Source organism: Salvelinus fontinalis, unplaced genomic scaffold, assembly GCF_029448725.1.
Source record: "Salvelinus fontinalis isolate EN_2023a unplaced genomic scaffold, ASM2944872v1 scaffold_0886, whole genome shotgun sequence".
NCBI lineage: Eukaryota > Metazoa > Chordata > Actinopteri > Salmoniformes > Salmonidae > Salvelinus > Salvelinus fontinalis.
Window position 1 is genome coordinate 387 of NW_026601095.1, and position 71,684 is coordinate 72,070.

General features: G+C 42.3%; 5 protein-coding genes and 1 long non-coding RNA gene across 7 annotated transcripts in view; 4 read left to right on the top strand and 2 right to left on the bottom strand.

The window, feature by feature from the left end:
- Positions 1-2,663: 2,663 nt before the first annotated feature.
- LOC129847592 (octapeptide-repeat protein T2-like) lies at positions 2,664-3,767 on the top strand. Its single transcript, XM_055915344.1, has 2 exons — positions 2,664-2,781; positions 3,077-3,767. Exons 1-2 carry the CDS (start codon positions 2,699-2,701, stop codon positions 3,765-3,767), a joined length of 774 nt encoding a protein of 257 aa, XP_055771319.1. The 5' UTR covers positions 2,664-2,698.
- A 1,313-nt stretch (positions 3,768-5,080) lies between these two features.
- Positions 5,081-25,801, top strand: LOC129847587 (trichohyalin-like). The gene is made up of 5 exons (XM_055915340.1): positions 5,081-5,121; positions 5,786-6,621; positions 7,119-7,626; positions 22,046-22,258; positions 23,514-25,801. Exons 1-5 carry the CDS (start codon positions 5,081-5,083, stop codon positions 25,786-25,788), a joined length of 3,873 nt encoding a protein of 1,290 aa, XP_055771315.1. The 3' UTR covers positions 25,789-25,801.
- Positions 25,802-26,930: 1,129 nt separating this feature from the next.
- On the top strand, positions 26,931-28,174 carry LOC129847588 (uncharacterized). Its single transcript, XM_055915341.1, has 2 exons — positions 26,931-27,423; positions 27,575-28,174. Exons 1-2 carry the CDS (start codon positions 26,939-26,941, stop codon positions 27,597-27,599), a joined length of 510 nt encoding a protein of 169 aa, XP_055771316.1. The 5' UTR covers positions 26,931-26,938; the 3' UTR covers positions 27,600-28,174.
- Positions 28,175-59,932: 31,758 nt separating this feature from the next.
- LOC129847591 (uncharacterized) overlaps positions 59,933-71,684 on the top strand; it is a 14,438-nt gene continuing 2,686 nt past the window's right edge. Inside the window, exons 1-4 of one of the 2 annotated variants that reach the window (XR_008758442.1) lie at positions 59,933-60,461; positions 66,567-66,613; positions 66,763-67,049; positions 71,666-71,684. The exon at positions 71,666-71,684 is cut by the window's right edge and continues 2,686 nt beyond it. This is a non-coding gene — a long non-coding RNA (uncharacterized LOC129847591). Of the gene's footprint in view, positions 60,462-66,529; positions 66,614-66,762; positions 67,050-71,665 lie in introns of those variants that run through there. The other variant, XR_008758441.1, reaches the window with a different exon arrangement.
- Positions 66,505-70,243, bottom strand: LOC129847589 (golgin subfamily A member 6-like protein 22). The gene is made up of 3 exons (XM_055915342.1): positions 67,839-70,243; positions 66,742-67,249; positions 66,505-66,593 (listed from the first exon to the last, which is right to left on the bottom strand). The coding sequence occupies exons 1-3, from the start codon at positions 70,036-70,038 to the stop codon at positions 66,569-66,571; spliced, it is 2,733 nt and encodes a 910-aa protein (XP_055771317.1). The 5' UTR covers positions 70,039-70,243; the 3' UTR covers positions 66,505-66,568.
- Positions 70,360-71,684, bottom strand: part of LOC129847590 (J domain-containing protein DDB_G0295729-like) — a 1,372-nt gene continuing 47 nt past the window's right edge. The window contains exons 1-2 of the mRNA XM_055915343.1: positions 71,647-71,684; positions 70,360-71,351 (exon numbers count right to left, since the gene is read on the bottom strand). The exon at positions 71,647-71,684 is cut by the window's right edge and continues 47 nt beyond it. Coding sequence (XP_055771318.1) covers positions 70,532-71,351; positions 71,647-71,684 — 858 coding nt within the window. The 3' untranslated portion in view covers positions 70,360-70,531. The remainder of the gene's footprint in view (positions 71,352-71,646) is intronic.

Below are 71,684 nucleotides of genomic sequence, written 5' to 3' on the forward strand. Positions count from 1 at the left end.
GCTGCATTGATTGTTTCTTGTCTAAGTTTCTGTTTGCTGACGCTGTGCTTGTCTCGTTATATGTCCGTCATTTATTAAATGTTACTCCCCGTACCTGCTTCGTCTCTCCAGCGTCACTCAGTGTGACAATTAGTTGACCAGTGGTACAAAGGGGACTGGATCTAGGTGAACTATGTGGAGTGTCTTCCAGGGACAGTACAGTACAGACTGAGAACATAACAACAGTGTAGTTTACTCAACTCATTCAAACTATCATGACTATTGTTTAGAGAGAAGATCTGCACAAGGGAATAAAGTGTAAGATATAGCAAGAGAGGACAATATGGTGCAAGGCAGCCAAAGGGGAATCAAAAGTCATAGGCCTAATCAATATAAAACCAAAATATAATCTACATAAAGATATGTCATCTGCATGTGTTATAGAAAAGCTCCCTTCTCACATCCCAGGTCATGTTTAGACTGGAACGTGACAACTCAACGTCTATGCGCATCTCCCCAATAGCCGACAGACAACTTTCCTGAGTGCAATGTCATTAATGTGACAGATATGTACAGTATAATAAGCATAGTGAAGAAGGAAAAGATCCCACCTCTGACGCACAGCAGAGAGACATCGCTGCTGAGATTTCCCCTGGAGCAAGAGTCCCTCAAGAATTTATTAACAGTCATTGCGTTACAATAAATGTTCTCCCTAAACGCTTGTTGCATCGTAAACTATCCTCCCAGTCCCTTGGGAGTTCAGCGGATGGATGATGCGCCGCTGTCATTTACTTGGATGAGAAGTTGGACGAACGCTCCTCCAGCTCACGATACGCAATGGTGGAGAACTACAGTGTGGTGATGTGTCGTTCACGAACGAACGGCTCTTTTTGAACGGATCTTTTTGTTGTATGTCTGGAACCAAATTGCATCGGTGAAAGAGTCATTCATCTGGCTCTCTGATTTGCATACTGCTAGTACTGCTTGTTGAGCTCAGAACAACGTTTATCTGTAGATAAATTACAACATCACTATCTAAAGGGGGTGAATCCTCACTGCAGAAACAATAAATAGTGGGGAGAGCGGGTCAATCTGGTCCACGAGGATTTATTTCATGCTTAAAAACGAATTCTTCTTTTTTTAAAGCGCATTTCACGATCTGACTTAATGGTAGCCTACCTTTTGGCTTTTACTTTGAATATTTGTAATTTTTTCATTGTTCTATATTGATTTAAGCATTTTGAAGGAAGATCTGTTTATGAGCTAAATGAACCCGCTCTTTTACTTGAACGGAGCCAAATGCTCCGGCTCACCGAATAGACTCAGAAAGCCCATCACTACTACAGCGGAGAGATTAGATCCAAACAGAGCACCACACTCAACAGGCAGTTAGGGCGTTGGGATTTGACTGTCACAGGGACAAACTAATAAGAGGTTATAATTCATTGGAATAGGCGGTTCTTGAGGTAACGGTGGTCAATTGAAAACGGATCAACTGGATTCTTGTACCCCGGGGAACAGGCGTAGTCCAGCAGTTGGTGATGATGACATACTGAACAGTTCGACCTGGACAGTTGCACCAGAGTTGTGATTGTGTGTTTGTTTGTACAGTTATGGCTGTCCTGTTATTATTTTGTGTTCTCACTAAACACCCACATTTGTATTTGTGTGGGAAATGTTTGCAGGCTATGGTTGCTGTTTGTATTTAATTGAACTTTAGGCCCATACAAAGACAAATCACACAACATAGACTACCAAATAACCTTAGGCAAAAATACACGAAATAAAAGTAAAGTGGAAAATAGTTAAAAATGTCTTGATCAATTATGAGTATCTAAACATATCGACTTTTGGACACCGATGCGCAGGAGAACCCCTAGCTGTCAATCAAGCAGGCGCGGTGAACGGATTATGACGCTCAAGCGTTCCAAATGACGCAACAATACAGTTCCAGAACAGAGAAAGTTAATGCCGAAGATGTTATTCGGTTAAACACTAAAACTGCGCTTTGACAAGTGTGATTTGAGGTGAGTCAAATATTTACAAAAGTTTACAATACATTAACCATCCGCTAGCCTACTTAGCCTATAATTCTGTCATGGTAAGATACCACATGTGAACGTTAATGTATTTGAAAAATGTTTTCTTTCTGACATTACCTAGCTAGCCTTATAAAACACAATTATTAATTATGGATTCGTTTTTTTCTGTTGCTATCAATCACTCTATCTGTATTTACTCTTCTGTCTGTCTGTCAGACTATCTGTCTGTCTGTGTACTGTCTAGCCAGCATATGCCAGAAAGATTCTTTCACATAGGCTCATATTCACAAAGTCTCATAGAAGGAGTGCTGATCAATGATCAGTTCTGTCTTTTAAATCAAACTGAATACGTTTTGATGGACAGGAGGGGACCTGATCCTAGATCAGCACTCCTACCCTGAAACACTTTGTGAACACAATCCAGGTGTACTGTGATTATGAAGTTGTGATGAGGTATTATTATATTAGTCGTGCTGATGCATGATGGGTTGTAGGCTAGAGTTTGAGTACCGTTGTCTGAAGGCTGTTTCTGAATTCACTGACCTGGTGAGTAAATGTTGTTTACAATGGCGCCATCTAGTGACAGAAACATAGAAACACACATTGTTGCTGAAAGAAGGCATCTCTTTATTTTCCAGAAATACAACTTGTAGACCTTTCCTGCAGTCTCTGAGGAGATGGACACCTCTTCTTCTTCTGGACGATCTCCGTCTCCTACTGGGACTGTCTTCTTACCCCCTCCTATCATGTGGAACAGTCTGTAAGTCATTCATCACATAACCTAGCTCTGGTCCAGGGCATTATGTGCGGCTTGCTGAAGGAAGGCTCAGTGTCTGCAAGCTGTACTTAACGCCCTGGACCAGAGCTACACATTACCCACCTCTGGCCATCATGGACAGTCAACTCATCACATTCACGTACTGTAAGTCACAGTTGAGTGAGTTGTGTGATTAAAGGCAGTTTGATTGATCAGAATTGTAATTATTATTGTAGTATTGTAGTAAATTGTCTGAGTTCACTTCCTAAATGATGTGTTGACATTCCTTCGCTCCCAGCTACAAGCAGGCAGAGATGGAGGTTCAGTTCCTGAGGGAAGAGAAGAAGACCTGTACAGAGAAGGAAGCCCACATGCTTGAGTTGAGGGGGAAGGATCGAACGATCCGAAATCAGAAGAAGGAGATGGACAGACTTCAAGTGTGCCTCTGGGAGGAGGAAAAGAAGAAGAGGAATGGTGGAACGGAGAAGGACGAGATGATTGAACAACTACAGTCTGAGACAGACCATCTCAGAGCCCTTTTGACAGATGAAAGGAGGAGAAGAAGAGTAGAAAGGGGTATTATGAAAGAGTGGAAGGCTGAGATCCTGAGACTGAGGGAGGCAGAGAGCCACAGGGAGGCAGAGAGCCACAGGGAGGCAGAGAGACAGAGGGAAGCAGAGAGCCACAGGGAGGCAGAGATACAGAGGGAGGCAGAGAGACAGAGGGAGGCAGAGAGACAGAGGGAGGCAGAGAGACAGAGAGAAGCAGAGAGACAGAAAGAAGCAGAGAGACAGAGGGAGGCAGAGAGAGCCACAGAATGGGAGGACAACCAGAGAAAAATGCGGGAGATCAACAGACTCAAAAAACTGCTGGAGCTGCTGATGGTGGACCTACAACTGGCCCACGTAAGACATGTCATTGTTATTATTAAAAGGCAGTGTATATTCACCCGGCTGAAAATGAATGGCAGTATGCTAACCCAATGTTAACTTTTATGCCTTTTTTAAACTTTAACCCTTACCTTAACCTCACTGAAACTATACCTCACCTTTACCATAACCCAACCCTAGGTCCTAAACCTAACCTTCATTTATCTCAACCCCTACGCCTTTCTTCTGCCGGTTGAATATCCACTTCCTTATTAACGTCATTACTGTTATTGTTGTTGATAACTGTATCTGTGCAGGTTGTAAATAGTTGCATTAGTGAAACATCATTTGTAGGAGTAATTTCTACAAGCATAAACATCAGAGGCAACATTGTTGTAACATCACACAAATTGCAATGGGAATTTCTCAAACCCCTAACTGAATGGGCAAGCTAGTTGTGTGTTTGTATTTGTACACATTTTGGACATAATTTATTACATAAAATGTCTCATAATTTTTTCAAACCATGTCAATACATTAACTGACAATGAATTGTCCAGATGAATTGATCAAAATGACTCTGCTATTGATGTTGTCCACTGTTTGATTCAATTACCTAGGTCTAAGTTGTATTTCTATGTATCATCCTCTGCAAATCCTTTGAAAGTATGTCTTGGTCAAAGATTATCACTAATTTAACCTTTTAAATTTAAGCAAGAGATAGAGAGATTGAGGCTATGGCAGAAAGTCATGGAAGATCAGCGACCAAGACTGGCCTGGAACAACAAACCTATTGAGACAGAAAGAGAGAGGGAAAGAGAAAGAGAAAGGGAGATGGAAAGGGAGAGAAAAGCAGAATTGGAAAGACAAGAAATGAAGAAGAAAGTGAAACAGGCAGAAGAAACAATAAAAGCGTTAGAACGAGAGATTGAGAGATTGAAAGAGACTGAAAAGGAAGTCATATTTGAAAGAGAAAGAGACATGCGTATTGCAGAGAATGAGAAAGTCAAACTGGTTAACGAAAAGGTGAAAGAGTTAGAGAGAGAGGTTGAGAGACTGAAAGAAGATATGACAACAAAAGAGATTCAATACAAAATCAAATTTGAAAGAGCAAAAGAAGCGTATAGAAGACAGAATGAGAGAGTGAAACAGGTTAACCAAAATGTACTAGTGTTAGACAGAGAAGTTGCGAGAATGAAAGAAGAGATTAGATTGAAAGAAGAGACTGAACCAGAGAGAACATTTGATAGAGACAGAGAGAGAGAAAATGATTGGAGACGAACTGAAGAGGAGATGAAAAATAGAGTGGAGAGCGAGACGGAGATGGAGACAGCCCTCATCAATGACAAAAAGAAGTCTGAATTGGAGGAAGTCTTCAAGAAAATCAAGGAACAGCTGATAGAATTAGAAAATATGGAAACAGACAAATATAAATGGAAGCAGAACCAAATGGACATGGAGGAGAAGATGGAGGGTGAGAACAACAAACAGAAAGAGGTAGAAAGAAAAAGAATGGAGAAAATACCAAAACAGAGACAACAAGAAGATGAGAAGAAGAAAGAGATGGAGAGAGAAGAAGAAGAGAGACAGAGAGAGATTGAAAGAGAGAAAGAAGAAGAAATATGTAAACAGAAGCAAATAGAGATGGAAGAGGAAGAACGAGAGAGGGAGAAAGAGAGACAGAGAGAGATCAAAAGGAAGAGAATGGAGATGAGACAGAAAAATATGGAAAGAGAAGAAGAGAGACAGAGAGAGAATGAAGAAGAAAGATGTAAACAGAAGCAAATAGAGATGGAAGAGGAAGAACGAGAAGAAGAGAGACAGAGAGAGATTGAAAGAGAGCATGAAGAAGAAATATGTAAACAGAAGCAAATAGAGATGGAAGAGGAAGAACGAAAAGAAGAGAGACAGAGAGAGATGGGAGAGAAAGAGAGACGACAACAACAAGAGGAGAGAAAGAGAACGCTTGAGAGAGATCAAGAAGAAGAAGATATATTGAAGCAGAAGCAAATTGACATGGAGAAGGAGGGAAGAGAGAAGGAGAACAAGAGACAGAGAGAGATAGAAGAGATACATAGAGGACAACAACAAGAAGAGAGACAGAAACAAATGGAGAAAGAGAAAGAAAGGGAGAAAGACAATGAGAATCAGAGAGAGATGGAATTAAAAGATAAGCAACAGAAAGAGATGGAGAAAGAAAAGATGATTATGAGAGAGAGGGAGGAAGCAGGAAGAAGAAAGGAGGGACAGAAAAATATTTTGGGGGAAATTGAGAGACAGAATGAACTGGAGATAGAACATGAGAGAGAGATGGAAGAAAAGCATGAAGTGATTAAGGAAGCAGAGGAAGAGTACAGGGAAAGAGAAGAGAGAGGAAAGGAAGTAAGCATGAAGAAACATGTAGTAGTTAATGTTAAAGCAAAAGCACAGGAAGTCTTCAATAGACGTAAAGAGAGAAGGTTAGAAGTGTTGAAGGGGGAACGAGAACACATAGAAAGAGGACAACAAATCAGGAGGGAGAAGGAGGAAAGACGGCTGGAGATGGAAAGAAAACAGGAGAGGGCAAGACAACAAGAGGAGCAGGATAAAAAACGAGACATTGAAATTGCTAGACAGAAAGAAATGTTCAGACTAAGAGAGGAGGAGAGGCAGAGAGAGGAAGAGAGAGAGGAGGAGAGAAAGAGAGCCATTGAAGGCCATTTATCTTTAATGAGAGAGAGAGAGATAATAGAGGCAAACAGAAGAGAGGAGATGGTGGAAGAGGAAAGAAGGGAGATCTTTGAAAAGCACAAGAGGGGTGACTTAGAGGAGGAGGAGAAGGAAGAAGACAAGGAGGACATTCTCCCACCTGATAAAAGTATCCGAAGGAGAGCTGTGGGCTGGGTAAATAAGAAGTGGGAGGAGAGGAACCTCAAGAAGATCGAGAGAACCTATCAGAGAGAAGCTGAGGAGGGCTATAAGATCGTCCACATAGGTAAGACCTGTTTTCCCTCTGCTTATGACATCATCCTCTTTAGTCTCCTCTACACACATCAGTTACACACCAGTCATCATGTTGCATTATTGTTTCAATATAAAACTACTGTCTAAAGAATATGTTAGCTGACATGGCTAATTGAGTGACTGACTGACATAACAAGAAAAATACTGCTGATGTAACAACCACCTGTTTAAATGGTACATTGTGTCATCTACTAGTCTAACTCTCAAGACTAAGTAGAGACCCAGAAAGAGTTCCTAAAAAACACACACAAATACGTGTTTTGGGGGGATCCGGGGGCTACTAGTGGCGATCACATATGGGAATTATTGCACTTTATTGACAAATTCCATGCCTTGCTCAACTGAAAAGAGTAAACAATCATTGAGACCCAATTGTGTTTTCTATTCTTCATTCCCTGTGTCCATTAAATTTAAGTTGATACCAGATCCCTAAGTTGAATGTGAACTCTACTTCTTCTCCCCTACCAGCCATCCCTGGACACACAAGGCTAACAGCCACCATGACACGGGCAGAGAGAGAGAGGGAGAAGAGGAAGGAGCTGCTGAAGGCTGAGAAGAGAAGGAAGAAGATGGAGGATTTTAATAAGCAGTGGAGAGAGCAGTCCCTGCTTAAAAAACAAACTCATCAGAAACTGATGGAGGAGAGGGGGAAGATGAAGGGACATTACCTGGAGCAGATGAATCTGGAGGCTGATGCTCAAATCCACACCCGGTGTCTAACCACCCAACACAGCCACGATTATCTGGAGACAACACAGCCCACTGGATCTGGAGATGGCCACCAGGAAAGGCCAAGGAGGCAACAGGCATGGGCAGAGAACCAGGAGGGAAGTTCAGAGAACCAGCAGGAGTGGCCAGAGAACCAACAGGGGGTGCCAGACAGCCAGCAGCTAGAAGCTCCAGAAGAGGCTGAAACATCAGAGCTAACCTCCAAGAACAAGAAAAGGCCAGGCATCTGGAAGAGAATTAAGATGGGGTAAAGAATGTTTAAACATCTATTCATGTTTTACACTGTTAATATATATGTTGTCCAAGTGTGAGCTATTATCCAAATGTGAGGGTTTAGTGTACATGAAACACACATGTAAATATATAGATACTTACGTGTCTCTGATGTCTTACAGCATTCCTGACCTGCTGTCTGCCTAGAGCTGGAACTCGAAGAAGCCACAGTTCCACTGGGGTTACCTTGGTCATTAAAAGTGTCGCCCAATAATTCCTCCTCCTCTTTAAGTCATCAAGCTACATTTCCTCCACAAAACATTATCGTCTCCTCAAGCCAGCAAGTATACTATTTGTCAGGCAACAAACCCTCGAAGGTCAGTGACCCTCCTCCCCAGAGCAGAGGTTCTCATCTTTATCCTAATTAAATTCATCTCTGCTCACCACCTCTATTGTCCTAGAAAATATCCCCAAATGGACATGGTTTAAACAGAAGTCCTCCCCTCAGACCAGTGGCTCCAAGAACCAGAGTTTCTCATCTTTACTCAAGTTGAACGCAACTCTGATCATTTCCACCACCTCACCTGTTAAGGGGAGGTCTGGGAGGAGGTCTGCAGGTAGCCTGGACCGGAGCGGTAGCAGCTAAGTTGCTGGCTCCATCCCCGGACAAAGCTGCTCAAGTCAGGCCAGTGATGTTTGACGATGTCATTTTTGTTATTAAAGTTTTACGTTTTAATAAAAGCATTTATTAAAAAAGCAATATTGTTGTTACGGTGTGGATTGTTTTGTTATTTATTAGAATTGAAACATCCAGTAGTCATGGTAGATGTTAGACTTTCAATGAGACACCTAACATTACATCAGTTTGCTACAATGTGTGACATGTTATATTAGAGAGGAGTCCTCTATACACATCTATTTTAGACCAGAGGAGAAATATCAGATTGAAATAGCTTCTCTAAGAATCTGAGGAGAGAGCAACAGTAGACGCATCGTTAGCTCTCCCACCTCCAGTTCAGTACTTGGGTCATTCCACCAGTTGAGTACCTTTTGGGGAGTGTAACTTTTATTTCACCTAATTCTAACATTCTGTCATAAAGAGCACATGTTCAACTTAATAAAACACATTTTTTTCCCATCTCAAAAGTAAAAAATACATACTATAGCAAGTGCCTATTAAGTGCCAAATCAAGTGACAGGGTGGACTGTAACAGAGTTGACTATTTCATTTAGAATCAACCATAGATCCCCATGTGACAGGGGGAATGGAATGCAAGCTTACCAAACAAATGTAAATTGTTTCAACATTTCTAGACTGTCTATCTATAGGTAACAGGGTTGATGTGTTATAATTCACCCAGTGGTGATTGCAGCATGTACATCTTGGTGGGGAAAACTCCCCCAAAATGTTTTAGATGAATGCCAGCAAAGCCACTACACAACACAACACTAAACAATACATTAATTGCACTATAACTTTGACAAACGGTGCCCACAAACTGTTAGGGTCGACATAAAGCTGTCCCAACAGCAGAGCTTTCTTTTCATCACCAAGGAGTGAATCCTTTTTAAAAAACATAGCTGATATGGCTGACTTGCTTCAACAAATGTGGTTTCTACTGACACTTGAGAGGACAACGAGTGGATAACAGGCAATCCGTCATTTTGATTAAGACATTAATGAGAGAGCTAGGATGGACGTAGTCAATATATATAGTCTACATGTGCACCACCAAGTCAGAGCAGTAGGCTAAGTTATGAGAGGGGAAAGGCACAAAATTATTAGGGTGAGACACATGGGCTACTAACAGCTTACTACACAACATACACTTAGTATTACTTTCTTAGCTACGGTATACATATCTCCCTGGCATATTACATCATTTATAGAGCAGCACTCAATACACTTTTGGACTCACCTTGTTGTGCTGTGCTCTCTTGAACAGGAAGGTGTCGTGGCGGTTTGGCATCAAAGTCTGTCATTCTCTGGATTTATTGTGCTTTCAAGACAACTGGGAACTCAAAAAAAACAAGGTTGAATCATGAGTTCAGTGATCTTCAGGTCAGAGCACAAGAAAGAGGCCCGAGTTCCCGACTTGGAATTCCGAGTTGGATGACCGTTCAAAACTTGTTTTCCCAGTCGTCTTGAACTCACTGAAGTCTAAGATTTCCCAGTTCCGAGTTTCCAGTTGTTTTGAATGCGGCAGGAGTCATGCTGAATAGCAGGCTAGTGATTGCTTTGCTAAGCTTGTAGTTAGCCACTGATTCCTTCCAAACCACTCGTTGAATTTGCGATTTCCAACTTGTTGTGTAATGTTTATGTCCAATGGTTGATGAGCACCGAAACATTTTATCTATAATTTCTCTTCATAATTTCTCTTCATATGAGAAGTATTGAAAAGGATTTGCCAGTAGATTGTCGACTGGATTCATGATGATGACTGCTAGCTTGGTAGCTAAGATTTAGAAAATATGATGTTGACATGATCAGTCCAATCAAAGCTACGGTAAATATAACCTGATTTGATTTCATTTTATCTGTGGCCAATGACCTTGAGAATTATTGGATGGGCACTTCTAATGTAACTCTATGGCAGCACCCAAGGGGCTTGAATTTTCAAGCTCTCCTCATAGATTTTGCAGTGACGTAGTGTCCCCTTGAGTGACAGAACACTGAACCAATCACGGCGCAACTACAGAACATCACCAACCCCTACTCTCCGTATTTTCCGCTGGCTGCCCCACCACCACAGAAAGCACTGAGAAAGGCTGAAACACCTGCATGTTGGAGCTGCCTTACTTAAGAAAGCAAAAAGAGACCATGTCTGTATGACGCTTTATTAACTCAATGACTTTTTTTCCCTCCATTGGTTGCAAACTGATATGTGACACATATTAATGCCAAAATATGAGGCAAAACAAGCAACATAATTGCAAAATGTTTTTTTGCTAAACACGTGGGGCTCAAAACGGGTGTGGCTCCGCCCCACCTGCCCTGAATGACGGCTCACCACTGACAATACTATAATCATAGATGATTCTATGATGAATACATTATTATTAAAAGATGAGCTCACCGTTTTTATTGGTGAATCATAATTGGATGATTCAATCATACAGTGTTTTACAGCGGTGAAGTTAGCTTTATATTAAAGATTCAGACTTTGCTCTTCAATACCTCTTCAACGGGACATGCAAGGATGACTAGGCTACTGAGGGCAGCAGGTAGCCGAGTGGTTAGAGTGTTGAGCCAGTAACCGAAAGGTTGCTGGATCGAATCCCTGAGCTGACAAGGTGAAAATCTGTTATTCCTCCCCTGAACAAGGCAGTTAACTGACTGTTCCTAGGTAGTTGTTGTAAATAAGAATTTGTACTTAACTAGTTAAATAAATGTAATATTCTAAATCGGCTGATGATAGTGAATAAGTTGAACCCCTTGTTTTTCCAATTCGGTGTCATATTCACTTTTTGGAGGTGAAATGTAGCTAAAAATGTGCTATCCTCTGCTCAGAGGGTTAACGAACCGTCTTAAAACTGCAACGCATAATATTACCTGTAAATGAAAAATATCAATACCTTCTCAACGACATGACATAGAGATCTCAAACAAATTTGACACTGTAAAGAGACCTCATCTCTCGAATTCAATTACTTTATTTTTAATTTTTTTAACTTCTATAAAATCTACAAAATGTCAAATAAATCATTTTATATAAAAGTACTTAAAAAAAACATCAATATCTTCCACCCCATATGACTTTCATGAATACAACCAACTGTTATTGGTTCAGGGACGTCATGCCTCCAATCAACAGCAATTTGTGTTGTATTTGTTGACTTTGGATACTTTTTTTTTTTTACAAATGTTAATTATATTTGCATGAATAATACTTTAAAATGTCAATAGATTCCACCCCATGTGACATTCATCAGTAAAACTAACTGTGATTGGTTCAGGGACCTCATCCCTCCAATCAATAGCAATTACTTTCGTATTTTTTGACTTTGGTGATATTCTACCAACTTAAGTTGACTTTAAATTAAAGATACTTTCTTAAAACGTCAATAGCTTCCACCCCATATTACTTTAATAAATACAAACAACTATCATTGGTTCAGGAACCACCTCCCACTAATAAATGTCAATTACTTTGGTATTTTATTTACTATCATTTTTTTTTAAATGAATTTGAATTGACTTTACCTGAAAAATGCTTCCCTAAAACTTCAGTAGCTTCCACCCCATATTACTTTTATGAATACAACAAACTGATATTGGTTCACAGACCTCTTTTCCGTCCAATCCACGGCAATTACGTTTGGACTTTTGGACATTACAAATTAAGTCAAATTGAAAACAGTATTGGTATTGTTGAATTAGGTTTTCATAATAGCAATCTAGGACTGATGGTTTGGTTATCTAAACTAGGAAGTATGTTTGTTTGGTTACCAAGGCAACTACTGTAGCTATCTAGTAAACTTGCTAGCTACTTCAGTGGATGTTGAACACATTTCTATCGTCAAATGAACACATTTCTACCGGCAAATGAACACATTTCTACCGGCAAATGTGTTAAATTATAGCCATGGAGGGATAATCAACTCAGGGCTTTATGGGTTCTCTGGAAAATAATGCAAGTCCATGGAAGGTCAGTTCCACAGTGTTCATTATTTGGCAGAGAAGGCATAGTCCCTCGTTGATTATCCCTCACATAACTTTATGAGCTGGATTTGCCTTTCTTTGCAACAGTGGAAGCTGCTGAGGAGGCGGTGACTCATAATAATGGTTGGAATGGAGTCAATGGAGTGGTATCAACCACATCAAAGATGGGGTTTCCATGTGTTTGATACCACTCAATTGACTTCATTCTAGACATTATTATGAGCTGTCTTCCCCTCATCAGCCTCCACTGCTTTGCAATTAGTTTGTTCGTTTTCAGTTGTTAGCATTTAGCTAACAGCGTCTAGGTGAATTTGGTATCAGTTTGTGCTAATTTGTTAGCATTCTGGTAATAGATGCCGATAGGTTTTTCTTGTGTTTTTAGCACCCCCTCATGTGCTATGCCGGTAATATTGTAAATCCCAGTATGAGAGTAGGATGGTATGACAATATGAAAATCTGGATACCGCCCAAGCCTAATCACCACACCTACGTACCACATCTACCAAACCTACCTACCACAACTACCACACCTACCTACCACAACTACCACACCTACCTACCACAACTACCACACCTATCATCACCCTACCTACCATATCTATCATCACCACAACTACAAAACCCACCATCACCAAACTTACCTAACACAACTTCCACACCTACGTACCACAACTACCACACATACCTACCACAACTACCACATCAACCTACCACAACTATTACACCTACCATCACCACACCTACAATCCACAAATACCACACCTACCAAACCTACCTACCACAACTACCACACCTATCATCACCATACCTACCATATTAATCATCATCACACGTACCACACTTACCTACCACAACTATCACCACACCTACCATCACCACAAGTAACATACCTACCATCACCACATATATCACACCTACCATCACCAAACCTACCACACCTACCTTTACCACACCTACCATACATACCTTCACCAAACCAACCATCACCACACATATTACACCTACCATCACCACAGTTACCTCACCTACCATCACCACACCCACCAAACCTACCTACCACAACTACCAAACCTACCTACCACAACTACCACACCTACCTACCACAACTATCACACCCATCTACCACAACTATCACACCTACCTACCACAATTGTCACACCTAACATAACCACACCTACCATCACTACACCAACTATCCCACCTACCATCTCACCTACCATCACCTACGATACATACCATCACCACACCTACGATACATACCATCACCACACCTATCACACCTACCATCACCACAAATACCATACCATAATTACTTCACCACACCTACCATCATTACACCTGCCATCACCACACCTACCACACCTACCATCACCACACCTACCATCATACATACCATCACCACACCTATCACACCTACCATCACCACAAATACCATACCATAATTACTTCACCACACCTACCATCATCACATCTACCATAACCACACCTACCATACCTACCTTCACCACACCTACCATCACCACACCTACAATCACTATACTTAATGTAGCAGTGTGATGTTGTTCCCCTTGATTATGCACCAAGTTGCACACAAGGACCAATTCAAATAGGCCAGGTCAAAAGGGGATGTTAATAATTTGATAATAATAATAATAATAATAATTCAGTGTATTTTTTAAATTTAATTACAGCTGCATAGCTAATGTTTTTCTTTGGTGTACAAACACTTTTTCATATCAATATTGTACATACATGTGATTGTAAAAGTTTTGTATATTTTGGTTTGGCCCATCGCGGGTTATCTGTCTTTCCGTACCCCCTTATTGTTCTCTTTTGCCTGACCTTTGGCTAGTACGGTATGTTGTCCTTGGCTCCGAAATGGTTTAATATAAAACCGTCATAATGTTACACAATGTACTGTTATGCTACCATAAGTTTGTTACAATGTGGATAATACAAAGATTTATGTTAACAAGTTTCACAAAGCTCGCTAACTAGGGTATCTATTGTAACGACCCTGTGTTTATAAGCGCGGAAATCGACTCTGCCGCTGGAGCATGCTTTTGTGGCACAGTCGATAGCGCGCCGGACCTCGGGCTAGGAGGTCGAGGGTTCGAGACCTGCTCCCTGTGTTTCATTACATTGGTGTCAGAAGTGATCGGACCTCGCATCCACGACAGTGCGTGTGCTTGGCCGGTGAGCGCGTTCCTGTAAGACGTAAAGTCGCAAGCTAGCGCGAGGACGCGCTCTTTGAAAGGAGGGAGTAGTGTAACGACCCTGTGTTTATAAGCGCGGAAATCGACTCTGCCGCTGGAGCATGCTTTTGCGGCACAGTCGATAGCGCGCCGGACCTCGGGCTAGGAGGTTGAGGGTTCGAGACCTGCTCCCTGCCTGTTTCATTACACTATTGAAACTTGTGAGTACTTGGGACAGTGTTTGAGTGAGTGTCCATGTGCTCGCGCAGGTGCCTGAGAGCTAGGACTGCGCCAAGGGTTAACATAATGTGTGTTGTCTCTTCGTGTGCAGGGCAAATAAAAATAATTCAACTAGCAGACCTTCAGTTGTGGCAGCGTCCTAATTAAAAGTACACAACGCAGAGTGAACCAGGCTACAAAAGGTAGCCAAAGTGGAATCAAAAGTCATAGGCCTAATCATCAATCAAATATTGAATATAAAACCAAAATATAATCTACATATAAATGTAGTAGAGTTCAAATGGTTATTCCATCAAACTTCAAATTATTAGACTAGTACACAACGCAGAACAGAACAACCAGGTTGCGGGTCAGTGGCCCAAGCCCGCGAACAGGAATATTCCAAGTTCAGACAGAAGGGGGGAGTCAGATCGCTATGATCGCCAGGAACTTTACTTTTGGTGTCTATTTTTAATTGTTGCTCTACTGCTGCTGCCTGTTGATGTTAGGTAGGCAGCTACAGTAGCTGAATGATGTTAACATCTTAGGGTTTTGTTTCATTAAATGTATTTTATTTCATCTGGGTGTTTGCTTCACCTACTAACACCCTGGTACTACCCGTAGCTCCCGTTCTCCTCAGTCTGAGAGAAAGGTATGTGTTGCAGATGACTCCTTTGTAGAAGTCCATAACGTGAAATAAATAAAACATCCCAAGGTTAATGCTGTAGATATTGTTATAAGGGAGTGTGAGACTATTGAAACATGTAACTTTCCGATTTTTATTGTTGTTATTTATATAGTTTACAGAGTGCTAAATGTGCTGTTGCTAGCTAGCTAGCATGCCTTTCTGTGATGCAGACGGTTAGCTGAGCTGGTGCTTGCGTTGCATTATGGGAGATGTAGTTTGGTACTCTACGGTATGAACGGGATAGAGGCGATTTCACGTTGTAACTTGTTTGTGTTGCAGTGCTTTTGTACATGAGTTGTTGTATTTTGGTACTGTCAACACTGAAAGCACCTAACAATGTATTAGGGATGTGAGACATGTGTTTTACCTTTCTTCAGGCTCCTGTGTAGAACAACTTGTCAGATGGTGCATTGGAGACTGATGTGTTCCTGTCCTGTCTTTTCACAATACTATTGCAGTTCACAATACTATTGCAGATCAAAATAAAAGCCTGACAGACAGCCGTGGTGTCGCTCTTCATTTCTTGGTTCTCCTGTGGTACATAAGAAACCCGCTACAGTGTTTTTGTAAATCAAATAAAAATTGTATTCCAATGTTACCCATGGCTTTCATAAAAACAACCAAATTAATATTTTTGCGATAGCATATATGAAATGTATTACACTGTTAGAATGATGCAGTCAAAATGACTGTTCATCTGCTTGATGGGGGGGGGGGGGGGGGGGGGGGGGTCTTGAGGCCCAGCGGTTCTAGTGTTATAGAGATCCTGAATCAGTCAGTTTGATTCTGAATCAGTAATCTTGACTCTGAATCATGTGCAGTGTGACCACTGAGACTTAAACCAACTCAATATGACTCCTGAGATAAACAGTTAATCATTTATAGTGTCTGTGAAAAGAAACCAAATCAGTCAGTCTGGTCAGAGTAACAGATTTTTTGGTTATTCTGCTACCATTTTGGTAACGAAATTACGAGTTTTAATCACTTAATAATTCACAAACAAAATATATATCAGAAAAATCACTAGAACTAATTGTTAGCTCCAACATTACTTGTTACTTCTGTGAACTTTCATTATCCACCCTCCTCACAAATCCAAATATGAAAATATCTGAAAGTTATGTGGGTTTTTGGTAACGGAATTACAAGGCACAAGTCAATATTCCTTAAACAATTTCTCCAAACCCAAATGTAAGTGTTGATATTAGTAGGCAGGGGTCTTTACGTCAACATTATTATTTTTTAATGTAGTTCTGATATTTGACCTTTTAAGACTTTTTCTGGTGATGTTTTCTAAGATCCCTTTTCCATCTGTTTACCCAGAAGTCAAAGCCTTCACTGGTTGAAAAATGGTTCTAGAATTACATTTACCAAAAATATACACTCTTAGATTTAATTTGACACCCAATTACACATGCTCCTTCCTATGAACATCACGTTGGTGCTCCTGGGTCCTTTTACATGGAAATGCCCTACTGTGACTCTAGAGATGCTATCCATCCCCAACTAGTAATAAAGTGGTCGGGTTGGTTTTTATTTATTTATTTTATTTCACCTTTATTTAACCAGGTAGGCAAATTGAGAACACGTTCTCATTTACAATTGCGACCTGGCCAAGATAAAGCAAAGCAGTTCGACACATACAACAACACATAGTTACACATGGAGTAAAACAAACATACAGTCAATAATACAGTGAAAAATAAGTCTGTATACAATGTGAGCAAGTGAGGTGAGATAAGGGAGGTGAAGGCAAACAAAATATAAATAAAAATAAATAAAAATATAAAAAGGCCATGGTGGCGAAGTAAATACAATATAGCAAGTAAAAAAACAACAACACTGGAATGGTTGGTTTGCAGTGGAAGAAAGTGCAAAGTAGAGATAGAAATAATGGGGTGCAAAGGAGCAAAATAAATAAATGAATACAGTAGGTAAAGAGGTAGTTGTTTGGGATAAATTATAGATGGGCTATGTACAGGTGCAGTAATCTATGAGCTGCTCTGACAGCTGGTGCTTAAAGCTAGTAAGGGAGATAAGTGTTTCCAGTTTCAGAGATTTTTGTAGTTCGTTCCAGTCATTGGCAGCAGAGAACTGGAAGGAGAGGCGGCCAAAGGAAGAATTGGTTTTGGGGGTGACCAGAGAGATATACCTGCTGGAGCGCGTGCTACAGGTAGGTGCTGCTATGGTGACCAGCGAGCTGAGATAAGGGGGGACTTTACCTAGCAGGGTCTTGTAGATGACCTGGAGCCAGTGGGTTTGGCGACGAGTATGAAGCGAGGGCCAGCCAACGAGAGTGTACAGGTCGCAGTGGTGGGTAGTGTAAGGGGCTTTGGTGACAAAACGGATGGCACTGTGATAGACTGCATCCAATTAATTGAGTAGGGTATTGGAGGCTATTTTGTAAATGACATCTCCGAAGTCGAGGATTGGTAGGATGGTCAGTTTTACAAGGGTATGTTTGGCAGCATGAGTGAAGGATGCTTTGTTGCGGAATAGGAAGCCAATTCTAGATTTAACTTTGGATTGGAGATGTTTGATGTGAGTCTGGAAGGAGAGTTTACAATCTAACCAGACACCTAGGTATTTGTAGTTGTCCACATATTCTAAGTCAAAGCCATCCAGAGTAGTGATGTTGGACAGGCGGGCAGGTGCAGGCAGCGATTGGTTGAAGAGCATGCATTTAGTTTTACTTGTATTTAAGAGCAATTGGAGGCCACGGTTGCTTCTGGCCTTTCCAGCTTCAGTCTGAATCATGCCCATGATGAGAGGAGGGTTTACTGGACACACAGGGAGAAACTACAGTCTGAATCACACCCACGATGAGAGGAGGTTTACTGGACACACAGGGAGAAACTACAGTCTGAATCACACCCATGATGAGAGGAGGTTTACTGGACACACAGGGAGAAACTACAGTATGAATCACACCCACGTTGAGAGGAGGTTTACTATACACACAGGGAGAAACTACAGTCTGAATCACACCCACGATGAGAGGAGGTTTACTGGACACACAGGGAGAAACTACAGTCTGAATCACACCCATGATGATAGGAGGTTTACTGGACACACAGGGAGAAACTACAGTCTGAATCACACCCATGATGAGAAAACTTTTTTTATTTTTTTTATTTATTTAACCCCTTTGCTCCCCAATTTTCGTGGTATCCAATCGCTAGTTTCGTGGTATCCAATCGCTAGTTTCGTGGTATCCAATCGCTGCATCTTAACACAGCGCGCCTCCAACCCGGGAAGCCAGTAGCACCAATGTGTCGGAGGAAACACCGTGTACCTGGCCTCCTTGGTTAGCGCGCACTGTGCCCAGCCCGCCACAAGAGTCGCTGGAGCGCGATGAGACAAGGATATCCCTACCGGCCTAACCCGGACGACGCTAGGCCAATTGTGCGTTGCCCCACGGACCTCCGGCTGCAACAGAGCCTGGGCGCGAACCAAGAGACTCTAGTGGCGCAGCTAGCACTGCGAAGCGCCACCCGAGAGGCACGAGACTACCTTTTAAGGGTTTGGTATTTGTTAGTGTTTAGGTTAGAGTTAGTTTCAAGTTTTGGCCAGACGGGCTGTCAATGGGATGTTGGTCTGAAAAGTCCATTTAGTCTTTCCCTTCTCAAACCTGTCCTCCCCCTAACCAGTTCATATCATGTATTCCACCACCAGCACACCTGATTCACTAATCAGAGGTTTTGATGATTAGTTGACCAGTGGTACAAAGGGGACTGGATCTAGGTGAACTATGTGGAGTGTCTTCCAGGGACAGTACAGTACAGACTGAGACGATAACAACAGTGTAGTTTACTCAACTCATTCAAACTATCATGACTATTGTTTAGAGAGAAGATCTGCACAAGGGAATAAAGTGTAAGATATAGCAAGTGAGGACAATATGGTGCAAGGCAGCCAAAGTGGAATCAAAAGTCATAGGCCTAATCATCAATCAAATATGAACTATAAAACCAAAATATAATCTACATATAAAGACAACATGTCATCTACATGTGTTATAGAAAAGCTCCCTTCTCACATCCCAGGTCATGTTTAGACTGGAACGTGACAACTCAACGTCTATGCGCATCTCCCCAATAGCCGACAGACAACTTTCCTGAGTGCAATGTCATTAATGTGACCGATATGTACAGTATAATAAGCATAGGGAAGAAGGAAAAGATCCCACCTCTGATGCACAGCAGATAGACATCGCTGCTGAGATTTCCCCTGGAGCAAGAGTCCCTCAAGAATTTAAAAACAGTCATTGCGTTACAATGAATGTACTCCCCAAACGCGTGTTGCATCGTAAACTATCCTCCCAGTCCCTTGGGAGTTCAGCGGAGGGATGATGCGCCGCTGTCATTTACTTGGATGAGAAGTTGGACGAACGCTCCTCCAGCTCACGATACGCAATGGTGGAGAACTACAGTGTGGTGATGTGTCGTTCACGAACGAACGGCTCTTTTTGAACGGATCTTTTTGTTGTATGTCTGGAACCGAATTGCATCGGTGAAAGAGTCATTCATCTAGCTCTCTGATTTCCATACTGCTACTACTGCTTGTTGAGCTCAGAACAACGTTTATCTGTAGATAAATTACAACATCACTATCTAAAGGGGGTGAATCCTCACTGCAGAAACAATAAATAGTGGGGAGAGCGGGTCAATCTGGTCCACGAGGATTTATTTCATGCTTAAAAACGAATTCCTAATTTTTTAAAGCGCATTTCACGATCTGACTTAATGGTAGCCTACCTTTAGGCTTTTACTTTGAATATTTGTAATTTTTTCATTGTTCTATATTGATTTAAGCATTTTGAAGGAAGATCTGTTTATGAGCTAAATGAACCCGCTCTTTTACTTGAACGGAGCCAAATGCTCCGGCTCACCGAATAGACTCAGAAATCCCATCACTATTACAGCGGAGAGATTAGATCCAAAGAGAGCACCACAATCAACAGGCACACTCAACAGGCGGTTAGGGCGTTGGGATTTGACTGTCACAGGGACAAACTAATAAAAGGTTATAATTCATTGGAATAGGCGGTTCTTGAGGTAACGGTGGCCAATTGAAAACGGATCAACTGGATTCTTGTACCCCGGGGAACAGGTGTAGTCCAGCAGTTGGTGATGGTGACATACTGAACAGTTCGACCTGGACAGGTGCACCAGAGTTGTGATTGTGTGTTTGTTTGTACAGTTATGGCTGTCCTGTTATTATTTTGTGTTCTCACTAAACACCCACATTTGTATTTGTGTGGGAAATGTTTGCAGGCTATGGTTGCTGTTTGTATTTAATTGAACTTTAGGCCCATACGAAGACAAATCACACAACATAGACTACCAAATAACCTTAGGCAAAAATACACGAAATAAAAGTCAAGTGGAAAATAGTTATAAATGTCTTGATCAATTATGAGTATCTAAACCTATCGACTTTTGGACACTGATGCGCAGGAGAACCCCTAGCTGTCAATCAAGCAGGCGCGGTGAACGGATTATGACGCTCAAGCGTTCCAAATGACGCAACAATACAGTTCCAGAACAGAGAAAGTTAATGCCGAAGATGTTATTCGGTTCAACACTAAAACTGCGCTTTGACACGTGTGATTTGAGGTGAGTCAAATATTTACAAAAGTTTACAGTACATTAACCATCTGCTAGCCTACTTAGCCTATAATTCTGTCATGGTAAGATAACACATGTGAACGTTAATGTATTTGAAATATGTTTTCTTTCTGACATTACCTAGCTAGCCTTATAAAACACAATTATTAATTATGAATTCGTTTTTTTCTGTTGCTATCAATCACTCTATCTGTATTTACTCTTCTGTCTGTCTGTCAGACTATCTGTCTGTCTGTGTACTGTCTAGCCAGCATATGCCAGAAAGATTCTTTCACATAGGCTCATATTCACAAAGTCTCATAGAAGGAGTGCTGATCAATGATCAGTTCTGTCTTTTAAATCAAACTGAATACGTTTTGATGGACAGGAGGGGACCTGATCCTAGATCAGCACTCCTACCCTGAAACACTTTGTGAACACAATCCAGGTGTACTGTGATTATGAAGTTGTGATGAGGTATTATTATATTAGTCGTGCTGATGCATGATGGGTTGTAGGCTAGAGTTTGAGTACCGTAGTCTGAAGGCTGTTTCTGAATTCACTGACCTAGTGAGTAAATGTTGTTTACAATGGCGCCATCTAGTGACAGAAACATAGAAACACACATTGTTGCTGAAAGAAGGCATCTCTTTATTTTCCAGAAATAAAACTTGTAGACCTTTCCTGCAGTCTCTGAGGAGATGGACACCTCTTCTTCTTCTGGACGATCTCCGTCTCCTACTGGGACTGTCTTCTTACCCCCTCCTATCATGTGGAACAGTCTGTAAGTCATTCATCACATAACCTAGCTCTGGTCCAGGGCATTATGTGCGGCTTGCTGAAGGAAGGCTCAGTGTCTGCAAGCTGTACTTAACGCCCTGGACCAGAGCTACACATTACCCACCTCTGGCCATCATGGACAGTCAACTCATCACATTCACGTACTGTAAGTCACAGTTGAGTGAGTTGTGTGATTAAAGGCAGTTTGATTGATCAGAATTGTAATTATTATTGTAATATTGTAGTAAATTGTCTGAGTTCACTTCCTAAATGATGTGTTGACATTCCTTCGCTCCCAGCTACAAGCAGGCAGAGATGGAGGTTCAGTTCCTGAGGGAAGAGAAGAAGACCTGTACAGAGAAGGAAGCCCACATGCTTGAGTTGAGGGGGAAGGATCGAACGATCCGAAATCAGAAGAAGGAGATGGACAGACTTCAAGTGTGCCTCTGGGAGGAGGAAAAGAAGAAGAGGAATGGTGGAACGGAGAAGGACGAGATGATTGAACAACTACAGTCTGAGACAGACCATCTCAGAGCCCTTTTGACAGATGAAAGGAGGAGAAGAAGAGTAGAAAGGGGTATTATGAAAGAGTGGAAGGCTGAGATCCTGAGACTGAGGGAGGCAGAGAGCCACAGGGAGGCAGAGAGCCACAGGGAGGCAGAGAGACAGAGGGAAGCAGAGAGCCACAGGGAGGCAGAGATACAGAGGGAGGCAGAGAGACAGAGGGAGGCAGAGAGACAGAGAGAAGCAGAGAGACAGAAAGAAGCAGAGAGACAGAGGGAGGCAGAGAGACAGAGGGAGGCAGAGAGAGCCACAGAATGGGAGGACAACCAGAGAAAAATGAGGGAGATCAACAGACTCAAAAAACTGCTGGAGCTGCTGATGGTGGACCTACAACTGGCCCACGTAAGACATGTCATTGTTATTATTAAAAGGCAGTGTATATTCACCCGGCTGAAAATGAATGGCAGTATGCTAACCCAATGTTAACTTTTATGCCTTTTTTAAACTTTAACCTTTACCTTAACCTCACTGAAACTATACCTAACCCTTACCATAACCCAACCCTAGGTCCTAAACCTAACCCTCATTTATTTCAACCCCTACGCCTTTCTTCTGCCGGTTGAATATCCACTTCCTTATTAACGTCATTACTGTTATTGTTGTTGATAACTGTATCTGTGCAGGTTGTAAATAGTTGCATTAGTGAAACATCATTTGTAGGAGTAATTTCTACAAGCATAAACATCAGAGGCAACATTGTTGTAACATCACACAAATTGCAATGGGAATTTCTCAAACCCCTAACTGAATGGGCAAGCTAGTTGTGTGTTTGTATTTGTACACATTTTGGACATAATTTATTACATAAAATGTCTCATAATTTTTTCAAACCATGTCAATACATTAACTGACAATGAATTGTCCAGATGAATTGATCAAAATGACTCTGCTATTGATGTTGTCCACTGTTTGATTCAATTACCTAGGTCTAAGTTGTATTTCTATGTATCATTCACACGGTCCCGTGTGGCTCAGTTGGTAGAGCATGGCGCTTGCAACGCCAGGGTTGTGGGTTCAATTCCCACGGGGGGACCAGGATGAATATGTATGAACTTTCCAATTTGTAAGTCGCTCTGGATAAGAGCGTCTGCTAAATGACTTAAATGTAATGTAAATGTCTAAGTTGTATTTCTATGTATCATTCTCTGCAAATCCTTTGAAAGTATGTCTTGGTCAAAGATTATCACTAATTTAACCTTTTAAATTTAAGCAAGAGATAGAGAGATTGAGGCTATGGCAGAAAGTCATGGAAGATCAGCGACCAAGACTGGCCTGGAACAACAAACCTATTGAGACAGAAAGAGAGAGGGAAAGAGAGAGAGAAAGGGAGATGGAAAGGGAGAGAAAAGCAGAATTGGAAAGACAAGAAATGAAGAAGAAAGTGAAACAGGCAGAAGAAACAATAAAAGCGTTAGAACGAGAGATTGAGAGATTGAAAGAGACTGAAAAGGAAGTCATATTTGAAAGAGAAAGAGACATGCGTATTGCAGAGAATGAGAAAGTCAAACTGGTTAACGAAAAGGTGAAAGAGTTAGAGAGAGAGGTTGAGAGACTGAAAGAAGATATGACAACAAAAGAGATTCAATACAAAATCAAATTTGAAAGAGCAAAAGAAGCGTATAGAAGACAGAATGAGAGAGTGAAACAGGTTAACCAAAATGTACTAGTGTTAGACAGAGAAGTTGCGAGAATGAAAGAAGAGATTAGATTGAAAGAAGAGACTGAACCAGAGAGAACATTTGATAGAGACAGAGAGAGAGAAAATGATTGGAGACGAACTGAAGAGGAGATGAAAAATAGAGTGGAGAGCGAGACGGAGATGGAGACAGCCCTCATCAATGACAAAAAGAAGTCTGAATTGGAGGAAGTCTTCAAGACAATCAAGGAACAGCTAAAAGAATTAGAAAATATGGAAACAGACAAATATAAATGGAAACAGAACCAAATGGACATGGAGGAGAAGATGGAGGGTGAGAACAACAAACAGAAAGAGGTAGAAAGAAAGAGAATGGAGAAAATACCAAAACAGAGACAACAAGAAGATGAGAAGAAGAAAGAGATGGAGAGAGAAGAAGAAGAGAGACAGAGAGAGATTGAAAGAGAGAAAGAAGAAGAAATATGTAAACAGAAGCAAATAGAGATGGAAGAGGAAGAACGAAAAGAAGAGAGACAGAGAGAGATTGAAAGAGAGAATGAAGAAGAAATATGTAAACAGAAGCAAATAGAGATGGAAGAGGAAGAACGAGAGAGGGAGAAAGAGAGACAGAGAGAGATCAAAAGGAAGAGAATGGAGATGAGACAGAAAAATATGGAAAGAGAAGAAGAGAGACAGAGAGAGATTGAAAGAGAGTATGAAGAAGAAAGATGTAAACAGAAGCAAATAGAGATGGAAGAGGAAGAACGAAAAGAAGAGAGACAGAGAGAGATTGAAAGAGAGAATGAAGAAGAAATATGTAAACAGAAGCAAATAGAGATGGAAGAGGAAGAACGAAAAGAAGAGAGACAGAGAGAGATGGGAGAGAAAGAGAGACGACAACAACAAGAGGAGAGAAAGAGAACGTTTGAGAGAGATCAAGAAGAAGAAGATATATTGAAGCAGAAGCAAATTGACATGGAGAAGGAGGGAAGAGAGAAGGAGAACAAGAGACAGAGAGAGATAGAAGAGATACACAGAGGACAACAACAAGAGGAGAGACAGAAACAAATGGAGAAAGAGAAAGAAAGGGAGAAATGCAATGAGAATCAGAGAGAGATGGAATTTAAAGATCAGCAACAGAAAGAGATGGAGAAAGAAAATATGATTATGAGAGAGAGGGAGGAAGCAGGAAGAAGAAAGGAGGGGCAGAAAAATATTTTGGGGGAAATTGAGGGACAGAATGAACTGGAGATAGAACATGAGAGAGAGATGGAAGAAAAGCATGAAGTGATTAAGGAAGCAGAGGAAGAGTACAGGGAAAGAGAAGAGAGAGGAAAGGAAGTAAGCATGAAGAAACATGTAGTAGTTAATGTTAAAGCAAAAGCACGGGAAGTCTTCAATAGACGTAAAGAGAGGAGGTTAGAAGTGTTGAAGGGGGAACGAGAACACATAGAAAGAGGACAACAAATCAGGAGGGAGAAGGAGGAAAGACGGCTGGAGATGGAAAGAAAACAGGAGAGGGCAAGACAACAAGAGGAGCAGGATAAAAAACGAGACATTGAAATTGCTAGACAGAAAGAAATGTTCAGACTAAAAGAGGAGGAGAGACAGAGAGAGGAAGAGAGAGAGGAGGAGAGAAAGAGAGCCATTGAAGGCCATTTATCTTTAATCAGAGAGAGAGAGATAATAGAGGCAAACAGAAGAGAGGAGATGGTGGAAGAGGAAAGAAGGGAGATCCTTGAAAAGCACAAGAGGGGTGACTTAGAGGAGGAGGAGAAGGAAGAAGACAAGGAGGACATTCTCCCACCTGATAAAAGTATCCGAAGGAGAGCTGTGGGCTAGGTAAATAAGAAGTGGGAGGAGAGGAACCTCAAGAAGATCGAGAGAACCTATCAGAGAGAAGCTGAGGAGGGCTGTAAGATCGTCAACAAAGGTAAGACCTGTTTTCCCTCTGCTTTTATGACATCATCCTCTTTAGTCTCCTCTACACACATCAGTTCCACACCAGTCACCATGTTGCATCATTGTTTCAATATAAAACTACTGTCCAAAATGGTCAAGCTGATCTGTTATCAACTTAAATGTAATGTACACAGGGACTTCAGAATGGAAAACCCAACTGGATCTCCATGATCCTGGTCTAAAGTAGTGCATCATAGCCTTTTGGGGCCCTAAGAAACATTTTGTTCAGGTTTTTGACTACATTTCCTCCAAATCTACACTTTGCAATGAGGCGTAGAGAACATGTTGCAGTTTTTAAACCAGTTTGCTGCAATTCTACACATTTTCCCATGGGGTGGAGAGAAGAATTAGCAGATTTAAACCTAATTTCCTTAAATTCTACACATTTTCCCATGGGGTGGAGAGAAGAATTAGCAGATTTAAACCTAATTTCCTTCAATTCTACACATTTTCCCATGGGGTGGAGAGAAGAATTAGCAGATTTAAACCTAATTTCCTTAAATTCTACACATTTTGCCATGTGGTTGAAAGAAAATGTTGTCCCTTTTGAATCTATTTCCTTAAATTCTACACATTTTGCCATGACTTATGGCATGTTAAGATAATATCTGAATGAAAGTGACTAACAAAATCAATGGGGGCTCACTGTAGGTCAAGGCCCCTGGGTAATTCGACCCAAAACGTTTTTTTTTTTGGGGGGGGGGGGGGGGGGGGGGCGGGGCACCCCTAGTTGCCATGGGACCCTAAGCAATCGCATATGCCTAGGGCCGGCCCTGGCACTATACAAAGAATAGGTGCCATTTGGGACTCATGTTAAACTTAGGGTCAGGTCAATTCGGGATGGGAATTATTTCACTTTATTGACAAATTCCATGCCTTGCTCAAATGAGAAGAGTAAAGAATCATTGAGATCCAACTGGGTTTTCTATTCCTAATTCCCTGTGTCCATTACATTTAAGTTGATACCAGATCCACTAAGTTTAATGTGAACTCTACTTCTTCTCCCCTCCCAGTCATCCCTGGACCCATAATGCTAACCATGACCCGGGCAGAGAGAGAGAGGGAGAAGAGGAAGGAGCTTTTGAAGGCTGAGGAGAAAAGGAAGAAGATGGAGGATTTTAATAAGCAGTGGAGAGAGCAGTCCCTGCTTAAAAAACAAACTCATCAGAAACTGATGGAGGAGAGGGAGAGGATGAAGGAAAAGTACCTGGAGCAGATGAATCTGGAGGCAGATGCTCAAATCAACACCCGGTGTCTAACCACCCAACACAGCCACGATTATCTGGAGACAACACAGCCCGCTGGATCTGGAGATGGCCACCAGGAAAGGCCAAGGAGGCAACAGGCATGGGCAGAGAACCAGGAGGGGAGTTCAGAGAACCAGCAGGAGTGGCCGGAGAACCAGCAGGGGGGGCCAGACAGCCAGCACCTAGAAGCTCCAGAAGAGGCTGAAACATCAGAGCCAACCTCCAAGAACAAGAAAAGGCCAGGCATCTGGAAGAGAATTAAGATGGGGTAAAGAATGTTTAAACATCTATTCATGTTTTACACTGTTAATATATAAGTTGTCACTTTAAAAAGTGACATTACGCAAATGTGAGGGTTTAGTGTACATGCAACACACATGTAAATATATAGATACTTACCTGTCTCTGATGTCTTACAGCATTCCTGACCTGCTGTCTGCCTAGAGCTGGAACTCGAAGAAGCCACAGTTCCACTGAGGTTACGTTGGTCATTAAAAGTGTCGCCCAATAATTCCTCCTCCTCTTTAAGTCATCAAGCCACATTTCCTCCACAAAACATTATCGTCTCCTCAAGCCAGCAAGTATCCTCTTTATCAGGCAACAAACCATCGAAGGTCAGTGACCCTCCTCCCCAGAGCAGAGGTTCTCATCTTTATCCTAATTAAATTCATCTCTGCTCACCACCTCTACTGTCCTAGAAAATATCCCCAAATGGACATGGTTTAAACAGAAGTCCTTCCCTCAGACCAGTGGCTCCACAAACCAGAGTTTCTCATCTTTATTCAAGTTGAACGCAACTCTGATCATTTCCACCACCTCACCTGTTAAGGGGAGGTGCTGAAAAGGAGGTCTGGGAGGAGGTCTGCAGGTATCCTGGACCGGACCGGTAGCAGCTAAGTTGCTGGCTCCATCCCCGGACAAAGCTGCTCAAGTCAGGCCAGTGATGTTTGACGATGTCATTTTTGTTATTAAAGTTTTACGTTTTAATAAAAGCATTTATTAAAAAAGCAATATTGTTGTTACGGTGTGGATTGTTTTGTTATTTATTAGAATTGAAACATCCAGTAGTCATGGTAGATGTTAGACTTTCAATGAGACACCTAACATTACATCAGTTTGCTACAATGTGTGACATGTTATATTAGAGAGGAGTCCTCTATACACATCTATTTTAGACCAGAGGAGAAATATCAGATTGAAATAGCTTCTCTAAGAATCTGAGGAGAGAGCAACAGTAGACGCATCGTTAGCTCTCCCACCTCCAGTTCAGTACTTGGGTCATTCCACCAGTTGAGTACCTTTTGGGGAGTGTAACTTTTATTTCACCTAATTCTAACATTCTGTCATAAAGAGCACATGTTCAACTTAATAAAACACATGTTTTTCCCATCTCAAAAGTAAAAAATACATACTATAGCAAGTGCCTATTAAGTGCCAAATCAAGTGACAGGGTTGACTGTAACAGAGTTGACTATTTCATTTAGAATCAACCATAGATCCCCATGTGACAGGGGGAATGGAATGCAAGCTTACCAAACAAATGTAAATTGTTTCAACATTTCTAGACTGTCTATCTATAGGTAACAGGGTTGATGTGTTATAATTTACCCAGTGGTGATTGCAGCATGTACATCTTGGTGGGGAAAACTCCCCCAAAATGTTTTAGATGAATGCTAGCAAAACCACTACACAACACAACACTAAACAATACATTAATTGCACTGTAACTTTGACAAACGGTGCCCACAAACTGTTAGGGTTGACATAAAGCTGTCCCAACAGCAGAGCTTTCTTTTCAGCACCATGGAGTGAATCCTTTTTAAAAAACATAGCTGATATGGCTGACTTGCTTCAACAAATGTGGTTTCTACTGACATTTGAGATGTACAAACTATGGCATAAGGGGACAATGAGTGGATAACAGGCAATCCGTCATTTTGATTAAGACATTAATGAGAGAGCTAGGATGGACATAGTCAATATATATAGTCTACATGTGCACCACCAAGTCAGAGCAGTAGGCTAAGTTATGAGAGGTGAAAGGCACAAAATTATTAGGGTGAGACATATGGGCTACTAACAGCTTACTACACAACATACACTTAGTATTACTTTCTTAGCTACAGTTTACATATCTCCCTGGCATATTACATCATTTATAGAGCAGCATTCAAGACATTTTTGGACTCACCTTGTTGTGCTGTGCTCTCTTGAACAGGAAGGTGTAGTGGCGGTTTGGCATCAAAGTCTGTCATTCTCTGAATTGACTTTACATGAAAAATGCTTCCCTAAAACTTCAGTAGCTTCCACCCCATATTACTTTTATGAATACAACAAACTGATATTGGTTCACAGACCTCTTCCCTCCAATCCACGGTAAATACGTTTTGACTTTTGGACATTACAAATTAAGTCAAATTGAAAACAGTATTGGTATTGTTGAATTAGGTTTTCATAATAGCAAGCTAGGACTGATGGTTTGGTTATCTAAACAAGCAAGTATGTTTGTTTGGTTACCAAGGCAACTACTGTAGTAAACTTGCTAGCTACTTCAAATGAACACATTTCTACCGGCAAATGTGTTAAATTATAGCCATGGTATTGTAATGACCTGACTAGATCATAAATGAACAATTGTCCAGACAGAGGCTTGAGTTTGCGAATTGACGGTTTATTAAACCAACTTTACACAGGCTACTGTTTGGCCGTAGCCCACGCCAAATAAATGACAGATAACCCACAAGCCAATCGTGACCTTCTTCGGGGAAGCCCAGACGTAAAAGGGAGAACAAAGGCTAAACCTGGTCTTAACTTCCAATGCTCCACCACCCTGCCCAACCCCCCTCCACGCCACTCCGCCAACCGCCAGGATGCCCGGCATCAGAACATTCCAGGCATTCCCGTGATTGGCAGATAGCAGGTTGATTGGCATGTCGGACCCCGCGAACACTGGGTCCTGGTCAGTAAAACATAACCACCTACTAGCCTAACACATAACACACAGCTGTCGGTGCGGGTCGCTACTGTATTAAAGGGATAATCAACTCAGGGCTTTATGGGTTCTCTGGAAAATAATGCAAGTCCATGGAAGGTCAGTTCATAGAACTCATAGTCCCTCGTTGATTATCCCTTACATAACTTTATGAGCTGGATTTGCCTTTCTTTGCAACAGTGGAAGCTGCTGAGGAGGCGATGACTCATAATAATGGTTGGAATGGAGTCAATGGAGTGGTATCAACCACATCAAAGATGGGGTTTCCATGTGTTTGAGACCACTCAATTGACTTCATTACAGACATTATTATGAGCTGTCTTCCCCTCATCATCCTCCACTGCTTTGCAATTAGTTTGTTCGTTTTCAGTTGTTAGCATTTAGCTAACAGCGTCTATGTGAATTTGGTATCAGTTTGTGCTAATTTGTTAGCATTCTGGTAATAGATGCCCATAGGTTTTTCTTGTGTTTTTAGCACCCCCTCATGTGCTATGCCGGTAATACTGTAAATCCCGGTATGAGAGAAGGATGGTATGACAATATGAAAATCTGGATACCGCCCAAGCCTAGTCACCACACCTAGCTACCACATCTACCAAACCTACCTACCACATCTACCACACCTACCTACCACACCTATCATCACCATACCCACCATATCTATCATCACCACAACTACAAAACCCATCACTAAAATTACCTAACACAACTTCCACACCTACGTACCAAATCTACCACACATACCTACCAGAACTACCACACATACCACATCAACCTACCACAACTATTACACCTACCATCAACACACCTACAATCAACAAATACCACACCTACCACAACTATCACATCTACTATCACCAAAGCTACACAGCTACCATCACCACACCTACTATCACCATACCTACCAAACCTACCTACCACAACTATCATCAACCTACCTACCATATCTATCATCACCACACCTACCAAACTTACCTACCACAACAACCACCACACCAAGCACACCTACCATCACCACAAGTAACATACCTACCATCACAACATCTATCACACCTACCATCACCAAACCTACCACACCTACCTTCACCACACCTACCATACCTACCTTCACCAAACCAACCATCACCACACCTATTACACCTACCATCACCACACCTACTATCACCACAGCTACCTCACCTACCATCATCACACCACACCCACCAAACCTACCTACCTACCTACCACAACTACCTACCACAACTATCACACCCATCTACCACAACTGACACACCTACCTACCACAGCAAGCACACCTACCATCACCACAAGTAATATACCTACCATCACAACATCTATCACACCTACCATCACCAAACCTACCACACCTACCTTCACCACACCTACTATCACCATACCTACCAAACCTACCTACCACAACTACCACACCTATCATCACCCTACCTACCATATCTATCATCACCACACCTACCAAACTTACCTACCACAACAACCACCACACCAAGCACACCTACCATCACCACAAGTAATATACCTACCATCACAACATCTATCACACCTACCATCACCAAACCTACCATACCTACCTTCACCAAACCAACCATCACCACACCTATTACACCTACCATCACCACAGCTACCTCACCTACCATCATCACACCACACCCACCAAACCTACCTACCTACCTACCTACCACAACTATGACACCTATCTACCACAACTGACACACCTACCTACCACAACTGTCACACCTACATCACACCTAACATAACCACACCTACCATCACCACACCTACCATCACTATACCCACCATTACACCAACCATCTCACCTACCATCGCCACAAATACCATACCATAATTACTTCAACACACCTACCATAACTACCTCCACCACACCTACCATCACCACACCTGTCTTTCCGTACCCCCTTATTGTTCTCTTTTGCCTGACCTTTGGCTAGCAAGGTATGTTGTCCTTGGCGCCGAAATGGTTTAATATAAAACCGTCATAATGTTACACAGTGTACTGTTATGCTACCATAAGTTTGTTACAATGTGGATAATACAAAGATGTATGTTAACAAGTTTCACAAAGCTCGCTAACTAGGGTATCAATTGTAACTTGTGAGTACTGGGGACAGTGTTTGAGTGAGTGTCCATGTGCTCGCGCAGGTGGCTGAGAGCTAGGACTGCGGTTAACATAATGTGTGTTGTCTCTTCGTGTGCAGGAATGTCTTTTATTTTATCCGAATTATGTTCTGTATCATTTTACTTGTAATGTATGGTGTGCTGTTGTGCATTGAATGTGTGCACGTAGCACCTGTTATTTCCTTTTGGCGCTCTTTTGCCTGACTTTCGGCTAGCAAGGTGCCTGAGAGCTAGGACTGCGCCAAGGGTTAACATAATGTGTGTTGTCTCTTCGGGTCCAGGGCAAATACAAATAATTCAACTAGCAGACCTTCAGTTGTGGCAGCGTCCTAATTAAAAGTACACATCGCAGAGTGAACCACGCTACACAAGGTAGCCAAAGTGGAATCAAAAGTCATAGGCCTAATCATCAATCAAATATGAAATATAAAACCAAAATATAATCTACAAATAAATGTAGTAGAGTTCAAAAGGTTATTCCATCAAACTTCAAATTATTAGACTAGTACACAACGCAGAACAGAACAACCAGGTTGGGGGTCAGTGGCCCAAGCCCGCGAACAGGAATATTCCAAGTTCAGACAGAAGGGGGGAGTCAGATCGCTATGATCACCAGGAACTTTACTTTTGGTGTCTATTTTTAATTGTTGCTCTACTGGTGCTGCCTGTTGATGTTAGGTAGGTAGCTACAGTAGCTGAATGATGTTAACATCTTAGGGTTTTGTTTCATTAAATGTATTTTATTTCATCTGGGTGCTTGTGTCACCTACTATCACCCTGGTACTACCCGTAGCTCCCGTTCGCATCAGTCTGAGAGAAAGGTATGTGTTGCAGATGACTCCTTTGTAGAAGTCAATAACGTGAAATAAATAAAACATCCCAAGGTTAATGCTGTAGATATTGTTATAAAGGAGTGTGAGACTATTGAAACATGTAACTTTCCGAGTTTTATTGTTGTTATTAATATAGTTTACAGAGTGCTAAAAGTGCTGCTGTTGCAAGTTAGCATGCCTTTCTGTGATGCAGACGGTTAGCTGAGCTGGTGCTTGCGTTGCATTATGGGAGATGCAGTTTGGTCCTCTACGGTATGAATGGGATAGAGGCGATTTCACGTTGTAACTTGTTTGTGTTGCAGTGTTTTTGTACATGAGTTGTTGTATTTTGGTACTGTCAACACTGAAAGCACCTAGCAATGTATTGGGGATGTGAGACATGTGTTTTACCTTTCTTCAGGCTCCTGTGTAGAACAACTTGTCAGATGGTGCATTGGAGACTGATGTGTTCCTGTCCTGTCTTTTCACAATACTATTGCAGGTATGGTTCTATTGTCTAATAATTAAGATTATACATTCTTTGTATTAAGGACTGGTTATTATTTTATAGTATACATTATGGCTTTATATATGAATGTGATTTGTGTGAGTCTGAGAAAACACTGAGAGAGAAAGAACAACTTGTCAGATGGTGCATTGGAGACTGATGTGTTCCTGTCCTGTCTTTTCACAATTCTATTGCAGATCAAAATAAAAGCCTGAAAGACAGCCGTGGTGTCGCTCTTCATTTCTTGGTTCTCCTGTGGTACATAAGAAACCCGCTACAGTGTTTTTGTAAATCAAATAAAAATGGTATTCCAATGTTACCCATGGCTTTCATAAAAACAACCAAATGATTATTTTTGCGATAAAATATATGAAATGTATTACACTGTTAGAATGATGCAGTCAAAGTGACTGCTCATCAGCTTGATGGGGGGGTCTTGAGGTCTTGGTTCTAGTGTTAACAGAGACCCTGAATCAGTCAGTTTGATTCTGAATCAGTAAGCTTGACTCTGAATCATGTGCAGTGTGACCACTGAGACTTAAACCAACTCAATATGACTCCTGAGATAAACAGTTAATCATTTAAAGTGTCTGTGAAAAGAAACCAAATCAGTCAGTCTGGTCAAAGTAACATATTTTTTGGTTATTCCGCTACCATTTTGGTAACGAAATTTACGAGTTTTAATCACTTAATTCACAAACAAAATATATATCAGAAAAATCACTAGAACTAATTGTTAGCTCCAACATTACTTGTTACTTCTGTGAACTTTCATTATCCTCCCTCACAAATCCAAATGTGAAAATATCTGAAAGTTATGTGGGTTTTTGGTAACGGAATTACAAGGCACAAGTCAATATTCCTTAAACGATTTCTCCAAACCCAAATGTAAGTGTTGATATTAGTAGTCAGGGGTCTTTACGTCAACATTATTATTTTTTAATGTAGTTCTGATATTTGACCTTTTAAGACTTTTTCTGGTGATGTTTTCTAAGATCCCTTTTCCATCTGTTTACCCAGAAATCAAAGCCTTCACTGGTTGAAAAATGGTTCTAGAATTACATTTACCAAAAATATACACTCTTAGATTTCATTTGACACCCAATTACACATGCTCCTTCCTATGAACATCACGTTGGTGTTCCTGGGTCCTTTTACATGGAAATGCCCTACTGTGACTCTAGAGATGCTATCCATCCCCAACTAGTAATAAAGTGGTCGGGTTGGTTGCTTCTGGCCTTTCCAGCTTCAGGCTGAATCACACCCATGATGAGAGGAGGTTTACTGGACACACAGGGAGAACCTACAGTCTGAATCACACCCATGAAGAGAGGAGGTTTACTGGACACACAGGGAGAAACTACAGTCTGAATCACACCTATGATGAGAGGAGGTTTACTGGACACACAGGGAGAAACTACAGTCTGAATCACACCCATGATGAGAGAAGGTTTACTGGACACTGAGAAACTACAGTCTGAATCACACCCATGATGAGAGAAGGTTTACTGGACACTGAGAAACTACAGTCTGAATCACACCCATGATGAGAGAAGGTTTACTGGACACACAGGGAGAAACTAGTCTGAATCACACCCATGATGAGAGGAGGTTTACTGGACACACAGGGAGAAACTACAGTCTGAATCACACCCATGATGAGAGAAGGTTTACTGGACACACAGGGAGAAACTACAGTCTGAATCACACCTATGATGAGAGAAGGTTTACTGGACACTGAGAAACTACAGTCTGAATCACACCCATGATGAGAGGAGGTTTACTGGACACTGAGAAACTAGTCTGAATCACACCCATGATGAGAGGAGGTTTACTGGACACACAGGGAGAAACTACAGTCTGAATCACACCCATGATGAGAGAAGGTTTACTGGACACACAGGGAGAAACTACAGTCTGAATCACACCCATGATGAGAGGAGGTTTACTGGACACACATATGGAGAAACTACAGTCTGAATCACACCCATGATGAGAGGAGGTTTACTGGACACACAGGGAGAAACTACAGTCTGAATCACATCTATGATGAGAGAAGGTTTACTGGACACTGAGAAACTACAGTCTGAATCACACCCATGATGAGAGAAGGTTTACTGGACACTGAGAAACTAGTCTGAATCACACCCATGATGAGAGGAGGTTTACTGGACACACAGGGAGAAACTACAGTCTGAATCACACCCATGATGAGAGGAGGTTTACTGGACACACATATGGAGAAACTACAGTCTGAATCACACATAATGAGACTACTTTTTTTATATTTTTTATTAATTTATCCCTTTTCTCCCCAATTAGGGTGGTATCCAATCGCTAGTAATTACTATCTTGTCTCATCGCAACAACTCCCGTACGGGCTCGGGAGAGACGAAGGTCGAAAGCCATGCGTCCTCCGAAGCACAACCCAACCAAGCCGCACTGCTTCTTAACACAGCGCGCCTCCAACCCGGAAGCCAGCCGCACCAATGTGTCGGAGGAAACACCGTGCACCTGGCCCCCTCGGTTAGCGCACACTGTGCCCAGCCCGCCACAGGAGTCGCTGGAGCGCGATGAGACAAGGATATCCCTACCGGCCTAACCCGGACGACGCTAGGCCAATTGTGCGTCGCCCCACGGACCTCCGGCTGCGACAGAGCCTGGGCGCAAACCCAGAGACTCTGGTGGCGCAGCTAGCACTGCGAAGCGCCACCCGGGAGGCCCGAGACTACCTTTTAAGGGTTTGGTATTTGTTAGTGTTTAGGTTAGAGTTAGTTTCAAGTTTTGGCCAGACGGGCTGTCAATGGGATGTTGGTCTGAAAAGTCCATTTAGTCTTTCCCTTCTCAAACCTGTCCTCCCCCTAACCAGTTCATATCATGTATTCCACCACCAGCACATCTGATTCACTAATCAGAGGTTTTGATGATTAGTTGACCAGTGGTACAAAGGGGACTGGATCTAGGTGAACTATGTGGAGTGTCTTCCAGGGACAGTACAGTACAGACTGAGAAGATAACAACAGTGTAGTTTACTCAACTCATTCAAACTATCATGACTATTGTTTAGAGAGAAGATCTGCACAAGGGCATAAAGTGTAAGATATAGCAAGAGAGGACAATGTGGTGCAAGGCAGCCAAAGTGGAATCAAAAGTCATAGGCCTAATCAATATAAAACCAAAATATAATCTACATATAAAGATATGTCATCTGCATGTGTTATACAAAAGCTCCCTTCTCACATCCCAGGTCATGTTTGGACTGGAACGTGACAACTCAACGTCTATGCACATCTTCCCAAACGCTTGTTGGAGGAAAAGAAGAAGAGGAATGGTGCAACGGAGAAGGACGAGATCATTGAACAATTACAGTCTGAGACAGACCATCTCAGAGCCCTTTTAAAAGACGAAAGGAGGAGAAGAGTAGAAAGGGGTATAATGAAAGAGTGGAAGGCTGAAATCCTGAGACTGAGGGAGTCAGAGAGCCAGAGGGAGGCAGAGAAAAAGACGGAAGCAGAGAGAGCCACAGAAGCGAAGGAGAACCAGAGCAAAATGCAGGAGATCAACAGACTAAAACAACTGCTGGAGCTGCTGATGGTGGACCTACAACTGGCCCACGTAAGACATGTCATTGTTATTATTAAAAGGCAGTGTATATTTGCCCAGCTGAAAATGAATGGCAGCAGACAGCTGTATACTAACCCAATGTTAACTTTTATGCCTTTCCTAAACATTAACCCTTACCTTAACCTCACTGAAACTATACCTAACCTTTACCATAACCCAACCCTAGGTCCTAAACCTAACCTTCATTTATCTCAACCCCTACGCCTTTCTTCTGCCGGTTGAATATCCACTTCCTTATTAACGTCATTACTGTTGTTGTTGTTGATAACTGTATCTGTGCAGGTTGTAAATAATTGCATTAGTGAAACATCATTTGTAGTAGTAATTTCTACAAGCATAAACATCAGAGACAACATTGTTGTAACATCACACAAATTGCATTGGGAATTTAATTTATCTTTAATCAGAGAGAGAGAGATAATAGAGGCAAACAGAAGAGAGGAGATGGTGGAAGAGGAAAGAAGGGAGATCCTTGAAAAGTACAAGAGGGGTGACTTAGAGGAGGAGGAGAAGGAAGATGACAAGGAGGACATTCTCCCACCTGATAAAAGTATCCGAAGGAGAGCTGCGGGCTGAGTGAACAAGAAGTGGGAGAAGAGGAACCTCAAAAAGATTGAGAGAACGTATCAGAGAGAGGCTGAGGAGGGCTATAAGATCATCAACAAAGGTAAGTCCTATTTTCCCTCAGTTCATAACGTTTAAGTTGATACCAGAGTAAGTTGAAACCCTGAAAGAGTTCCTAACAAATACACACCCAAGATGTTTTTGGGGGGGGTTCGGGGGGCCACTAGTGGCCATGAGGCCCTAAGCGATAGCATATGCCCTGGCACTATACAAAGAATAGGTGCCATTTGGGACTCATATTAAAAACTTAGGGTCAGGTCAATTCGGGATTGGAATTATTGAACTTTATTGACAAATTACATGCCTAGCTCAAATGAGAAGAGTAAAGAATTATTGAGATCCAACTGGGTTTTCCATTCCTAATTCCCTGTGTCCATTACACTTAAGTTGATACCAGATCCACGAAGTTGAATGAGAACTCTACTTCTTCTCCCCTACCAGCCATCCCTGGACACACAAGCCTAACATCCACCATGACCCTGGCAGAGAGAGGGAGAAGAGGAAGGAGCTGCTGAAGGATAAGGAGAGAAGGAAGAAGATGGAGGATTTCAATAAGCAGTGGAAAGAGCAGTCCCTGCTTAAAAAACAGACTCATCAGAAACTGAAGGAGGAGAGGGAGAGGATGAAGGAGCAGTGCCAAAAAGACAAGCAGGAGAAATGGCTGGAGCAGAAGAATCTGGAGGCTGATGAGCAAATCCAGACAGTCAGCAGCTAGAAGCTGCAAAAGAGGCTGAAACATCAGAGCTAACCTCAAAGAAAAAGCCAGGCATCTGGAGAAGTTAAGGGGTAGAGAATGTTTAAAATTGTATTCATGTTTTACAGGGTTAATATACACTATCGTTCAAAAGTTTGGGATCACTTAGAAATGTCCTTGTTTTTGAAAGAAAAGCTATTTTTTTGTATATAAAATAACATCAAATTGATCAGAAATGCAGTGTAGACATTGTTCGTTTTGTAAATGACTATTTTAGCTGGAAACGGCAGATTTTTTATGGAATATCTACATAGGCGTATGGAGGCCCATCATCAGCAACCATCCCTCCTGTGTTCCAATGGCACGCTGTGCTAGCTAATCCAAGTTCAATATTGTAAAAGGCTAATAGATCATCAGAAAACCCTTTTGCAATTGTGTTAGCACAGCTGAAAACTGTTGTCCTGATTAAAGAAGAAATAAAACTGGCCTTCTTTAGACTAGTTGAATACCTGGAGCATCAGCATTTGTGGGTTTGATTACAGGCTCAAAATGGCCAGAAACAAAGACCTTTCTACTGAAACTCATCAGTCTACTCTTGTTCTGAGAAATGAAGGCTATTCCATGCGAGAAATTGCCAAGAAACTGATGATCTCGCACAACGTTGTGTACTACTGAACAGCGCAAACTGGCTCACATTACCCAAATTGTGAGGGTTTAGTGTACATGTGTAATAAATGCCATTTAAAATAACGCAAGCATATTGCTATTACGTTGTTATAACTAACTTCTTTCAAAACAGGGTTTCTCACAAACTCATAAGCAGATACTGAGACCCACACACACCCAGAGACAGATGGCTGACACAAACCCCACACAAACACTGATTAAAACAGGAAAGGCCTTGACCAACAGGGTGCCTGTGTCTGCATTGCACGAGATACTGAGACACACACACACCCAAGGACAGAGAGCTGAGGCAAACCTTTCATAAACACTGATAAAACAGGAACATCTACGCACACACAAAATCTCCTGTTTTAGCTGAACATTTTACAGAGACACGCAGATATGTCAAAATAGGAACATCTACGCACACACCTAAACTCCTGTTTTAGCTGAACATTTCTGAAGACAAAGAACTCTACTCAGAGCCAATGGGACAGTGATACTAGCCTGAAGGGGACCTCGCCCAACTCATCAGGACCAACCAGAAGACCAGACCAGCCAGACTCAACCTACTTTATTACCTGTATAAAATACATTTGCACTATGTTTCGGGGCTCTGTCTGCAGGTTCCTTACGAGCTGAATGAACGAGTCCGTGCACGCTTGTACCAGATATCTTTACTCTGAATAAACTGCCGCTTGTCATACAATCTACCACCTGGTCCGAATCCATCCTTGACCGACTCTCTCTTCTCCTATTTCTCATTATCAACACATGCATCACACATGTAAATACAGTGGGGAGAACAAGTAGGTTTTGCAGGTTTTCTTGACGGAATATAAAACAAAAATCCAGAAAATCACATTGTATGATTTTTAAGTAATTAATGGGGCCCACGGCCGCACCCGCTGCTCGTTGAGAAGAGTAAGAACGATACGTGCTTTCACGTCAGTGTCTCTAAAAGTCTCCAATAACACCAGAAAAAGTCGCTAGAGTTTAGAAACTTTTTGAAAATGTGTTGCTACAGGTGTCTGAGTACTTGCTAAATATAGTGACTATGTCGCCAAGTTGGCAAACAGGTACATGAGGACAAACAATAGAAGATAATGTCATTATTAGACATAAATGCCACTTGAAGCTTGATGATGACTTGATCATTTGAATCGGCTGTGTAGTGCTAAGGCAAAAACGTGCACAGATGTTTGGAGCATTCCGATATGCCACAGCTGGTGAGGTGTCAGGTCGCCTCTGTACTTGAAGGATGATTATTCCAACTCTCCGTGAAATGCTGCAGATCTGCCTGCAGACGAGGTAGGAACACATATCTCACACAGAAGAAGTGGGCCCCACCCCTGTCCCACAGGCGGCCCAGTCCTCGCCCAGCAGTCCCTCCCAGCTGCATTCAGAGCAGGAGATGTTCACCCCTCCGCGTCCAGACTGCAAGCTGATCCCGCCCTGGCTTACATTCAGGCCGGGATGTAAATGTAAATTGTTCTTTGTCAAAAATAAATCACTGCATTTGACTCACACAGCCTCAGTAACTTACTCACCTTGACCACTGTGTGTGTGCCTCTCTGTGACATAAGCTAAACATCTAGCTGGCTAGCTCATCATGCCTCAAGTCTAAACTACACTCAAAAAATACAGAAAGGACTGTGGGAATCAAACCCTGAATTCAAAGGCTGGTTGAAGCCATTTATTGGAGATGATACACGGGCATATACTGCCTGTATTGTAAGGCTGATTTCTATGCCAAACTTAGTGATGTAAAAAAAAACACATAACTCATAACAACTGTTCCATGCTGGTGTGTGATCACATTGGAGAAGCATGTAGAACTGCTTTCTCAGACTCCACTGCTGCACTTCAAAATGCACAGGACAAAGTGCACAGAAATGACTAATGGTGTTCTAGCATCATACTTTCTGAAAAAGTTGGTCGCAGCCAGCCTCCTCGATGAGTCCACGGATGTAAGTGTTTCTAAGTACCTGGGGGTTGTGATAAGGTACTTTAGTGACACCAAGCAGACAATTGTATCAACATTTCAGGTGCTTGTTGAGTTGGAGTGGAAGGAGAAGCCAAATCTATTTAGCTCGTGCTGTTGTGGCTTTCCTTGAGAAGTGTTCTCTTAAAAAGAGAAACTCCTGGGGATAGGGACTGACAATGCCCTAGTTATGACGGGGATTACCAATGGGGTCCATAAAGTGCTGAAGGAGGAGTATGGCCTCAAATATCTGGTTCTTATGTGTGTGCCACTCTCTGTGTAACAGCATAACTTTACATCGTCCCCTCGCCCCGACACGGGCGCGAACCAGGGACCCTCTGCACACATCAACAACTGACACCCACGAAGCGTCGTTACCCATCGCTCCACAAAAGCCGCGGACCTTGCAGAGCAAGGGGCAACCCTACTTAAAGTCTCAGAGCAAGTGACGTAACTGATTGAAATGCTACTAGCGCGTACCCGCTAACTAGTGTAAGAAATTGTATTAGATATTGGTAACTTGTTTTAACAACTTCTCAACATTACCTATAAGTTGACACAACATACACACCCCCTCTTTCTCTTGGACATATGCTGGACACATAGGACATATACACGGCACCCACAATTCCCCTCCCCCATGACAATCACACAGACACACCCAACCCATGGTTGGACCTCAGGACAAAGAACTCTCAGGAACCAATGGAACGTGGACACCAGGCCTGATCAGGACTACCCAAGACCCAGATCGACCAATCGGAAGGCCGGACTCGCAGATCTACCTACTTTGCTTGTTGTCTATATAGTACTGAACAATTCTGGAAACTCCCTCTTTTTCCGGACGATTCACTAGGAGTCAGACTGAAAGAGCCTTGCTGCAAGATTTTACTAAGATATCTTTACATGTAATTAAACGGCCTTATTATAAAATTATCCACCTCGTCCTATTGTCTCCTCTTGTTCTCCTGTCAACAGTAAACGTTTTACTAACACTAGCTAGCCATTTCACATCCGTTACACTCACCCCCCTTTCAACCTCCTCCTTTTCCGCAGCAACCAGTGATCCGGGTCAACAGCATCAATGTCACAGTATAACTTTACGTCGTCCCCTCGCCCCGACACGGGCGCGAACCAGGGACCCTCTGCACACATCAACAACAGTCGCCCACAAAGCGTCGTTACCCATCGCTCCACAAAAGCCGCGGACCTTGCAGAGCAAGGGGCAACCCTACTTAAAGTCTCAGAGCAAGTGACGTAACTGATTGAAATGCTACTAGCGCGTACCCGCTAACTAGCTAGCCATTTCACATCCGTTACATCTGCAGCTTGCTCATTTGTAGTTCTAAACACATTTAGGGTGTTTTTGACTCACTTTTTGTCTCTCCCACAATGTTATTCCTCTCTCCTACAGCGTCCATCACAATTATATGCACATGGCCAATTATGAAAATTAAGTTATGAAGTCATTTAGCGACTTCTAGCGACTTTTAGGACAGCCAATAGCTACTTTTTCTTACTGAGGAGTTGGCAACACTGAAAGTACTCTGTAACCACTTAGTGTGGACACCAGGTAAGACCACACACACACAATAACAGTCTCTCTCCTTCACTTCATCCCTCTCCCCCTTCTCCCTAAATCCTCTAGGTTATATCAGCTGTGTTGGTGAACCCCTCCCGCATCTGAGCTGGCTGATAGAGGGCACAGCATGATCATAGGTGAGGTCACATGGTTGGGTCAACAGGAAGTATTATTAAAGAGATGCTTTACATTGAAATACAGATAGAGATGTAGTAGTCCCATTGTGAATGATCCAAGGTCAGTTTTTCATTTCACCTCCTGATTCAAGATGACTGACCGTATTAGAATGGGGGAAAAAACAAGGCTTAATCATGCTCTCTCTCTATCCATCTGTCTCTCGTCTGCAGGTATGTTTTGATGTGAGAGAGGAAGCCAGTCCCGTTATCTCCACTCACCCGCCACTCACTAGCTACTTTTGTATTATTGTTTGTCGCTATGTTTACTAGCTACCTAGCTAGCCAGAGAGCCAAGAGAGAGAGCATTGCATTGTGGGTTTTGTGGTCAACGTGAGCTGCAACAGATTTCCACAGGGATTTTCACGTTTCTACCAACCTTGCTTTAGCGACAAAATTAAACATTTGTTCACAAAAATATTGTTTTCACATACTAGTGTTATTTAACACTGTTAATAATAGGGTTTAGTGGTTTGGGTGGATTATCCCTTTAAGAGACAAAGTTACTCCCACCCTTTACCCATGTTTCATTGCATTGAATGAAAGGAGGTCTTCCGCATTGGGAGACGGTATTTGAAGGAGGAAACTGTTGAATAATTCCCTACACTGTTTAGACTGAGCACATCTAAGCAAAATAAATACTTTGTCATGACAATATGAACAGATGGATGTGTTCTAGACAAGTATGCCCATACCATATATTGGCTGATTTGGCAATCTGGAGTCCAGGTAATTGTTTTAAAAGCGTTTTTAAATGTGAGTGTGTTATCCTCTATCTCCAGTTATGAGAACCATGTAGCTACTACTATGCGTTCCAAAACGATTTCCTGACCATTTAGAAGTTAAATCATGCAGGATTTTTTTTATTTTACCCACTGATAGAACATGTACATTTTTTGAATGGCAATGTTTTTTTATTATCATTTTAAATTGACTTTACATTAAAAAATACTTCATTAAAACTTCAATAACTTCCACCCCATAATACACCACCCTCCTTCAATGCGCCATGTGTGTCTGTGGGAAAGGCTGTTGCTGCCATAGCAACGTACTCTGCACTCGCTCTGGCCTGAGATTAACTGTTGAACTCGGTGATTGACAGTGTAGTTTTTTTTAGCCGATGGTACAGCTAGTATTGAGAATTTTCCAGAACATGTGTGGTAATTAATTGCAGAAGAGCTAGCAAGATGAGTGCACTCTGTGCTCTGGGTCATTAGACAACATTAGACATGCACCTGTCTGGGGAGTGGACATAACTGTTTATATTTGTAACTGTTATGGCCTAATATGTTAGGGTGACCAGATGTCCCCGTTTTTGGTGGCCTGTCCCCGGTTGAAGCTGTCCCCGGAAATGGCCCCGTTTTTAACAGTGCACCGTTTTAATTAAACAGTGCATTAAAAACAGACTGCAAAGTGAAATAATATTTTACGTGGCAAGAAAGACTGGGCAGCAGAGCCTACCAGTTGATGTCTTAATCGCGTTGTGCTTGTTTTGTCCAGCAGAGGGGGCTGCTCGATATAGCAGCTTCACTCACTCTTCTACTAACTACTTGCTGGGCGTTAGTTTTAGAGAACTGCTGTGGAAAACTCGGCCAGAAGCTAGCGAGTGTCGAGTGAATCCACAACATCACCACAAACATATTTTCAAGCCAGGTACGTTACAATCGTTTGAGATACTAGCTAGTGATGTTACAATGTCACACTTTATTATATAGATAGATGATTTGCTCTATAGGGTTTAAAATAGGTTATGCTAACTAACATTAGCTATGTCGTTTAAGTTATCTAGCTAGGTTAGCTAGCTACTGTCATGGTAGCTAGGTTAAAAAACGTTCACATGTAAACATGCAGTGGACGGGCTATTTTCAAAATATGATTATATTAAATGAATGCACAATTAATTACGAGAATATTTATTTGTATATTACAATTGTAATGGTTTGACAGTATAATAAGTAGTGTGAAAATATATTTTGAAATTTTCATGGATAACATTAGCATAATGTGGAGGAAGACTGGATAGGAAGAGTGAAAGAGAGAGAAGAGGAAAGGTTAAATGATTACAGAGCCTGCCAATTTATTATTCCAAACAATGTTTTTGAAAAACAAATACAAAAATGAGGCAAGCAATGGAAATCTGTTAACCAAATTATGTTATCTAATAGTGTACTATTTATTATTGAAGATTGGAGAGGAAGGAGAAGGAAAAATGAAGGGAGTAAAAAGAGTGAAGCGAGGAGTTTGTAGAAGAGTGAGGTGGAAAGGTAAAGAGAAGGAAAGGAAGAAAGAGCAGGAAGCCGAGTGAAGAAAAGAGGAGAAAGATTGGAGCAGAAGAAAAGTTAAAAGTAAGAAGAGCAGCTCTTTCCAAGAAACGGAATAAATGATATATGGACAGCAGCAAGAAATAGGTTCACTGTTCCTTTGCTTATTGTGAAGACAAACTTCAACCAGGAGTTCATGGAGGAGCTGGCCAAAGACATCAATCCTGAGGAAGATACATTCTTCAGAGAAATATACAGATTAGGTTGGTATAAGTATATTATGTAGTTACCAATCTCATCAGCGTCTTATTTCTTTATTATGTCAAGTATTTCACATATACTATTGCCTGTTTTTTGTTCTTCAATTTTTCTCATGTTCTCTTCTGCTCTTATTCTACCCAGACTACCAGGACCACTGAATGGCTGTTCAGATTGGACAGTTCTGTCTAGTCTGTAGTGTTTCTGTAATATAGTTGTTTTCTCTATAGCAGTGTGCCTGTTAGACTAAATACATGAAACCGGAATTATCCCCATTTTTTTTATTTCATAGATAATAACATTGGATATTTTAATGATATATTGACCACCGAACTGGAAATGTCCCCGGTTTTAATTTCAGGAATCTGGTCACCTTATGTACTATTGCTATGGTTACATGTAGCGGTTTTTATATGTACCACAGGAGAACCAAGAAATGAAGAGCGAGACCACGGGTGTCTTTTTGGCTTTTATTTTGATCTGCAATAATATTGTGAAAAGACAGGACAGGAACACATCAGTCTCCAATGCACCATCTGACAAGTTGTTCTTTCTCTCAGTGTTTTCTCAGACTGAGGAGAGCGGGAGCTACGGGTAGTACAAGCCCCCAGATGAAATACACTGCTCAAAAAAATAAAGGGAACACTTAAACAACACAATGTAACTCCAAGTCAATCACACTTCTGTGAAATCAAACTGTCCACTTAGGAAGCAACACTGATTGACAATAAATGTCACATGCTGTTGTGCAAATGGAATAGACAAAAGGTGGAAATTATAGGCAATTAGCAAGACACCCCCAAAAAAGGAGTGATTCTGCAGGTGGTGGCCAAAGACCACTTCTCAGTTCCTATGCTTCCTGGCTGATGTTTTGGTCACTTTTGAATGCTGGCGGTGCTCTCACTCTAGTGGTAGCATGAGACGGAGTCTACAACCCACACAAGTGGCTCAGGTAGTGCAGCTCATCCAGGATGGCACATCAATGCGAGCTGTGGCAAGAAGGTTTGCTGTGTCTGTCAGCGTAGTGTCCAGAGCATGGAGGCGCTACCAGGAGACAGGCCAGTACATCAGGAGACGTGGAGGAGGCCGTAGGAGGGCAACAACCCAGCAGCAGGACCGCTACCTCCGCCTTTGTGCAAGGAGGTGCACTGCCAGCGCCCTGCAAATGACCTCCAGCAGGCCACAAATGTGCATGTGTCTGCTCAAACAGCTTGCAGTCTGGACGCGGAGGGGTGAACATCTCCAGCTCTGAATGCAGCTGGGAGGGACAGGGGTGGTGCCCACTTCTTCTGTGTGAGATATGTGTTCCTACCTCGTCTGCAGGCAGATCTGCAGCATTTCACGGAGAGTTGGAATAATCATCCTTCAAGTACAGAGGCGACCTGACACCTCACCAGCTGTGGCATATCGGAATGCTCCAAACATCTGTGCACGTTTTTGCCTTAGCACTACACAGCCGATTCAAATGATCAAGTCATCATCAAGCTTCAAGTGGCATTTATGTCTAATAATGACATTATCTTCTATTGTTTGTCCTCATGTACCTGTTTGCCAACTTGGCGACATAGTCGCTATATTTAGCAAGTATTCAGACACCTGTAGCAACACATTTTCAAAAAGTTTCTAAACTCTAGCGACTTTTTCTGGTGTTATTGGAGACTTTTAGAGACACTGACGTGAAAGCACGTATCGTTCTTACTCTTCTCAACGAGCAGCGGGTGCGGCCGTGGGCCCCATTAATTACTTAAAAATCATACAATGTGATTTTCTGGATTTTTGTTTTATATTTATATTATATTTTATATAAACCTACTTGTTCTCCCCACTGTATTTACATGTGTGATGCATGTACACTAAACCCTCCCAATTTGGGTAATGTGAGCCAGTTTGCGCTGTTCAGTAGTGCACAACGTTGTGCGAGATCATCAGTTTCTTGGCAATTTCTCGCATGGAATAGCCTTCATTTCTCAGAACAAGAGTAGACTGATGAGTTTCAGTAGAAAGGTCTTTGTTTCTGGCCATTTCGAGCCTGTAATCAAACCCACAAATGCTGATGCTCCAGGTATTCAACTAGTCTGAAGAAGGCCAGTTTTATTTCTTCTTTAATCAGGACAACAGTTTTCAGCTGTGCTAACATAATTGCAAAAGGGTTTTCTGATGATCTATTAGCCTTTTACAATATTGAACTTGGATTAGCTAGCACAACGTGCCATTGGAACACAGGAGGGATGGTTGCTGATAATGGGCCTCCATACGCCTATGTAGATATTCCATAAAAAATCTGCCGTTTCCAGCTAAAATAGTCATTTACAAAATGAACAATGTCTACACTGCATTTCTGATCAATTTGATGTTATTTTATATACAAAAAAATAGCTTTTCTTTCAAAAACAAGGACATTTCTAAATGATCCCAAACTTTTGAACGATAGTGTATATTAACCCTGTAAAACATTAATACAATTTTAAACATTCTCTACCCCTTAACTCTTCCAGATGCCTGGCTTTTTCTTTGAGGTTAGCTCTGATGTTTCAGCCTCTTTTGGAGCTTCTAGCTGCTGACTGTCTGCCCCCCCCTGCCTGTTTCTCTGAACTCCCCTCCTGGTTCTCTGCCCATGCCTGTTGCCTCCTTGGCCCCTCCTGCTGGCCATCTCCAGATCCAACAGGTAAGTCCTCCAAGCTTACCTGTTGGCCTGTTGGCAATTCCTGACCTTGGTTGTAGTCGTGGCTGTGTTGGGTGGTTGGATACCGGGTCATGTACTGGGTGCTGAACTTCTGGATTTGCTCATCAGCCTCCAGATTCATCTGCTCCAGGTAATGTCCCTTCATCCTCTCCCTCTCCTCCTTCAGTTTCTGATGAGTTTGTTTTTTAAGCAGGGACTGCTCTCTCCGATGCTTATTGAAATCCTCCATCTTCTTCCTTCTCTCCTCATCCTTCAGCAGCTCCTTCCTCTTCTCCCTCTCTCTCTCTGCCAGGGTCATGGTGGATGTTAGGCTTGTGTGTCCAGGGATGGCTGGTAGGGGAGAAGAAGTAGAGTTCTCATTCAACTTAGTGGATCTGGTATCAACTTAAATGTAATGGACACAGGGATTTAGGAATAGAAAACCCAGTTGGATCTCAATGATTCTTTACTCTTCTCATTTGAGCAAGGCATGGAATTTGTCAATAAAGTTCAATAATTCCCATCCCGAATTGACCTGACCCTAAGTTTAACATGAGTCCCAAATGGCACCTATTCTTTGTATAGTGCCAGGGCATATGCTATCGCTTAGGGCCTCATGGCCACTAGTGGCCCCCCGAACCCCCCCAAAAACATCTTGGGTGTGTATTTGTTAGGAACTCTTTCAGGGTTTCAACTTACTCTGGTATCAACTTAAACGTTATGAACTGAGGGATAACAGGTCTGACCTTTGTTGATGATCTTATAGCCCTCCTCAGCCTCTCTCTGATACGTTCTCTCAATCTTTTTGAGGTTCCTATTCTCCCACTTCTTGTTCACTCAGCCCACAGCTCTCCTTCGGATAATTTTATCAGGTGGGAGAATGTCCTCCTTGTCATCTTCCTTCTCCTCCTCCTCTAAGTCGCCCCTCTTGTACTTTTCAAGGATCTCCCTTCTTTCCTCTTCCACCATCTCCTCTCTTCTGTTTGCCTCTATTATCTCTCTCTCTCTGATTAAAGATAAATGAAATTCCCAATGCAATTTGTGTGATTTTACAACAATGTTGCCTCTGATGTTTATGCTTGTAGAAATTACTCCTACAAATGATGTTTCACTAATGCAATTATTTACAACCTGCACAGATACAGTTATCAACAACAATAACAGTAATGACGTTAATAAGGAAGTGGATATTCAACCGGCAGAAGAAAGGCATAGGGGTTGAGATAAATGAAGGTTAGGTTTAGGACCTAGGGTTGGGTTATGGTAAAGGTTAGGTATAGTTTCAGTGAGGTTAAGGTAAAGGTTAACGTTTAGGAAAGGCATAAAAGTTAACATTGGGTTAGCATACAGCTGTCTGCCGCCATTCATTTTCAGCTGGGTGAATATACACTGCCTTTTAATAATAACAATGACATGTCTTACGTGGGCCAGTAGTAGGTCCACCATCAGCAGCTCCAGCAGTTTTTTGAGTCTGTTGATCTCCTGCATTTTTCTCTGGTTGTCCTCCCATTCTGTGGCTCTCTCTGCTTCCGTCTTTTTCTCTGACTCCCTCAGTCTCAGGATTTCAGCCTTCCACTCTTTCATTATACCCCTTTCTACTCTTCTCCTCCTTTCGTCTTTTAAAACCTGTCTAGGATCAGCGTGGCGCTAGCGGCACACCCCCCCCCCCCCCACTGAAAAACCAGTGCCGCGAAATTCAAAAAAAATATTTTTTTAAAATATTTAACTTTCACACATTAAAGTCCAATACAGCTAATGAAAGACACAGATCTTGTGAATCCAGTCAACATTTCCGATTTTTAAAATGTTTTACAGGGAAGACACAATATGTAAAGATGTACATCTATTACCTAAAAACACATTAGCATAATCCACCATCTTTTATTTGTCCACCAACACCAGTAGCCATCACCAATTCGGCTAAACTAAGATATTTATAGCCCCTAACCAACAAAAAAACTCATTAGATGACAGTCTGATAACATATTTATGGTATGGGATAGGTTTTGTTAGAAAAAAGTGCATATTTCAGGTAGATGGCATAGTTTACAATTGCACCCACCATCACAAATGGACTAGAATAATTACAATGAGCAACGTGTTTACCTAACTACTAATCATCAAACATTTCGTAAAAATACACAGCATACACGAATCGAAAGACACAGATCCTGTGAATACAGACAATATTTCAGATTTTCTAAGTGTCTTACAGCGAAAACACAATAAATCGTTATATTAGCTTAGCACATAGCAATTAGCAGCCCAGCATTGATTCTAGCCAAAGTGAGCGATAAAAGTCAACATCGCCAAAAGATATTAATTTTTTCACTAACCTTCTCAGAATTCTTCCGATGACACTCCTGTAACATCACATTACAACATGCATATACAGTTTGATCGAAAATGTTTATATTTAGCCACCAAAATCATGGTTAGACAATGTGAAATGTAGCTCAGCTGGTCAGAAAATGTCCTTGCGCCACTTAGACAGTGATCTACTCTTATACATAAATACTCATAAACGTGACTAAAAAATATAGGGTGGACAGGGATTGATAGACAATTTAATTCTTAATACAATTGCGTTATTACATTTTTTAATTTATCCTTACTTTTCAATACAGTTTGCGCCAAGCGAAGCTACGTCAAAAAACATGGCGTCCTAAGCCACTAAAATGTTTCGACAGAAACACGATTTATCATAATAAAAATGTCCTACCTTGAGCTGTTCTTCCATCAGTATCTTGGGCAAAGGATCCTTTCTTGGGAGAAATCGTCTTTTGGTGGAAAGCTGTCCTCTTGCCATGTGGAAATGTCAACTGCGTTCGGGATGAACTGAAAAGCGTGCCCAACTTTTCACATCGTTGCAAAAATAAATGTCCCAAAATCGCACTAAACGGATATAAATTGCTATAAAACGCTTTAAATTAACTACTTTATGATGTTTGTAACTCCTATAACGAGTGAAAAGATGACCGGAGAAATATAACAGGCTAAACTAACGCTTGGAACAGGAGAGGGTCGGTGTCTTCCACGCGCGTTACGCAGCAAGAAAAGACTTGCTAGCTAAAGGTTTTTTTCATTTGTAGGGCCTGTGAACGCGCAATCGACCCCGTTGGAATCGTCATCACGTAAAGGCATCCAGGGGAAGACGTAAGAAGTGTCCGTATAGTCATAGCAACGACAGTGCCCTTTTAACTGACTTCAGAAAAGTGGCCAACATTTCTCAAATCTGACTCCATGTCAGGGAAATTGCTGTAGAATGGGCTCTGTTCCACTTAGAGACAAAATTTCAACTCCTATAGAAACTATAGTCTGTTTTCTATCCAATAATAATAATAATATGCATATTGTACGATCAAGGATTTTGTGGGAAGCCGTTTAAAAAATTAGCCAAATTAGCATAAATAGTCTAAACAGCGCCCCCATCCCCAACAGGTTAAAAGGGCTCTGAGATGGTCTGTCTCAGACTGTAATTGTTCAATGATCTCGTCCTTCTCCGTTGCACCATTCCTCTTCTTCTTTTCCTCCAACAAGCGTTTGGGGAGTACATTCATTGTAATGCAATGCAGGAAAGTTGTCTGTCGGCTATTGGGGAGATGTGCATAGACGTTGAGTTGTCACGTTCCAGTCCAAACATGACCTGGGATGTGAGAAGGGAGCTTTTCTATAACACATGTAGATGACATGTTGTCTTTATATGTAGATTATATTTTGGTTTTATATTTCATATTTGATTGATGATTAGGCCTATGACTTTTGATTCCACTTTGGCTACCTTGCACCATATTGTCCTCTCTTGCTATATCTTACACTTTATTCCCTTGTGCAGATCTTCTCTCTAAACAATAGTCATGATAGTTTGAATGAGTTGAGTAAACTACACTGTTGTTATGTTCTCAGTCTGTACTGTACTGTCCCTGGAAGACACTCCATAGTTCACCTAGATCCAGTCCCCTTTGTACCACTGGTCAACTAATCATCAAAACCTCTGATTAGTGAATCAGGTGTGCTGGTGGTGGAATACATGATATGAACTGATTAGGGGGAGGACAGGTTTGAGAAGGGAAAGACTAAATGGACTTTTCAGACCAACATCCCATTGACAGCCCGTCTGGCCAAAACTTGAAACTGACTCTAACCTAAACACTAACAAATACCAAACCCTTAAAAGGTAGTCTCTGGCCTCTCGGGTGGTGCTTCGCAGTGCTAGCTGCGCCACCAGAGTCTCTGGGTTCGCGCCCAGGCTCTGTCGCAGCCAGAGGTCCGCGGGGCAACGCACAATTGGCCTAGCGTCGTCCGGGTTAGGCCGGTAGGGTTATCCTTGTCTCATCGCGCTCCAGCGACTCCTGTGGCGGGCCGGGCGCAGTGCGCGCTAACCAAGGAGGCCAGGTACACGGTGTTTCCTCCGACACATTGGTGCGTCTGGCTTCCCGGGTTGGAGGCGCGCTGTGTTAAGATGCAGCGATTGGATACCACGAAACTAGCGATTGGATACCACGAAAATTGGGGAGAAAAGGGGTTAAATAAATAAAAAAAATAAAAAAAGTAGTCTCATCATGGGTGTGATTCAGACTGTAGTTTCTCCCTGTGTGTCCAGTAAACCTCCTCTCATCATGGGTGTGATTCAGACTGTAGTTTCTCCCTGTGTGTCCAGTAAACCTCCTCTCATCATGGGTGTGATTCAGACAGTAGTTTCTCCCTGTGTCCAGTAAACCTCCTCTCATCATGGGTGTGATTCAGACTAGTTTCTCCCTGTGTGTCCAGTAAACCCTCCTCTCATCATGGGCGTGATTCAGACTGAAGCTGGAAAGGCCAGAAGCAACCGTGGCCTCCAATTGCTCTTAAATACAAGTAAAACTAAATGCATGCTCTTCAACCGATCGCTGCCTGCACCTGCCCGCCTGTCCAACATCACTACTCTAGACGGCTTTGACTTAGAATATGTGGACAACTACATATACCTAGGTGTCTGGTTAGACTGTAAACTCTCCTTCCAGACTCACATCAAACATCTCCAATCCAAAGTTAAATCTAGAATTGGCTTCCTATTCCGCAACAAAGCATCCTTCACTCATGCTGCCAAACATACCCTTGTAAAACTGACCATCCTACCAATCCTTGACTTCGGAGATGTCATTTACAAAATAGCCTCCAATACCCTACTCAATAAATTGGATGCAGTCTATCACAGGGCCATCCGTTTTGTCACCAAAGCCCCTTACACTACCCACCACTGCGACCTGTACACTCTCGTTGGCTGGCCCTCGCTTCATACTCGTCGCCAAACCCACTGGCTCCAGGTCATCTACAAGACCCTGCTGGGTAAAGTCCCCCCTTATCTCAGCTCGCTGGTCACCATAGCAGCACCTACCTGTAGCACGCGCTCCAGCAGGTATATCTCTCTGGTCACCCCCAAAACCAATTCTTCCTTTGGCCGCCTCTCCTTCCAGTTCTCTGCTGCCAATGACTGGAACGAACTACAAAAATCTCTGAAACTGGAAACACTTACCGGTATCTCCCTCACTAGCTTTAAGCACCAGCTGTCAGAGCAGCTCATAGATTACTGCACCTGTACATAGCCCATCTATAATTTAGCCCAAACAACTACCTCTTTACCTACTGTATTCATTTAGTTATTTTTGCTCCTTTGCACCCCATTATTTCTATCTCTACTTTGCACTTTCTTCCACTGCAAACCAACCATTCCAGTGTTGTTGTTTTTTTACTTGCTATATTGTATTTACTTCGCCACCATGGCCTTTTTATATTTTTATTTATTTTTATATATATTTTGTTTGCCTTCACCTCCCTTATCTCACCTCACTTGCTCACATTGTATATAGACTTATTTTTTCACTGTATTATTGACTGTATGTTTGTTCTACTCCATGTGTAACTATGTGTTGTATGTATCGAACTGCTTTGCTTTATCTTGGCCAGGTCGCAATTGTAAATGAGAACGTGTTCTCAATTTGCCTACCTGGTTAAATAAAGGTGAAATAAAATAAATAAATAAAAACCAACCCGACCACTTTATTACTAGTTGGGAATGGATAGCATCTCTAGAGTCACAGTAGGGCATTTCCATGTAAAAGGACCCAGGAACACCACCGTGATGTTCATAGGAAGGAGCATGTGTAATTGGGTGTCAAATGAAATCTAAGAGTGTATATTTTTGGCAAATGTAATTCTAGAACCATTTTTCAACCAGTGAAGGCTTTGACTTCTGGGTAAACAGATGGAAAAGGGATCTTAGAAAACATCACCAGAAAAGGTCTTAAAAGGTCAAATATCAGAACTACATTAAAAAAGAATAATGTTGACGTAAAGACCCCTGACTACTAATATCAACACTTACATTTGGGTTTGGAGAAATTGTTTAAGGACTATTGACTTGTGCCTTGTAATTCCGTTACCAAAGACCCACATAATTTTCAGATATTTTCATATTTGGATTTGTGAGGAGGGTGGATAATGAAAGTTCACAGAAGTAACAAGTAATGTTGGAGCTAACAATTAGTTCTCGTGATTTTTCTGATATATATTTTGTTTGTGAATTATTAAGTGATTAAAACTCGTAATTCCGTTACCAAAATGGTAGCAGAATAACCAAAAAATCTGTTACTCTGACCAGACTGACTGATTTGGTTTCTTTTCACAGACACTATAAATGATTAACTGTTTATCTCAGGAGTCATATTGAGTTGGTTTAAGTCTCAGTGGTCACACTGCACATGATTCAGAGTCAAGATTACTGATTCAGAATCAAACTGACTGATTCAGGATCTCTGTTAACACTGGAACCGCTGGGCCTCAAGACACCCCCCCCCCCCCCCCCCCCCATCAAGCTGATGAACAGTCATTTTGACTGCATCATTCTAACAGTGTAATACATTTCATATATGCTATCGCAAAAATATTAATTTGGTTGTTTTTATGAAAGCCATGGGTAACATTGGAATACCATTTTTATTTGATTTACAAAAACACTGTAGCGGGTTTCTTATGTACCACAGGAGAACCAAGAAATGAAGAGCGACACCATGGCTGTCTGTCAGGCTTTTATTTTGATCTGCAATAGTATTGTGAAAAGACAGGACAGGAACACATCAGTCTCCAATGCACCATCTGACAAGTTGTTCTACACAAGAGCCTGAAGAAAGGTAAAACACATGTCTCACATCCCCAATACATTGCTAGGTGCTTTAAGTGTTGACAGTACCAAAATACAACAAGTCATGTACAAAAGCACTGCAACACAAACAAGTTACAACGTGAAATCGCCTCTATCCCGTTCATACCGTAGAGTACCAAACTACATCTCCCATAATGCAACGCCAGCACCAGCTCAGCTAACCGTCTGCATCACAGAAAGGCATGCTAGCTAGCTAGCAACAGCACTTTTGGCACTCTAAACTATATTAATAACAACAATAAAACTCTGAAAGTTACATGTTTCAATAGTCTCACACTCCCTTATAACAATATCTACAGCATTAACCTTGGGATGTTTTATTTATTTCATGTTATGGACTTCTACAAAGGAGTCATCTGCAACACATACCTTTCTCTCAGACTGAGGAGAACGGGAGCTACGGGTAGTACCAGGGTGTTAGTAGGTGACACAAGCACCCAGATGAAATAAAATACATTTAATGAAACAAAACCCTAAGATGTTAACATCATTCAGCTACTGTAGCTGCCTACCTAACATCAACAGGCAGCACCAGTAGAGCAACAATTAAAAATAGACACCAAAAGTAAAGTTCCTGGCGATCATAGCGATCTGACTCCCCCCTTCTGTCTGAACTTGGAATATTCCTGTTCGGGGCTTGGGCCACTGACCCCCAACCTGGTTGTTCTGTTCTGCGTTGTGTACTAGTCTAATAATTTGACGTTTGATGGAATAACCTTTTGAACTCTACTACATTTATTTGTAGATTATATTTTGGTTGATGATTAGGCCTATGACTTTTGATTCCACTTTGGCTACCTTGTGTAGCTTGGTTCATTCTGCGTTGTGTACTTTTAATTAGGACGCTGCCACAACTGAAGGTCTGCTATTATGGGGTTTTATAAGGTTTTTTACATGCTTAACTAACTATAAGCTCGTAGGGCTTCTTATGCATTAAAGTTTAAATTGCTGACTCATGTGAACCTGCATTTTCCATTGTTCTCACTCTTACCAGTGCTCAGGGCCTAACCATGAGGCCACAGCCTGAAATATGTGTGTGTATGCAACAAATGTATCTGAGCATAAGATATGAACAGCAGTGTGGAATGTGTGTGTGTTAAGAAGGGCGCTGTACTGTGTGACCGAAACTGTGCTAATCTTAGAGAGGCACAGGAGGGGTGTAGAGGGAGGGGGGTGAATCAGGAGACTGCTGACTGTGGTGTACAATAGACAATAACAGATAAACTATACACACGAAGAACATCTGTGAGGTTCTGAGTTATGCACTATAAACCAATACTATAACACACGTGATTGAATATTAGCAACTGTATTATATGTGATTGAATACTCAACGTGATTGAATATTAGCAAACTGTTGGCCTGGGTGTGTGTGTGTGTGTGTGTGTGTGTGTGTGCTGGAAGTAACAGTTAGCCCCAGATAAGAGTGCTGGGAAGCTGTAGTTAGCCTTGAGCGAGAACAGTGGGCATTGTATACAGGTGCAAAATAGCTCAGACAATGTTGCAGAACTGTCTGACCTCAGTCTCTGGGGTGCGGGAGCGTAATCTACACAGCAACAGCGACGGGACACCGGAGAGCGCAAATGGGCTGGGACCAGCTTAAGCGCCAACACCAACGATAGGCTGGGTGAGTCTAAACCACGCCCAGTCTCTACCCTGACAGGCCGGCTCGGAAGTGGGAACTATCTCTGTCATGAGTATAATATAATATCTTTGTCAGTAACAAATCAGTTCTCTGTCTTATCCTGCGTGATGAAACATTGAACCCGTATATACGAAAAATGTATTTGCCATTTATTAACTTTTGAATTAAACAATTATTTTAACCAAGTTCAGGTGTTGTTCCTATCTCAGTTGAACCTTCGCAGCCTTAACACTAGTTGAATTATTTTTATTTTCCCTGCACACGAAGAGACAACACACATTATGTTAACCCATGGCGCAGTCCTAGCTCTCAGGCACTTTGCTAGCCGAAAGTCAGGCAAAAGAGCGCCAAAAGGAAATAACAGGTGCTGCGTGCACACATTCAATGCACAACAGCACAGCATACATTACAAGTAAAATGATACAGAACATAATTCGGACAAAATAAAATACATACCTGCACACGAAGAGACAACACATATAATGTTAACCGCAGTCCTAGCTCTCAGGCACCTTCTCAGGCACCTGCCCAAGCACATGGACACTCACTCAAACACTGTCCCCAGTACTCACAAGTTACAATAGATACCCTAGTTAGCGAGCTTTGTGAAACTTGTTAACATAAATCTTTGTATTATCCACATTGTAACACTTATGGTAGCATAACAGTACATTGTGTAACATTATGACGGTTTTATATTAAACCATTTCGGAGCCAAGGACAACATACCTTACTAGCCGAAGGTCAGGCAAAAGAGAACAATAAGGGGGTACGGAAAGACAGATAACCCGCGATGGGCCAAACCAAAATATACAAAACTTTTACAATCACATGTATGTACAATATTGATATGAAAAAGTGTTTGTACACCAAAGAAAAACATTAGCTATGCAGCTGTAATTAAATTTAAAAAATACACTGAATTATTATTATTATTATTATCAAATTATTAACATCCCCTCTTGACCTGGCCTATTTGAATTGGTCCTTGTGTGCAACTTGGTGCGTAATCTAGGGGAACAACATCACACTGTTACATTAAGTATAGTGATTGTAGGTGTGGTGATGGTAGGTGTGGTGGAGGTAGGTATGGTAGGTGTGGTGATGGTAGGGGTGGTGAAGGTAGGTGTGGTGAAGTAATTATGGTATGGTATTTGTGGCGATGGTAGGTGTGGTGATGGTAGGTGAGATGGTTGGTGTAATGGTAGGTATAGTGATGGTAGGTGTGGTGATGGTAGGTGTGATGTAGGTGTGACAGTTGTGGTAGGTAGGTGTGTCAGTTGTGGTAGATGGGTGTGATAGTTGTGGTAGGTAGGTAGGTTTGGTGGGTGTTGTGTGATGATGGTAGGTGAGGTAGCTGTGGTGATGGTAGGTGTAATAGGTGTGGTGATGGTTGGTTTGGTGAAGGTAGGTATGGTAGGTGTGGTGAAGGTAGGTGTGGTAGGTTTGGTGATGGTAGTGTAAGAAATACCATTGTAAATAACACAAGCATATTGCTATTACATTGTTATAACTAACTTCTTTCTAAAAAACAGGGTTTCTCACAAGCAGAAACTGAGACACACACACACCAGAGACAGATGGCTGACACAGAACATTCATAAACACTGATAAGGCAGGAAAGGCCTTGAGCAAGAGTGCTTGGGTCTGCATCTCACGAGATAATGAGACACACACATAACCAAGGGCAAAAGGCTGACATAAACCTTTCATAAACACCGATTAAATAAGAACATCTGCGCACACACCTAATCTCCTGTTTTAGCTGAACATTTGGTAACAAAGAACTTTTGATACAAGACTCAGAAGGATGACGCCAAGCTCATCAGGACCAATCTGAGAAGACAACAACCTGATCAGGACCAATCAGAAAACCAGATCTACCAGACTCAACCTACTTTCTGTCCTGTATAAAATGACTATGTATTTCTGTTATCTGTGCTCTGTCTGCAGGTTCCTTACGAGCTGAATGAACGAGTCTATGCATGCTTGTATCAGATATCTTTACCTCTGAATAAAACTGCTTTTTATTATACGAATATCCACCCTGTCCAGAGTCTCTACTTCGTCTCAGTTCTCCAGTAAACTTGTGTCATCAACAGTAGGTGTGAAAGATGTTGTGATGGTAGGTATATTACTTGTGGTGATGGTAGGGGTGCTTGGTGTGGTAGGTAAGTTTGGTAGGTGTGGTGATGATAGATATGGTAGGTAGGGTGATGATAGGTGTGGTAGTTGTGGTAGGTTGTTGTGGTAGTTGTGGTAGGTAGGTTTGGTAGGTATGGTGATAGTGGGTGTGGTGATGGTAGCTGTGGTAGGTTTGGTGATAGTAGATGTGATAGTTGTGGTAGGTGTGGTATTTGTGGATTGTAGGTGTGTTGATGGTAGGTGTAATAGTTGTGGTAGTTGTGGTAGGTATGTGTGGTAGTTGTGGTAGGTAGGTTTGGTAGATGTGGTACGTAGGTGTGGTGATTAGGCTTGGGCGGTATCCAGATTTTCATATTGTCATACAATCCTTCTCTCATACCGGGATTTACAGTATTACCGGCATAGCACATGAGGGGGTACTAAAAACACAAGAAAAACCTATGGGCATCTATTACCAGAATGCTAACAAATTAGCACAAACTGAGACCAAATTCACATAGACGCTGTTAGCTAAGTGCTAACAACTGAAAACGAACAAACTAATTGCAAAGCAGTGGAGGCTGCTGAGGGGAGGACAGCGCATAATAATGTCTGTAATGAAGTCCGTTGAGTGGTCTCAAACACATGGAAACCCCATCTTTGATGTGGTTGATACCACTCCATTGACTCCATTCCAACCATTATTATGAGTCACCGCCTCCTCAGCAGCTTCCACTGTTGCAAAGAAAGGCAAATTCAGCTCATAAAGTTATGTAAGGGATAATCAACGAGGGACTATGAGTTCTATGGCAAATAATGAACACTGTGGAACTGACCTTCCATGGACTTGCATTATTTTCCAGAGAACCCATAAAGCCCTGAGTTGATTATCCCTTTAATACCATGGCTATAATTTGACACATTTGCCGGTAGAAATGTGTTCTTTTGCCGGTAGAAATGTGTTCAACATCCACTGAAGTAGCGAGCAAGTTTACTAGATAGCTACAGTAGTTGCCTTGGTAACCAAACAAACATACTTGCTAGTTTAGATAACCAAACCATCAGTCCTAGCTTGCTATTGTGAAAACCTAATTCAACAATACCAATACTGTTTTCAATTTGACTTAATTTGTAATGTCCAAAAGGCAAAACGTATTTACCGTGGATTGGAGGGAAGAGGTCTGTGAACCAATATCAGTTTGTTGTATTCATAAAAGTAATATGGGGTGGAAGCTACTGAAGTTTTAGGGAAGCATTTTTCATGTAAAGTCAATTCAGAGAATGACAGACTTTGATGCCAAACCGCCATTACACCTTCCTGTTCAAGAGAGCACAGCACAACAAGGTGAGTCCAAAAATGTCTTGAATGCTGCTCTATAAATGATGTAATATGCCAGGGAGATATGTAAACTGTAGCTAAGAAAGTATTACTAAGTGTATGTTGTGTAGTAAGCTGTTAGTAGCCCATATGTCTCACAATAATAATTTTGTGCCTTTCCCCTCTCATAACTTAGCCTACTGCTCTGACTTGGTGGTGCACATGTAGACTATATATATTGACTACGTCCATCTTGCTCTCTCATTAATGTCGTAATCAAAATGACGGATTGCCTGTTATCCACTCGTTGTCCTCTCAAGTGTCAGTAGAAACCACATTTGTTGAAGCAAGTCAGCCATATCAGCTATGTTTTTTAAAAAGGATTCACTCCTTGGTGCTGAAAAGAAATCTCTGCTGTTGGGAAAGCTTTATGTCGACCCTAACAGTTTGTGGGCACCGTTTGTCAAAGTTATAGTGCTATTCATGTATTGTTTAGTGTTGTGTTGTGTAGTGGCTCTGCTGGCATTCATCTAAAACATTTTGGGGGAGTTTTCCCCACCAAGATGTACATGCTGCAATCACCACTGGGTGAATTATAACACATTACATTTTTACATTTAAGTCATTTAGCAGACGCTCTTATCCAGAGCGACTTACAAATTGGTGCATTCACCTTATGACATCCAGTGGAACAGCCACTTTACAATAGTGCATCTAGATCTTTTAAGGGGGGGGGGGGGGGGGGCAGAAGGATTGCTTTATCCTAGGTATTCCTTGAAGAGGTGGGGTTTCAGGTGTCTCCGGAAGGTGGTGATTGACTCCGCTGTCCTGGCGTCGTGAGGGAGTTTGTTCCACCATTGGGGTGCCAGAGCAGCGAACAGTTTTGACTGGGCTGAGCGGGAACTGTACTTCCTCAGTGGTAGGGAGGCGAGCAGGCCAGAGGTGGATGAACGCAGTGCCCTTGTTTGGGTGTAGGGCCTGATCAGAGCCTGAAGGTACTGAGGTGCCGTTCCCCTCACAGCTCCGTAGGCAAGCACCATGGTCTTGTAGCGGATGCGAGCTTCAACTGGAAGCCAGTGGAGAGAGCGGAGGAGCGGGGTGACGTGAGAGAACTTGGGAAGGTTGAACACCAGACGGGCTGCGGCGTTCTGGATGAGTTGTAGGGGTTTAATGGCACAGGCAGGGAGCCCAGCCAACAGCGAGTTGCAGTAATCCAGACGGGAGATGACAAGTGCCTGGATTAGGACCTGCGCCGCTTCCTGTGTGAGGCAGGGTCGTACTCTGCGGATGTTGTAGAGCATGAACCTACAGGAACGGGCCACCGCCTTGATGTTGGTGGAGAACGACAGGGTGTTGTCCAGGATCACGCCAAGGTTCTTAGCGCTCTGGGAGGAGGACACAATGGAGTTGTCAACCGTGATGGCGAGATCATGGAACGGACAGTCCTTCCCCGGGAGGAAGAGCAGCTCCGTCTTGCCGAGGTTCAGCTTGAGGTGGTGATCCGTCATCCACACTGATATGTCTGCCAGACATGCAGAGATGCGATTCGCCACCTGGTCATCAGAAGGGGGAAAGGAGAAGATTAATTGTGTGTCGTCTGCATAGCAATGATAGGAGAGACCATGTGAGGTTATGACAGAGCCAAGTGACTTGGTGTATAGCGAGAATAGGAGAGGGCCTAGAACAGAGCCCTGGGGGACACCAGTGGTGAGAGCGCGTGGTGAGGAGACAGATTCTCGCCACGCCACCTGGTAGGAGCGACCTGTCAGGTAGGACGCAATCCAAGCGTGGGCCGCGCCGGAGATGCCCAACTCGGAGAGGGTGGAGAGGAGGATCTGATGGTTCACAGTATCGAAGGCAGCCGATAGGTCTAGAAGGATGAGAGCAGAGGAGAGAGAGTTAGCTTTAGCAGTGCGGAGCGCCTCCGTGATACAGAGAAGAGCAGTCTCAGTTGAGTGACTAGTCTTGAAACCTGACTGATTTGGATCAAGAAGGTCATTCTGAGAGAGATAGCAGGAGAGCTGGCCAAGGACGGCACGTTCAAGAGTTTTGGAGAGAAAAGAAAGAAGGGATACTGGTCTGTAGTTGTTGACATCGGAGGGATCGAGTGTAGGTTTTTTCAGAAGGGGTGCAACTCTCGCTCTCTTGAAGACGGAAGGGACGTAGCCAGCGGTCAAGGATGAGTTGATGAGCGAGGTGAGGTAAGGTAGAAGGTCTCCGGAAATGGTCTGGAGAAGAGAGGAGGGGATAGGGTCAAGCGGGCAGGTTGTTGGGAGGCCGGCCGTCACAAGACGCGAGATTTCATCTGGAGAGAGAGGGGAGAAAGAGGTCAAAGCACAGGGTTGGGCAGTGTGAGCAGAACCAGCGGTGTCGTTTGACTTAGCAAACGAGGATCGGATGTCGGCGACCTTCTTTTCAAAATGGTTGACGAAGTCGTCTGCAGAGAGGGAGGAGGGGGGGGGGAGGGGGAGGAGGATTCAGGAGGGAGGAGAAGGTGGCAAAGAGCTTCCTAGGGTTAGAGGCAGATGCTTGGAATTTAGAGTGGTAGAAAGTGGCTTTAGCAGCAGAGACAGAAGAGGAAAATGTAGAGAGGAGGGAGTGAAAGGATGCCAGGTCCGCAGGGAGGCGAGTTTTCCTCCATTTCCGCTCGGCTGCCCGGAGCCCTGTTCTGTGAGCTCGCAATGAGTCGTCGAGCCACGGAGCGGGAGGGGAGGACCGAGCCGGCCTGGAGGATAGGGGACATAGAGAGTCAAAGGATGCAGAAAGGGAGGAGAGGAGGGTTGAGGAGGCAGAATCAGGAGATAGGTTGGAGAAGGTTTGGGCAGAGGGAAGAGATGATAGGATGGAAGAGGAGAGAGTAGCGGGGGAGAGAGAGCGGAGGTTGGGACGGCGCGATACCATCCGAGTAGGGGCAGTGTGGGAAGTGTTGGATGAGAGCGAGAGGGAAAAGGATACAAGGTAGTGGTCGGAGACTTGGAGGGGAGTTGCAATGAGGTTAGTGGAAGAACAGCATCTAGTAAAGATGAGGTCAAGCGTATTGCCTGCCTTGTGAGTAGGGGGGGAAGGTGAGAGGGTGAGGTCAAAAGAGGAGAGGAGTGGAAAGAAGGAGGCAGAGAGGAATGAGTCAAAGGTAGACATGGGGAGGTTAAAGTCACCCAGAACTGTGAGAGGTGAGCCGTCCTCAGGAAAGGAGCTTATCAAGGCATCAAGCTCATTGATGAACTCTCCAAGGGAACCTGGAGGGCGATAAATGATAAGGATGTTAAGCTTGAAAGGGCTGGTAACTGTGACAGCATGGAATTCAAAGGAGGCGATAGACAGATGGGTAAGGGGAGAAAGAGAGAATGACCACTTGGGAGAGATGAGGATCCCGGTGCCACCACCCCGCTGACCAGAAGGTCTCGGGGTGTGCGAGAACACGTGGGCAGACGAAGAGAGAGCAGTAGGAGTAGCAGTGTTATCTGTGGTGAGCCATGTTTCCGTCAGTGCCAGGAAGTCGAGGGACTGGAGGGACGCATAGGCTGAGATGAGCTCTGCCTTGTTGGCCGCAGATCGGCAGTTCCAGAGGCTACCGGAGACCTGGAACTCCACGTGGGTCGTGCGGGCTGGGACCACCAGGTTAGGGTGGGCGCGGCCACGCGGTGTGAAGCGTTTGTATGGTCTGTGCAGAGAGGAGAGAACAGGGATAGACAGACACATGGTTGACAGGCTACAGAAGAGGCTACGCTAATGCAAAGGAGATTAGAATGACAAGTGGGCTACACGTCTCGAATGTTCAGAAAGTTAAGCTTACGTTGCAAAAAAATAAAAATAAAATACAAGATCTTATTGACTAAAATGATATAGTACTGCTGGCTGGTGAAGTAGCCTGGCTAGCAGTGGCTACGTTGTTGAAAGTGAAGCTGGCTAGGTAACCTCGACAATTTCACTAAATTTCTCTAAACTACACAATTATCATGGATACAAGGACAGCAAAGACAACTAGCTAACACTACGCTAATCAAGTCGTTCCGTTGTAATGTAAGTTTCTAAAGTGCTGCTATTCGGTAGAAGTTGGCTAGCTAGCAGTGTTGGCTAGGTAGGAGGACGGCAGCGCGGCAGGCGAAAAATAGCTGGCTAGCTAACCGATAATTACTCAAAGCTACACAATTATCTTAGATACAAAGATAGCAAAGAAAACTATGTAGCTAGCTAACACTACACAAGTCAAGTCGTTCCGTTGTAATGTAATCGTTTCTACAGTGCTGCTAATCGGTGGCTAGCTGGCTAGCTAGCAGGGTTGACTACGTTACGTTACGTTAGGGCGAGAATACCTGGCTAGCAAACCTCAGCGAACCTTGATAACTACACAATTATCACCGATACAAAGACGGCTATGTAGCCAGCTAAGTAGCTAGCTAAGATCGAACAAATACAAATCAAAGATAGCAAGGACAACTGTGTAGTCAGCCAACACTACACTGATCAAGTCGTTCCGTTGTAATGCACTCGTTTCTACAATGCTGCTATTCGGTGGCAAGCTGGCTAGCTAGCAGTGTTGGCTACGTTGCGTTACGTTAGGGCGAAAATAGCTGGCTGGCGAACCTCAATAACTACACAATTATGTTTGATGCAAAGACGGCTATGTAGCTAGCTAAGATCAAACAAATCAAACCGTTGTACTGTAGTGAAAATGAAAATCAGACCGTTGTACTATAATGAAATGTAATGAAAAGTTATACTACTATTCGGTAGACGGTGGACGTTTGCTAGCTGCTGGGCAGATAGCAGTGTGGACTACGATAGACGACGGAATACGATAATTACGCAATTATCTTTTATACACAGACGGCTAAGTAGCTAGCTAAGAAGAAATTGCTAAGGTTAGACAAATTAAACCGTTGTACTATAATGAAATGTAATGAAATGTAATGAAAAGTTATACTACCTGCAGAGCGAATGCAAATGCGACCGCTCGCTCCAAACCGGATGTTGTGGATTAAAAGGATTACAAGGACACATCAACCCTGTTACCTATAGATAGACAGTCTAGAAATGTTGAAACAATTTACATTTGTTTGGTAATCTTGCATTCCATTCCCCCTGTCACATGGGGATCTATGGTTGATTCTAAATGAAATAGTCAACTCTGTTACAGTCAACCGTGTCACTTGATTTGGCACTTAATAGGCACTTGCTATAGTATGTATTTTTTACTTTTGAGATGGGAAAACATGTGTTTTATTAAGTTGAACATGTGCTCTTTATGACAGAATGTTAGAATTAGGTGAAATAAAAGTTACACTCCCCAAAAGGTACTCAACTGGTGGAATGACCCAAGTACTGAACTGGAGGTGGGAGAGCTAACGATGCGTCTACTGTTGCTCTCTCCTCAGATTCTTAGAGAAGCTATTTCAATCTGATATTTCTCCTATGGTCTAAAATAGATGTGTATAGAGGACTCCTCTCTAATATAACATGTCACACATTGTAGCAAACTGATGGATTGTTAGGTGTCTCACTGAAAGTCTAACATCTACCATGACTACTGGATGATTCAATTCTAATAAATAACAAAACAATCAACACCGTAACAACAATATTGCTTTTTTAATAAATGCTTTTATTAAAACGTAAAACTTTAATAACAAAAATGACATCGTCAAACATCACTGGGCTGACTTAAGCAGCTCTGCCTGGGGATGGAGCCAGCAACTTAGCTGCTACCGGTCCGGTCCAGGCTACCTGCAGACCACCTCCCAGACCTCCCCTTAACAGGTGAGGTGGTGGAAATGATCAGAGTTGCGTTAAACTTGAGTAAAGATGAGAAACTCTGGTTTTTGGAGCCACTGGTCTGAGGGGAGGGCTTCTGTTTAAACCATGTCCATTTGGGGATATTTTCTAGGACAGTAGAGGTGGTGAGCAGAGATTAATTTAATTAGGATAAAGATGAGAACCTCTGCTCTGGGGAGGAGGGTCACTGACCTTCGAGGGTTTGTTGCCTGATAAATAGTATACTTTCTGGCTTGAGGAGACGATAATGTTTTGTGGAGGAAATGTAGCTTGATGACTTAAAGAGGAGGAGGAATTATTGGGCGACACTTTTAATGACCAACGTAACCTCAGTGGAACTGTGGCTTCTTCGAGTTCCAGCTCTAGGCAGACAGCACGTCAGGAATGCTGCAAGACATCAGAGACAGGTAAGTATCTATATATTTACATGTGTGTTTCATGTATACTAAACCCTCACATTTGGATAATAGCTCACACTTGGACAACATATATATTAACAGTGTAAAACATGAATAGATGTTTAAACATTCTTTACCCCATCTTAATTCTCTTCCAGATGCCTGGCCTTTTCTTGTTCTTGGAGGTTGGTTCTGATGTTTCAGCCGCTTCTGGAGCTTCTAGCTGCTGGCTGTCTGGCCCCCCCTGTTGGTTCTCTGGCCACTCCTGCTGGTTCTCTGAACTCCCCTCCTGGTTCTCTGCCCATGCCTGTTGCCTCCTTGGCCTTTCCTGGTGGTCATCTCCAGATCCAGTGGGCTGTGTTGTCTCCAGATAATCGTGGCTGTGTTGGGTGGTTAGACACCGGGTGTTGATTTGAGCATCAGCCTCCAGATTCATCTGCTCCAGGTAATGTCCCTTCATCTTCCCCCTCTCCTCCATCAGTTTCTGATGAGTTTGTTTTTTAAGCAGGGACTGCTCTCTCCACTGCTTATTAAAATCCTCCATCTTCTTCCTTCTCTTCTCAGCCTTCAAAAGCTCCTTCCTCTTCTCCCTCTCTCTCTCTGCCCGTGTCATGGTGGCTGTTAGCCTTGTGTGTCCAGGGATGGCTGGTAGGGGAGAAGAAGTAGAGTTCACATTCAACTTAGGGATCTGGTATCAATTTAAATGTAATGGACACAGGGAATGAAGAATAGAAAACACAATTTAATCTCAATGATTCTTTACTCTTTTCAGTTGAGCAAAGCATGGAATTTGTCAATAAAGTGCAATAATTCCCATCCCGAATTGACCTGACCTTAAGTTGAACATGAGTCACCTATTCTTTGGCACCTATTCTTTGTATAGTGCCAGGGCATATGTGATCGCTTAGGGCCGCATGGCCACTAGTAGCCCCCGGATCCCCCCAAAACACATTTTTGTGTGTGTTTTTAAGGAACTCTTCCTGGGTCTCTACTTAGTCTTGAGAGTTAGACTAGTAGATGACACAAGGTACCATTTAAACACGTGTTTGTTACATCAGCAGTATTTTTCTTGTTATGTCAGTCAGTCACTCAATTAGCCATGTCAGCTAACATATTCTTTAGACAGTAGTTTTATATTGAAACAATGATGCAATATGATGACTGGTGTGTAACTGATGTGTGTAGAGGAGACTAAAGAGGATGATGTCATAAGCAGAGGGAAAACAGGTCTTACCTATGTGGACGATCTTATAGCCCTCCTCAGCTTCTCTCTGATAGGTTCTCTCGATCTTTTTGAGGTTCCTCTCCTCCCACTTCTTATTTATCCAGCCCACAGCTCTCCTTCGGATACTTTTATCAGGTGGGAGAATGTCCTCCTTGTCTTCTTCCTTCTCCTCCTCCTCTAAGTCATCCCTCTTGAGCTTTTCAAGGATCTCCCTTCTTTCCTCTTCCACCATCTCCTCTCTTCTTTTTGCCTCTATTATCTCTCTCTCTCTGATTAAAGATAAATGGCCTTCAATGGCTCTCTTTCTCTCCTCCTCTCTCTCTTCCTCTCTCTGCCTCTCCTCCTCTCTTAGTCTGAACATTTCTTTCTGTCTAGCAATTTCAATCTCTTGTTTTTTTTCCTGCTCCTCTTGTTGTCTTGCCCTCTCCTGTTTTCTTTCCATCTCCAGCCGTCTTTCCTCCTTCTCCCTCCTGATTTGTTGTCCTCTTTCTATGTGTTCTCGTTCCCCCTTCAACACTTCTAACCTTCTCTCTTTACGTCTATTGAAGACTTCCCGTGCTTTTGCTTTAACATTAACTACTCCATGTTTCTTCATGCTTACTTCCTTTCCTCTCTCTTCTCTTTCCCTGTACTCTTCCTCTGCTTCCTTAATCACTTCATGCTTTTCTTCTATCTCTCTCTCCTGTTCTGTCTCCAGTTCATTCTGTCCCTCAATTTCCCCAAAAATATTTTTCTGCCCCTCCTTTCTTCTTCCTGCTTCCTCCCTCTCTCTCATGATCATCTTTTCTTTCTCCATCTCTTTCTGTTGCTGATCTTTTAATTCCATCTCTCTCTGATTCTCATTGTCTTTCTCCCTTTCTTTCTCTTTCTCCATTTGTTTCTGTCTCTCCTCTTGTTGTTGTCGTCTGTGTATCTCTTCTATCTCTCTCTGTCTCTTGTTCTCCTTCTCTCTTCCCTCCTTCTCCATGTCAATTTGCTTCTGTTTCAATATATCTTCTTCTTCTTGATCTCTCTCAAATGTTCTCTTTCTCTCCTCTTGTTGCTGTCGTCTCTCTTTCTCCTTGATCGCTCTCTGTCCATCTTCTTCTCTTTCTTCCTCTTTCATCTCTATTTGCTTCTGTTTACATATTTCTTCTTCATTCTCTCTTTCAATCTCTCTCTGTCTCTCTTCTTCTCGTTCTTCCTCTTCCATCTCTATTTGCTTTTGTTTACATCTTTCTTCTTCATTCTCTCTCTGTCTCTCTTCTTCTCTTTCCATATTTTTCTGTCTCTTCTCCATTCTCTTCCTTTTGATCTCTCTCTGTCTCTCTTTCTCCCTCTCTCGTTCTTCCTCTTCCATCTCTATTTGCTTCTGTTTGCGTCTCTCCTCTTCTTCTCTCTCCATCTCTTTCTTCTTCTCATCTTCTTGTTGTCTCTGTTTTGGTATTTTCTCCATTCTCTTTCTTTCTACCTCTTTCTGTTTGTTGTTCTCACCCTCCATCTTCTCCTCCATGTCCATTTGGTTCTGTTTCCATTTATATTTGTCTGTTTCCATATTTTCTAATTCTATCAGCTGTTCCTTGATTTTCTTGAAGACTTCCTCCAATTCAGACTTCTTTTTGTCATTGATGAGGGCTGTCTCCATCTCCGTCTCTCTCTCCACTCTATTTTTCATCTCCTCTTCAGTTCGTCTCCAATCATTTTCTCTCTCTCTGTCTCTATCAAATGTTCTCTCTGGTTCAGTCTCGTCTTTCAATCTAATCTCTTCTTTCATTCTTGCAACTTCTCTGTCTAACACTAGTACATTTTGGTTAACCTGTTTCACTCTCTCATTCTGTCTTCTATATGCTTCTTTTGCTCTTTCAAATTTGATTTTGTATTGAATCTCTTTTGTTGTCATATCTTCTTTCAGTCTCTCAACCTCTCTTTCTAACTCTTTCACCTTTTCGTTAACCAGTTTGACTTTCTCATTCTCTGCAATATGCATGTCTCTTTCTCTTTCAAATATGACTTCCTTTTCAGTCTCTTTCAATCTCTCAATCTCTCGTTCTAACGCTTTTATTGTTTCTTCTGCCTGTTTCACTTTCTTCTTCATTTCTTGTCTTTCCAATTCTGCTTTTCTCTCCCTTTCCATCTCCCTTTCTTCCTCTCTTTCCCTCTCTCTTTCCCTCTCTCTTTCTGTCTCAATAGGTTTGTTGTTCCAGGCCAGTCTTGGTCGCTGATCTTCCATGACTTTCTGCCATAGCCTCAATCTCTCTATCTCTTGCTTAAATTTAAAAGGTTAAATTAGTGATAATCTTTGACCAAGACATACTTTCAAAGCATTTGCAGAGAATGAAACATAGAAATACAACTTAGACCTAGGTAATTGAATCAAACACTGGACAACATCAATAGCAGAGTCATTTTGATTAATTCATCTGGACAATTCATTGTCAGTTAATGTATCGACATGGTTTGAAAAAATTATGAGACATTTTATGGAATAAATTATGTCCAAAATGTGTACAAATACAAATACACAACTAGCTTGCACATTCAGGTAGGGGTTTGAGAAATTCCCATTGCAATTTGTGTGATGTTACAACAATGTTGCCTCTGATGTTTATGCTTGTAGAAATTACTCCTACAAATGATGTTTCACTAATGCAATTATTTACAACCTGCACAGATACAGTTATCAACAACAACAACAGTAATGACGTTAATAAGGAAGTGGATATTCAACCGGCAGAAGAAAGGCGTAGGGGTTGAGATAAATGAAGGTTAGGTTTAGCACCTAGGGTTGGGTTATGGTAAAGGTTAGGTATAGTTTCAGTGAGGTTAAGGTAAGAGTTAACGTTAAGGAAAGGAATAAAAGTTAACATTGGATTAGCATACAGCTGTCTGCCGCCAGTCATTTTCAGGCGGGTGAATATACACTGCCTTTTAATAATAACAATGACATGTCTTACGTGGGCCAGTTGTAGGTCCACCATCAGCAGCTCCAGCAGTTGTTGTAGTCTGTTGATCTCCTGCATTTTGCTCTGGTTCTCCTCCCATTCTGTGGCTCTCTCTGCCTCCCTCTGTCTCTCTGCCTCCCTCTGTCTCTCTGCTTCTCTCTTTCTCTCTGCTTCCCTCTGTCTCTCTGCCTCCCTCTGTCTCTCTGCCTCCCTCTGTCTCTCTGCCTCCCTCTGTCTCTCTGCCTCCCTCTGTCTCTCTGCCTCCCTGTGGCTCTCTGCCTCCCTCAGTCTCAGGATCTCAGCCTTCCACTCTTTCATAATACCCCTTTCTACTCTTCTTCTCCTCCTTTCATCTTTCAAAAGGGCTCTGAGATGGTCTGTCTCAGACTGTAGTTGTTCAATCATCTCGTCCTTCTCCGTTCCACCATTCCTCTTCTTCTTTTCCTCCTCCCAGAGGCACACTTGAAGTCTGTCCATCTCCTTCTTCTGATTTCGGATCGTTCGATCCTTCCCCCTCAACTCAAGCATGTGGGCTTCCTTCTCTGTACAGGTCTTCTTCTCTTCCCTCAGGAACTGAATCTCCATCTCTGCCTGCTTGTAGCTGGGAGCGAAGGAATGTCAACACATCATTTAGGAAGTGAACTCAGACAATTTACTACAATATTACAATAATAATTAAAATTCTGATCAATCAAACTGCCATTAATCACACAATTCACTCAACTGTGACTTACAGTACGTGAATGTGATGAGTTGACTGTCCATGATGGCCAGAGGTGGGTAATGTGTAGCTCTGGTCCAGGGCGTTAAGTACAGCTTGCAGACACTGAGCCTTCCTTCAGCAAGCCGCACATAATGCCCTGGACCAGAGCTAGGTTATGTGAAGAATGACTTACAGACTGTTCCACATGATAGGAGGGGGTAAGAAGACAGT

Bases quoted from the DNA above. Each gene is read 5' to 3' on its own strand.
- LOC129847589 (XM_055915342.1), bottom strand. From the start codon at position 70,038: ATGGAAGATCAGCGACCAAGACTGGCCTGGAACAACAAACCTATTGAG. The intron at 67,250-67,838 runs GTAAGACCTGTT...CTCCCCTACCAG, and splicing joins CTATAAGATCGTCCACATAG to CCATCCCTGGACACACAAGG. The intron at 66,594-66,741 runs GTAAAGAATGTT...GATGTCTTGCAG, and splicing joins TGGAAGAGAATTAAGATGGG to CATTCCTGACGTGCTGTCTG.
- LOC129847588 (XM_055915341.1), top strand. From the start codon at position 26,939: ATGCTAACCATGACCCGGGCAGAGAGAGAGAGGGAGAAGAGGAAGGAG. The intron at 27,424-27,574 runs GTAAAGAATGTT...GATGTCTTACAG, and splicing joins TGGAAGAGAATTAAGATGGG to CATTCCTGACCTGCTGTCTG.
- LOC129847587 (XM_055915340.1), top strand. From the start codon at position 5,081: ATGGAAGCAGAACCAAATGGACATGGAGGAGAAGATGGAGG. The intron at 6,622-7,118 runs GTAAGACCTGTT...CTCCCCTACCAG, and splicing joins CTATAAGATCGTCCACATAG to CCATCCCTGGACACACAAGG. The intron at 22,259-23,513 runs GTCTGAGACAGA...TTAACCTTTTAA, and splicing joins GAGATGATTGAACAACTACA to ATTTAAGCAAGAGATAGAGA.
- LOC129847592 (XM_055915344.1), top strand. From the start codon at position 2,699: ATGGACACCTCTTCTTCTTCTGGACGATCTCCGTCTCCTACTGGGACT. The intron at 2,782-3,076 runs GTAAGTCATTCA...CTTCGCTCCCAG, and splicing joins CCTATCATGTGGAACAGTCT to CTACAAGCAGGCAGAGATGG.